General features: G+C 39.3%; 2 non-coding genes across 2 annotated transcripts; both read left to right on the forward strand.

Moving 5' to 3' along the window:
* Nucleotides 1-45,231: 45,231 nt before the first annotated feature.
* Nucleotides 45,232-45,303, forward strand: TRNAP-CGG (transfer RNA proline (anticodon CGG)). The gene has a single exon. It is a non-coding gene; the product is annotated as a tRNA-Pro (tRNA).
* Nucleotides 45,304-53,625: 8,322 nt separating this feature from the next.
* On the forward strand, nt 53,626-53,707 carry TRNAS-GCU (transfer RNA serine (anticodon GCU)). Its single transcript has one exon. It is a non-coding gene; the product is annotated as a tRNA-Ser (tRNA).
* The last annotated feature ends 16,976 nt before the right edge of the window (nt 53,708-70,683 follow it).

Here is a 70,683-nt window from a genome sequence, read left to right on the forward strand (position 1 = left end):
CACCCTTGACACAATTTCCAGTTCTATCTATCCCCTCCCCATGTAAGAAGAAATTGGCCTTTTTAAGTTCTGGAGAGCAGGAAGGGAGAGAATGGAAGCTAAGATTCCCTAGAGCACATTATGTGACCCAGAGAGGAAAATGTCCAACACAGCTGGCCTTTCTGAGCATGGACCTGGTATCATCACCCACTGTCATCTCCCTGTCTTCTATTATGGCCTTGATAGGGTTTGGATTTGTGTCCCCACCCAAATCTCATGCCAAATTGTCATCCCCAATGTCGAAGGTAGGGCCTGGTGGGAGGTGATTGGATCATGGGGGTGATTTCTCATGGTTTAACACCAGCCCCTTCGGTGCTGTCCTGGTGAGAGTGACTTATCCCAAGATCTGGTTGTTTAAAAGTGTGCAGCACCACCCCGCTCTCTTCCTCATGCTCTGGCCACATAAGAAGTGCCTGCTTCCCTTCGCCTTCCGCCAGTTTTATGTTTCCTGAGGCCTCCCCAAAAGCGGAGCCAATGCTGCCGTGATTCCTGTACAGCCTGCGAAACCGTGAGCCGATTAAACCTCATTTCTTTATAAATTACCCAGTCTCATGTATTTCTTTATAGCAGTGAGAGAACGGACTAATCCAGATGTGCAGATTTTTCCTTGGAGAATTTATCAAGTTTCTTACTTTCCTCTGTTTGATAAGCCCAGAAGCCTATGCAATGCTCTCCTCTCAACAAGACGTGTGTGGCCCCTGCTCCTTAAGCCGTCACTCGCCTAAGTGCTCTGAGGAACACTGCCACCCACCACGAGAAAGAGGGGAGATTGAGAAACGCGGGCATCGATCCTTGGCTTTGCCACACTCACGTCTACCATTTGGGTTATCCCTACCCCCACACCTGTTTTATCCGTTAGTAATTCAAAAACATGGACACCGTGCCCCACCAGCACTTAAGGGCCAAACTCCAGTCGGAGCCTCTTGCCTGATCCAGGCTCATCTCAGCCCTACCCAACCCTGTCTGCACCCTAGGGGCCTTGGAGTCTTTTTTTTTTTTTTATCTTGAGACAGTGTCTCTGTCACCCAGGCTGGAGTGTCTCAGCTCACTTATAGCCTCGACCTCCCAGTTCTGGGTTCAAGCAATCCTCCCGCTTCGGCCTCCTGAGTAGCTGGGATTGATTACAGGAGAGTGCCACTGCGCCAAGCTAATTTAAAAAAAAAATGATAGAGAAGGGGATCTCACCTAGGCTGATACGGGGCTTGGAGTCTTTATAAGGAGGACTTATCCAAGGACAAGGCAAATCCATTGCTCTGTCCATAGGAGGGTGGGGAAAAATTGAAGGTGGCCGCGAGAAAGCTCTGATTCACCAGTTTCACGTTCCTGATTGTACAGAGGAGCCTGGAGCAGATGGGTCCCAGCTGCGGAGGACGTTGCTGACGTCCTTACAGTCCCCAAACTCTCTATTTCCTTGTTATTAAAACAAATGTGGTTGTGATGTGGTTGTTACCCATGTGCCGGAGGGTGGAGGTTTCCAGTGGCTGTCATCTCAGTCCTCAAGATTCTCTGACCACTCAGTTTCCAGGTGATTCAGATGTGCTCCAAGCACTCCTGCTAGGCCCTAGCAGGCTTGGGTGAGCTGTAGAGCCCCTTTAAGACTCACACTCCCAGAACATGGCTCTTGAGACTTTTCACTTGTGTTATAAAAAAATGTGAAACATACACTCAAACCGAATAGCATAATGCCCTACTATAAGCAGGGATCTACTATTCAGTGTCAGTCATTAACATGTCAAGCCTCCTTTTCTCCCCACCACACCTTCAGTATATAATTTCATTCCACTAGTAAATACTTCAGGATATATTGCTAACAAAGATATTTTTTAAATACTAAAACATAGTAACAGCTATGCAAATATCACACCCATCAATGATACTAATTCTCTGATAACATCTAACACTGAACAATTCTTCAATAGTCCTTGTTCTAATTCCCTTGATTATCTTGACTTCTTATTATTAACTGCTTATGATTTATCTGGAATAAGTCCCCAATAAAATCCAATGCTGTATTCTTTTCAAGTATCTCTTCTTAAGTCTCTTGCTATCTATAAAATTATCACTTTCCCCCAACTTTGTTTTTAATTTTTAAATTATTTATTTATTTATTTATTTTTGAGACAGAGTTTCACTCTTGTCGTCCAGACTGAAGTGCAATGGTGTGTTCTCCACTCACCGCAACCTCCACATTTCGGGTTCAAGCGATTCTCCTGCTGGAATTACAGGCGTCTGCCACCACACCCGGCTAATTTTTTTTTTTTTTTTTTGTATTTTTAGTAGAGATGGGATTTTACCATGTTGGCCAGGCTGGTCTCGAACTCCTGACCTCAGGTGATCTGCCTGACTTGGCCTCCCAAAATGCTGGGATTGCAGGCATGAGCCACTGCGCCCAGCCATTCTCCCCTTTTTATAAAATCTCATGACATTTAATTTCTTAAGAAATCAGAATATTTGTGCAATATAATTTTTTATATCTGAATCTTTATCCATTTCCATGGTGCCATTAAACATGCTGTTTCCCCCATATATTCCATAAATTCACAACTAGATGTATAAGCTTGATTAGATTCCATATTATGTTTTGGTTTTGGCCAGATCCAAATTTTCCACTAGAGGCTCTAAAATAGGTAATCCAATTATGATTGACATGACTATGGCAATACAGGATGTTTTATGGAGAAATGAACATTCTGAAATAGATTTTAGAGCAAGATAGGATTTAGAGCAAAACCATGCACACTGCAGAAAACAATTCAGAAACAGTTCCCAGATTGTTTGTGATTCCAGCTAGATGTAAGTGGATTTTAAAGGTGTAGGATCAAGGTAAAAGGAATATAAAGTTGGATCAGGTCAGATTTATTGATATGGGAACATTAAGCAGAGATTATGAATTCAATTTAGCTTGAGGGGTTAGGAATGGCTGTAAATATTGCTACATTAGTTGATTGAAAAAGGGACCCAAATTGGCCTGCAATAAATGAAGCCGAAATGTCAAAACCTCCTTAGTATACTGTAGAGGGACTTATCTAAAGCCTATGAGTGATTGAAATGCTAAAGACAATTTATGGTATAAAATCTGCTCATCCAAACCAGGAGACTATAGCTGTGACGAATTCATGAGGATAGCCCCAGCACCCTAGTAGAGCTCTGTGGTGGATCCTCCCTCTTAGATGGAATCCCTAAACACAATGGGATGATTTGATCCTAAGGTGACAGGGGCCAAGAGGAGGCACTTAACCACCAAAGACAAGGTGAATATGGTTACTATAATGATGAGTAAGACCCAGAGAGATCTTTGGCACTCACCAGTTGATCATGGTGTCTGTAGACCTGAAGTGTATGAGAGGTCTACTGAAGTTTTGTTTGATCTGTAGAAAGAGAATATCCCTAATCTAGTAAACAGAAATCTGATTTGAAACATTAGAACAGATAATCAAACAATTCCCAGATTTATCACAATTCCTGTGATTTAAATCAATTCACAGATGTGTAACCTCTTGAATGAAGGGGAAGCCAGGTCCCCATCTCAGCTACACTGCCAAAAATGTGTACTGTTAATCTACCTTCCAGCCTTCCACAAAGGGACCTGCAGTCATTTACTAGGATACCATGTAGTAGGAAAGGAAACTCAATTGGACTTTTCAGATATTAATGGACACTGGCTCTGAACTGACATGAATTCCTGGAAACCTGAAATGTCACTGTGAACCACTAGAGTAGGGATTTAATAAGGTCAGGTAATCAGTGCAGTTTTGTCTCAGCTTCATTTCTTATGAAAAATCCAATGTGATTTGAGAACCTTTGTTTTCTTTTTTTTTTTTTTTTTTTTTGAGACGGAGTCTCGGTCTGCCGCCCAGGCTGGAGTACAGTGGCCGGATCTCAGCTCACTGCAAGCTCCGCCTCCCGGGTTCCCGCCATTCTCCTGTCTCAGCCTCCCGAGTAGCTGGGACTACAGGCGCCCGCCGCCTCGCCCGGCTAGTTTTTTGTATTTTTAGTAGAGACGGGGTTTCACCGTGTTAGCCAGGATGGTCTCGATCTCCTGACCTCGTGATCCGCCCGTCTCGGCCTCCCAAAGTGCTGGGATTACAGGCTTGAGCCACCGCGCCCGGCCTGAGAACCTTTGTTTTCTTACAGGTAATCTCTTGCTTCTCTCAGGCCACTTTCAAGGTTTTTTTCTTTGTTATATGATTCAGTTTTAATATGTCATTCTTACTATTATTTCCAGATCCTTACATTTTTTCCTTTTGAGTCAAATGCTAACACTTACTTTGTCTTATTTTCTATGCTAGATTCATTTTGAAAAACGATGTAATCATATGTTTAATAAATAAAACACTACAGAAATATACGAAATGAGATTTATGAAATTCTATGTACTATGACTCTATTTTCTTAGTTTCTGCCAACACTTACAGTCTCTTTTGCATCCTCCAGAGATTGTTCATGGATATAATAACAAATTAAATATATATTCCACATTTTTTTAATACTATTACTCTTGCATTGCTTCTCTTTTGTTAATTACATTTACAGCTTAGATATCATTCTGATACCGAAGAGGGGCAAGGAAGTATAGAATGAGACCACCACTTCCCCTGTTGTCTTTCCCGGCTTTTCCCCGTCTCCCCTTTTCCCTAGTTTATAAGACAGGAGAAGAGGGAGAAAGCAAAAAGTTGGAAAGAAACAGAAGTAAGATAAAGAGCCAGACAACCTTGGCACCACCACCCGGCCCTAGGAGTTAAACAAGGTAATAATAATAACATCAACCCCTGGCCTAAACTACTTATGTTATCTGTAAATTCCAGACACTGTATGAAAAAAAAAGCATTGTAAAACTTTTTGTTCTGTTAGCTGATGCATGTAGCCCCCAGTCACGTTTTCCACCCTTGCTTGATTTATCATGACCCTTTTACCTGGATCCCTTAAAGTTGTAAGCCTTTAAAAAGGCCACATATTTCTTCTTCAGGGAGCTGGGCTCTTAAGACGCGAGTCTGCCGACGCTCCTGGCCGAATAAAAAACCTCTTCCTTCTTTAATCCCGTGTCTGAGGAGTTTTGTCTGCGGCTCATCCTGCTACAGAAGTGCTGGGAGAAGACGGGCGGGTCCCCGACAAGGGCTCCACCCTGGGCCTGTTCTCACAGACCTAGGTGAGGACAGGCACTCCTACTTTTGCACCCAAATATTGTCTCTCCCAAGACCCTCCTGGCCCGCCACGCCCCTATCCTGGGCCTATAAAAACCCCGAGACCCTAGCAGGCAGACACACAAGCGGCTGGACATCGAGACAAACACATTGGCAGAGGAACACACAAGCACCTGGATGTGGAGAGGGTGTTGAGAGCACACTGACAGGTACTGGCAAGCCTGCAACCAGCAGAAGGACGTGGAGTTTGGTCAGGGCGGTGGGAGAAGAGCCGGGGCTGCTGAGCGGCAGGAATCCGGGGAAAATCTTCCCACTCCATCCCCCATCTGCTGAAAGCTACCTCCACTCAATAAAACCTTGCACTCATTCTCTAAGCCCAGGTGTGATCTGATTCTTCCAATACACCAAGGCAAAAACCCGGGATCCAGAAAGTCCTCTGTCCTTACGACAAAGTAGAGGGTCTAATTGAGCTGGTTAACATACGCCACTTATAGGCAGCAAAACTGAAAGAGCACAGGGCACACGCCCACTGGGGCTTCAGGAACTGTAAACTTCCACCCCTAGGCGCTGCAGTGGGGTTAGAGGCCCACAACCTGTCCGTCTGTATGCCGCCCTAGAGGTTTGAGCAGCAGGGCACTGAAGAAGCGAGCCACTCTCCCTGTTGAACGGCCTACGAAGAGAACAAGGGAACTTTTCCAGTTTCAATTCCATGTGAGTGCATTTTGAACGTACTCATTCTTTCATATATTCTATAAAATTCCTTTGTATAAATAGATACTTAATGACTATTTTTTCAAATAGCCAGAAAACTAGCTCATTTTGCTGGATATCTAATTGTGTTTATAAAATAACAAATGCTTTACTGTGTAGTAATTTTCCTGTTGTAATTCTCACAAAAGCAAGTATATCTGTAGAATCAAGGCCTAGAAGAGAAACTCTGGATCAAAAGGATAAATACATTAGTAATTTTGGTAACATTTACCAAATTGTTCTCTTTTACTCTGCCACTGGAAAAGTTGTTGTGAAAGACAAACATTAGAATTAAAGATGTTTGCAGCTGGGCGTGGTGGCTCTCACCTGTAATCCCAGCACTTTGGGAAGCCAAGGCAAGCGAATCACTTGAGGTCAGGAGTTTGAGACCATCCCAGCCAACATGGTGAAACCCTATCTCTACTAAAAACACAAAAAATTAGCCTGGGTGGTGGCGTGCGCCGGTGATCTAACCTTCTCCGGGGACAGAAACAGGATAATCGCTTGAACCCGGGAGGCGGAAGTTGCAGTGAGCCAAGATCCCACAACTTGCTCTAAACCTACATGCAGAAGAATGAAATTAGACCCTCGTCTCATACCATATACAAAAATCAACTCAAAATGGATGAAAAGACTTAAATGTAAGACCTGAAGCTATAAAACTACTAGAAGAAAATATCAGGGAAAGCTCCATAACATGGATCTGAGCAATGATTTTTTGGACATGACCTCAAAATCACAGGCAAACAAAAGCAAAAATTAAAATGTGTGATTACGTTAAACCAAAAGGCTTCTGCACAGCCAAGGGAATAATAAAGAAACAATCTATGGAACGGGAGAATATATTTGCAAACCATACATCTGATAAGGGGTTAATGTACAAAATGTGTAAGGAACTCGAACAACTCGATGTTAAGAAAACAAAGAACCCAATTAAAACATGGGCAAAGAACCTGAATAGGCATTTCTCAAAAGAAGACATACAAATGGACAACAGGTACATGAAAAAATGCTCAACATCACTAATCATGAGGGAAAGGCAAGTTAAAACCATAATGAAAAACTACCTCACACTTGTTAGAACAGCTGTTATCAAAAAGACAAAAGATAACAAGTGTTGGAGAGAATATGGAGGAAAGAGAAATCTTGTACACTCTTAGTGGAATGAAAATTAGTACAGCCATTGCAGAAAACAGTATGGAGATTACTCAAAAAATTAAAAATAGAACTATCATCTGATCTAGCAATCCCACTATTGGGTATACAGTCAAAGGAAATGAAGTCAGTATATTGAAGAGATATCTGTATTCTCATGTTTATTGCAGCATTATTCAAAACTTATGCAGGAATGTTCACAGCAGTTTTATTTGGAATAGCCAAAACTGAAAACAATCATAATGTCTCTTAATAGGTGAGTGGTTAAACATAATGTGGTAATCTGTACAATGGAATACTATTCAGCCATAAAAAATTAAACTTTGATACATTCAACAATTTAGGTAGATCTTGAGGGCATTATGCTGAGTGAAAAAAAATCTCTGAAGATCACATACTGTATGATTTTGTGTATGTGTTTATATATTTCATATACACATACAAATACATGACAACATTTGTATACATATGCAGACAAAATTGTAGTGATATAAAACAGATTAGGGATTGTCAGGGATTATAAATGATGGGGATGGGGAGGATATGAGGTTAGGAGGTGGATGTAAATATAAAGGGATATCAGAGGGAGATTTCTATGGTGATGGAATAATTCTTTATCTTGATCATAATGCAGTTTGCACAAATCTAAACGTTATTAAACAGCTTAAAACTATACACATACACACTAGTAATGGCAATTTCCTGGTTTTGTTATTGTACTTTAGCTATGTAAAATGCGGCCATGGAGGTAAACATGGGGTCTCTGTACTAACTTTGCAACTTCTTTGAATCTATAATTATATCAAAATAATAGTAAAAGAAACAAGTTTGAAATTTAGATAGTTATTGAAACATGCCTGATGTGTACTAGACAGGCATCTGACTCTTCTTTATAGCTCTGTGCGTGTATGCAGATCTCCAAGATAACAAAAGAAATAACTTTAGGGAAAAAATGTCCATTAAAAGTCATATTCTTCCTCTTCTGATCACCTAAGAGTAACTGCAAGGAATCTGGTGACAGTAGTAAAGATTCAAGTGACAAAACTAAGAGAAAGAAAAAGAAATGAAAGCCATGAGCCCAAGGAGCAAACAAGGGATGGCCCTCAAGCTCCAAAAAAAAAAAAAAACAAACAAACAAACCTGGAACTGTTTGTTTCATGGTTTTGAATAGGTATTGCACTTCTAGGGTTTAATAATTGCATATATTAAAAAATACAACAAACAATCCTGCTCCCACCTCAGTCCCAAACCACCCAGTTACCCTACCAACTATAAGCAATCACTCCTATTAGTGTCTGTGTACTCATCTGTGTACATAAATATATAAACATGAATTCTTTTTGCATCCTTTTATCTCACATGGCCAATAGTTGCATGTTCCTTCCATGGTTCTCACCATTTGGGCACCCTTACCTATTGGGAAGTAGAGTGGCTGAAACTTCTCAGCAGGTGTGCACTGTTGACTGAGAAACCTGAGGTCAAACCTGCTTCTACACTGGGAATTCCACCATGGCTGCATCTTCCATGAAGGTAAGTCTGTCTGTCATTTTGAAATGTCATGCATGAGTCTCTCAGCACAGTTGCCCAGGGGCTGAGCTGGGCCAGAGCAGCTGTGGGTAGGCAGAATTCCTGTTCCTTTCCTGGAATGGAGCCTTCACTCTTTCTAATGAGAAACACAAAGGCCCTAAGACTGGGAACTCTTATTGTCAGTGAGACCTACTTCAACTGTCTTGTAATTGAGCTACCCTACTTGCATCTTCTGTCCCTACTTACTGCTCTTTCTTTTTTTTTTTTTTTTGAGACAGAGTTTTGGTCTGTCACCCAGGCTAGAGTGCAGTGGTGCAACCTCGGCCCACTGCAACCTCCGCCTCCCGGGTTCAAGCCATTCTCCTGCCTCAGCCTCCCTTGTAGCTGGTATTACAGGTGCCTACCACCACACAGGTTAATTTTTGTATTTTTAGTAGAGACAGGGTTTCACCATGTTAGCCAGGCTGGTCTCAAACTCTTGACATCGTGATCCACCCACCTTGGCCTCCTAAAGTGCTGGGATTACAGGCTTGAGCCACTACACCCAACCACTCCTCTATTTTTTTTTTTAAAGAAAAGCTTATGAAGTTCTGACATTGCATGTTTTGTTTATTGACCTTGCTCCTTCCCCAGTATATTCATTGAGACAAGGATTATTTGGTGGGGGTAAGGAGTGTAGGAGAGCTGTTTCCATTTGATCACTGCTCTATTTCCTTGCTTCTAGAACAGTGCCTGGCACAGCTAGAAACTCAGTGTTATTTTCTTAAGCGAAAAAATTGAATTAATCTTCATCCACCCCCAAAGTGGGAGCTCCTCAAAGGATGTCCTTTACTTCCTTCCATGGATGATTCAGAAGATCAAAGACAATCTGTCAGCCTCAAGCACATTGTTCTGTAACTGGACGAATTTCTAGTCCATTCTCTACATTTCTTCTTCCCCCTAAATATTTTCAGTTTTATTAAAATCAGATAGACATTCAGACCTTTTTTTCTTTTTCCTAAATATGTCCCATTGATTACTACTAGCACAGAGTATTTCATGTTCTCTTTATGTAGCAAAGAGGACAATTGATTTGTTTTGCCTCCTGAAGACAAATTTCCTTTCTTTGGCTGAAACATGACACTTTTGCTCATGGAATGCACTAGGAGCTGACTGCAGTAAAATGTTCCTCCAGATTGTGGGGCAGAATCATGCTTAATGCTTTCTTTCCCCAAAGTGCTGCTTTTCGTATTTTCATTTGTCCTGGTACAGAAACTCTGGTTTTAGAGTCCTATCCCAATGAGTCAATGTGAGAGGGGTCTCTTTTATTTAATTTGTAAATTTAATTTTATTTTACTTTTTATAGAGAAAGGAGTCTCACTATATTGCCCAGGCTTGTCTCAAACTCATGGCCTCAAATGATCCTCCCACCTCAGCCTCCCAAAGCACTGGGATTACAGGCATGAGCCACCACACCCGGCCCCCTTTTTACCTCAGTGATCAGAAGAACACAGTGTCCAAGGGCTGTGGTGTCCATGCTATTCTCTGCTCACCCAGGGAGAAGACCTTTTGGACTTCCCAATGAAGTCATGTGACTTCCTTTCTCAGTCCCCATCCTTTGTAGGGCAGTAACCATCATATTCCATTAACACAATGCCCAGCAACCTGGCATATGAACTTTTACCAAATTGAGCTGGGTAGATTGGAAAAAGCTGGGTTATGTTGAGAATCAGAGCTTAGAGCAACTGTTTTTAAAAACAGGGGTGGAGCTAAGAAGAATGGGGGAAATACCAAAATAAGAGGCAAATCAGAACAGGGACAATTTGTTTGTTGCTGGCAATTTCTGTAAGAGGCAGTCTCCTTTACCTAGGTAATAAACAGTACCTTGAATCAAGTAGCTTTGTCTAGTTTGGACCAGTAAAGAAATGTTTCCCCCTCAAATGTCAATGTGATTACTCACTAAAAGCATACGTAATTCATGCTATTAAGTGTTTTTGAGTAGACTCGCTGTACAAGACAAGCTTTCTTGTTCAACCTATTTATATGTTAAGCCTGTTTGTCTGTTTATCTCATGAGATTTTCTTTTTCTTTTCTTTTTGCACTGTCCAGCCCTCCCTGATGCTCAGTTTATTTCCAGAACGGCTAATTCATATGCAGGTTCCACACTTGAATTACTAGCATTCAGGTAATCAATAGTGTCTACAGTGGTCTATCTTTTCTAAGATGAAAAAGACTAATGATAGGTTAGGCCAGTGGTATCAAAATGTGTTTAAGTTTCCATTAGTTGATTCACTGTAATTAAAATGTTTTTTAAATTAATAAATCTAGGGCTGGACACAGTGGCTCACGCCTGTAATCCCAGCACTTTGAGACACCAAGACAGGTGGATCACCTAAGGTCAGGAGTTCAAGACCAGCCTGGCCAACATAGTGAAACTCCTATCTCTACTAAAATTACAAAAAATTAGCCAGGTGTGGTGGTGGGCGTGTAATCCCAGCTACTCAGGAGGCTGAGGCAGGAGAATTGCTTGAACCCGGGAGGCGGAGGTTGCAGTGAGCTGAGATCGCACCACTCTACTCCAGCCTGGGCGACAGAGGGAGACTCTGTCTCAAAAATAGATAAATAAATACATAAATAAATCTAGTAAAGAAACAACATGATACTTACTTTTAAAATTTGAATAACTTGTAGATTATTAAAGCTGTAACTTTATATCATTGTACTAATTATAGCATAACATCATGAAATTAAAAAAGACTTGGTTTTGAATTATAAAATAACTTTATCGTTTTGAATTCTAAAAGAAAAAACATGTGTACATGATTTTAAAAACAGTAAATTAGAGACTATCTGAACAGTAAATTTTTATTTGCATTTATTAGTAGTATAAAGTCATGAAGTTAAAAAAGTGTGGTTTTAGTTATAAAATTTTTTTGTTTTATTTGAATTCTAAAATTACTCAAATTTGAATTCTAAAATTCTAAATTTTTATTTTTAAATGTTCATATTGTTTTATTTGAATTCCAAAATTTATTTGTTTTGATTAAAGTAGCCATGGAAAAACATTTAGAACTATATATGACATATATATGGCATGACTAGATAAAGAGATATAATGTACAGCTTGAAACAATCCCCAGATTCATATGAACAGATAGGTGAAATATATCTCCTCCAAACAATTCCATGAACATAAATCTGAATGTATCGATTGCTAAATACTAATTAAAATTACTTTTATCCATTTTATGCTTTGAGATACCTTGTAGGCATTCTTTTGAAGTAACATTTTCTAGTAAATAATGAAAATTAGGTTGTAAACAACTTCATGAGTGAGGACTGAGTGTCAGAGGTGTTGAGGAGGAAAAGGGGTTTCTGTTTGAGTCTTGTTCTTTTCAACAGCAGAGGAAGAGGAGTGACTGAAGAAGAAAGAAGATGGAGGTGGAGATGTGGAGCTCATATTGAGTCTTTGGAAAAGTGAAAATGGTTTTTAGTATCCAGTAAGAAGAGTAAATAGAAGCATTTTAGCCACAAATGGAAAAGAAAACGTCTGTTCCTCAGCCCAAAGAGACAAGCTCTTGTCAGTTCCTGTAAAATTTAATGCTGGTGGGCCTGGAAGCACATTTCTCAGACACCCTAGCAAATAGGAATGACCAAATAATATATTTTTGCCAATAAAAATATGCACAATATTTAGTGGAAATTTCTCACAAAATCTTGCTTTCCTCACATAAATGTTTCATCTTCATGCTTGTTGCTTTCTCTTTTTCCTTCCTATTCAGAAAAGAGATGGATCAATAATTGTACAAGCATGAAGACAAATGCCATATCACAGCAATGGTGAAAAGAAAGCCTGGAAGAAATTTGTCTTCCCAACTTTTTTAGAACCCTTGAATCAGGTTGACTGCCTCGAAATAGACTTCTTTTTACACACACAAAAAAGTAACCTCATTTTTAACAGCCATAAGTCTATATTTTGTGGACCACAAATATTGTAAAATTATTTGACAAGGTCTCCCAGCTGTTCTATTCCCAAATGCTTTGTTGTGTTTGTGCTGTGGCCCAGTATCCCGTGAACTGTTTTCAGCTAATAACTGAATGCTTAAGGGATACTAAGACAGACAAAATTTCTGGGAGACCGAGGACTCCTCCGACAGCTGAATTTAACACTGCAAGGTGGCCTAGGTTGCTTCTATCCAACCTTCTTCCTTCTATTCTTGCACTGTGATCTGATGATTCTCTCAGCTGACATTTTCTCTGACAGGTATTTCCCCTAATAACACTTACTTTTGTCTTGATGTTTGGTTCTGGGAGGACCCAGCCTAGCACACTATTTTTATAAGACACTGCTAATTTATGCAGGACAAACTTTTTGCTGAGCAAACAAAACAAAACAAAACAACAACAACAACAAAATCACCAAATAATATACTGTCAGGTTCACAACTATGCCAATTGTCATGTTGAGGTCTGAAGGGAGTGGGTGGACGAGCAGAAAGAACACTCGGGGAGCCACAGCCAGCTGAAATGTTTTATTCAGCAGTAGCTCTCATCAACAGCTTACTCACACTAGCTCTCGCACACTGTCTACCTTGTCTGGCTGCTGCAGTTCTGCAGCTCCTCTCAGCAGCCCCCTTCCACACAAAGCTGCATGGCCGGCTCTCCCCTGCCTTCAGGGTCATCAGCTTAACTCTTTCTCTCTCTGGGCACAAGAGAGAGTTGTGCTGTGTCCTGGCTCCCCACTGTCTATCTGCAAAGAGGGACAGCTTTGACTCTCTCTTTCTCTGGGCATGAGCGCACCTGCACAGTGTCAACAGGGCAATTATACATTTTACAGACAATAGTGGCTCAGAGCCAAGTGATGGTCTTCCCATCTTATGGCTACATAGTTGTGTTTATGGCTATATAGTTGTGTTTACATTATCCATGGAATTGTGCACCTGTGTTCCAAATTCCCTGAGTCATTCTGGCCCAGATGTCTGCCTTGGCCTATTCCTTGACCAAAGCACAGCCATGTTTCTTACATATACCTTTAGTTACTGGTGGAGTTAATGTAGAAAGTAATTTTCCCAACTTCTTAGCGAGTGTGCCAGCAGTTAACCAAATGGAATCCCTGCTGATCAGCATGAAGGGACTGGCATAGGCATTACCTAACGAAGTGTTAGAAATATTTTCATACGTAATATCATAAAATCATTTGTCAAGCTGGAACCTATGTAGAAGGAGAAAATAAAATCTGCCCAATAAAAGAAAAGGAAACAGGTCATGAGAATGAGAGTACTTTGAGTAGCTCTGATCTCTAGGCTGGAATTATCTGCAAACCTGGAGGTCTGAAGGTAGGAGACATGCTTGTGATATTTATACAGACGATAAGCCATGTACCCACTGTTCCAGCCCATGAGACTCTGAAAGATGATACCCTGAAGAGCCATGAGAGTGAGAAAAACCCACCTAACTATTTGCTTAGATGGTAGTATATAGCAATAACTAATATGTGGTCTAATTTCAGACCTGTTCATGCTATTAACTGTTCTAATGTAGTAGAGCAAGTTGGAACTTATCAGAAAATTAAAGATCCAAAAGAGGAAGAGATAAGGAAGAACTTGCCATGCAGTCCGTGGTTTGAGCTTTCTCCACAAGGTGGTCCTGGGACTGATGGTGATGGCCTGGACCATGCTGAGGAGACAGGTGGTGCAGATGTAGAGGCCCCGAGTGACCCTCCCTAAATAAATTGTAGTTTTACAACCAGCATTATCTAAGAAGTTACTGAAATGAAAAGCTGACATTACATCTGAGATTCCTCTGGCACAAAGTGTCATTGCATTAGGAAAATCCAGGTGGATGAGAAGAAGGTCTATGGGTTTTTTCTTGGAACTCATGACAAACATGTACATATGCTCCACAAACAAAAAGAAATTCCCTCCAATGCCAGATCCAGTAAAAGAAATGAAGATTATCCCCTGGATGGAGTTATTCCAGATCATTCTCTGACTTCATGGACAAAACCAAGAGGAACCTTATAAGAAAAACAAATAAAGTGAGAATAACTAGTTTGTTCTGAATTGCTATACCAGAACACCTGAGACTGGATAGTTTATCAAGAAAAGAGGTTTATTTAGCTTGTAGTTCTTCAGGCTGGGGAGTTCAAGGGCATGGGCTTGGCTTCTGGTAAAGGCTTTCATACTATTTCATAACATGGTTGGGGGAAGTAGGCACATGTGAAGAATCAAAATCCAAGGGGTATCCTGGCTTTATAACAACTCATTCTCCTGCATTATACACCATCTACCTGATTCCACCAACATCACTATTTTAGTCTATTTTCTGTTTCTTATAACAGAATACCAGAAACTGGGTAACTTATAAGAAAAGCAATTTATTTATCATAATTATGGACACTGAGAAATCCAAGGTCAAGTGGCCACATCTGATGGACACCTTTTTGCTGGTGGAAACTTTCTGCAGAGTCCTAAGGTGGTGCATGGCATTACATGACCAAGGGACTAAGCATGCTAGCTTGGGTTTCTCTTCCTCTTCTTATAAAGCCAGCAGGCCTAATCCCATGATAACACATAATCCATTCACTCATTAGTCTATGAATGGATTAATCCATTCACCAACACAGAGCTCTCATGATCCAATCGCTTCTTAAGGACCCCACCTATTAATACTTCCACATTGAAGATAACATTTTATTTTTTTAAATTTTATTTTATTTTTTTTTCAAGATGCAGTCTTGTTCTGTTACCCAGGCTGGAGTGCAGAGGCGCGATCTTGGCTAACTGCAACCCCCACCTCCCGGGTTCAAGCAATTCTCCTTCCTCAGCCTCCCGAGTAGCTGGGATTACAGACACGCACCATTCCCAGCTAATTTCTGTATTATTAGTAGATGCAAGCTTTCGTCATGTTGGTCAGGCTGGTCTTGAACTCCTGACCTCGTGATCTGTCTGCCTCGGCTTCCCAGAGTGCTGGGATTACAGGCGTGAGCCACTGCACCCAGCCAGGATAACATTTTAAAATGAGTTTTGGAAGCGACAAATATTGAAACCATAGCAATCGCCTTCTGTATATGTTCACATATATGTGGCAATATTCCTCCCCACAATCCTACTATACTTCATGTATTTCCTAAAGAATAGTAAATTCCTACTCTGTAATCCTGAATATTATCTCCCCTCGCTTCCAATATTCAACTAGCTCTATATTATCCTGAACATTGTGAATTCCCCTTCCAGATCTCCTGGATATAGCCCATGCATCCATCTCCCAATTGCTGTGAATATTGGTTGGAAACGGTTCACAGCTGGCACTTTCTCTAGAGAATTTCCCTTGACTGAAAGAGAGCAATCTCTACCAAGAGAACAAGCACTCTCTCTCTCATCACTCAGAACACCTAGGCCAATTACTGACTGACATGGAAGGTCAAGCTTCCCCACAACTTCAACCTGTGGGTCCCTCTGTTATTTTGCTCCATAATCTCATAGACTGGAGGTGGCTGACATATTTTATTAGCTGAGACTGTATTGTGGGCCTAACTTTGCTCATCTGCCCAAACTTGCTTTATCCCCCACTTCCTCTAACTCCCCCAATAAATTATGTGAACACAAATTCCATTTTCAGAATCTGTATCCAGGGAACCCTGCCAAGATCAACATCCTGTTGATTCTATCTTTTAACACTTGTCTAATTTTACCATTTTCTTAATCAGAAATGCTACCCTAATATCTCATATTTTGATTGACATAATAGTTTTCTTACTCATTACTCTTCCTCCAGGTTTTTCCATCCATTTTCTGCTGGACTGAGATTTCAAATTAGAAATCTGCCTATTTGAATTTATGTCTCATAATCCCTTGATAGCTTTATATCCATGCAAGAACATTTGTCTTCTTTTGATTTGTATAAAGCTTACACTTTTAGCCTCCTTTCTTATCAAACCCATACTGAATTTCGGAGGTACATTGAATTCCTGCAAAAAGTTTAATCTTTGTACTTATCCATAGATATATGCACAAGCTCACTATGTCAATATTTTACCTCTGCCACCACCCATTTCATAGCTACCTCCCATCCATCCATCAGAAACCAATTTACACTTGTTTTGTCTGTTAAACACTCACTGACCTCATAGTGCCAAATTGTCACTCTGTATTTCTCACTTTTCTTCTGCCACCTAACTGTGGAAAGAGACTCACTTTTCATCTAAGTCACCTGGCTATATGCCTGCAAAATAATATTCAATAAACAGTTCATAAATAAAAATCAAATAAGCATGTAGTTATGGTTGTTAAAGTGCATGTTAATCCCAGAGATGAGGTTAGGAGCCAACTGGGGAGCAGCTGTTTGAGCAGAATCTTCTCTATGAATCTAGAGACTAGATGACATGGAGAACTCAAGTCAATCCATGTCTGATGACATTCATTAGGGACTTCAGTGTCTTCCCAGATGTATATATAGGTTTAAACTTTAAGGCTGCCATTCTTGTTACCAGCTCCAGTAAGTCACATGTACCATCTTTCAAGAGCCACAATAAACTCTGACATATTTACGTTTACTCTCCCTGCATTGAAATGCTTCTGATTAATTAGTTATTTTCCAAACATACCATTCTGAGATACCCATAGCAGTTTTTGGAATGAGAATTTTGTCTTTGCTATCTAGAATAGGATGACAAATGGACTGGGCAAGTGATACTTTTATACTCGCTCTGGTCACTGGGAGTGGGTGAAAGGTCACACAAATTTCTTTTTTTTTTTTGAAACGGAGTCTCGCTCTGTTCCCTGGCCAGAGTGCAGTCATGCTATCTCAGCTCACTGCAACCTCCAACTCCTAGGTTCAAGAAATTCTCATGCCTCAGTCTCCTGAGTAGCTGGGATTACAGACACGTGCCACCACACTCAGCTAATGTTTGTATTTTTAGTAGAGATGGAGTTTCACCATGTTGGCCAGGATGGTCTCGATCTCCTGACCTCATGATCTGCCTGCTTCGGCCTCCCAAAGTGCTGGGATTACAGGCATGAACCACCGCGCCCGGCAGGTCACACATATTTCTAAGAAATCTTTTGCAAGACTTTTACAGCCAATATTTAAGGATCAATTAAAGGCAACCTGGAGAGCATAGGGTATACCTCTTGGAGTTGTTTGGCAGAGCCTTTCTACATGATAGACAGCATGACCCCAAAGTCAAGTGAGATAGCTGGCCAGGAGGGCTAGTGATGTTTAAATCTCTGCAGATATGGGCTTCATTAATAACATTGTTTTTCAAGTCTCTCTCTATATATACGTGTGTGTGTGTGTGTGTGTGTGTGTGTGGTTTTTGTTTTTGTTTTTGTTTTTGTTTTGGAGACAGAACCTCACTCTATCACCCAGGCTGGAGTGCAGAGGTGTGATCTTGGTTCACTGAAACCTCCACCTCCCAGACTCAAGTCCCAGCCTCCCGAGTAGCTGGAACTACAGCTGCACACTACTATGTCCAGCTAATTTTTGTATTTTTCGTAGAGATGGGGTCTTGCCTTGTTGCCCATGTTGGCCTCAAACTCCTGGGTTCAAGTGATCCTCCCACCTCGACCTCCCGAAATGCTGGGATTACAGGCATGAGCCACTATGCCCAGTCCAAGTCTATAATTAAGGGGTGTGGCTTCAATATTAAGAAGAATTGCTGAAAGATTTAAACACTTTATCATGATATACATTAAGCCCACCTTAACTTCTAAAGCCTTTATTTATAACCAAGTGTATGTGAATCTCTAGCAAGCACTTTTCTATCAGATTTGAGGCCTTCAAAATGGGTTAAACTCAGACACTGTTCTGAATGAAGGACTTATGAACCTGCAAGAAAAATACGATAGATTAAAGAAAACATTTATCCAACAAATGTACCTGGATATTTCACCATATAATAGGCCCTGAAAAAGATACTGGAAATTAAATAGAAAAGTACCATGTGGTTTCACCATCAAGGGCTACTTATCATAGAGAAAGATAGCATGTGGAAGAGCCAAGACAGATGTCTGCAGTGAGTGCCGTGGGAACACATGATGTCAGGAGAGTGTGGTCATTTAGAGGAGACACATGAGAAAGGGCTTTTATATAATGTGGCATTATGGTAGACCCAAAAGGAAAGGGTTTATGAATATCCACAGTTATGGGCTGTGAAAGGTAGAAATGGGTGAGCAGAAGGAACAAATGAAACTTCATAAGCAAAGGCATAGGGTTACCAAGGCGAGGTACAGGGAAGTAGGTCACTTTGGCCCCACTGGATAGTACATGAATTGTGGGTGGCAGCCCATATGTTGGGATCTCTTGAACAAATCTCTCATTTCTTGTAATTTGTTGTTCACACCACAGAACTAACATATAAACTTTAAATGATTCTAATGAATGTATTAGCACTCCATGCTCCAGACACAATGAATGGTTTATAGTTTTAAAATGCATTTTTCTTGTTCATATTCCTGTGCATGTCAATGCCTCTGCTTGGAACCCAGCTTTCATATATGTGTTATATATGTATGAATATATAAATATATTTTTTTAAAAATCAAGATAACTTAAAAAAATCATCTTTTAAATGTCATTCATGTCATCTTTCTTGTAATGCCACCCTTAACATTAGCTAGATTTATTTTTTTATCTGCTCTATTTGCTGACACTTTTGACCAGTCTCTACTTAACACTTAGTCAACCCTAGTATTGTTGGCTTAGGTATCTCAGAGCCTTATGTGATTGCTTCATGTAATGAAATCTCAAAATGGAAATAACTATGTGAGGTAATGTATATGTTAATTAGCTAGATTTAGTCATTCCACAATGCATATATTTCAAAATATCATTACATATAATTTCATCTATTTTAAAAAAGAAGAAAAGAAAAAGAAATACACATTAAAAAAAAAATCTCAAAATTGAAGTTTTGGCTGAGTCATTAGGGCACATAGGCATTTGTTAATCATCTCTGAATGCCTCTTGGGCAGATCTGGTTTTACAGTTTTTGGATCCTGGGAGCCTACAACCTAGTTGGAGGTTTTTCAGTGGGTAAGAAAGTGCAGTTTAGAGAAGATTATGGGAAGAAATCAGAAGAGAGCTATATTGTGAACCCTGTCAAGTGAGAGGAGTGAAGGGTGATGCCACATCTAGAAGAGGACCTTTCCTCAACCACTTAGGAAACATGAAGTGTCTGCCTTGTGGTCATTACACACGCGGGGTGTTGGGTGTCGGGGGACAGCTGGTGTCTGACTTGGGCTAATTAAAATAACAAAGGTCTCCCATAGCAGAGGAGAACGATGTAACTGGGATGTAAAGGTGCTAAAGGTGATGGGTGATCAATACTGCAGACCTTTCAAGAACTAGGTTTGACAGTGCAGTAGGGATATCAGCCATGAAAGTGGTCCAACGTGCTGAGTGTATGCACAGGGAACAGGCTGTGTGTATATCACAAGCAGCAGAATCACTGGGGTTTTCAGGAGTAGGTTTCCTGAAGGAGAAGCATTGCTTGCCCAGGGTGAGTTGCAGCTAGAAGTGCCCAGCAGAAATGCCTCCAAAGAATTTACAAAAGTGTCTCGGAGAGAATTGGTTTTAAGCCAGATAAATAGTCCCTTTGTTCTCCTGTGAGAACACATAAATAATAATTAAATAGACAATATGAGTCAAATAAATAGTCCCTTTGTTTTCCTATCTACTGTGAGGCAGGAGACGCAAAGAGAAAAAGCAGGCCACACCCCTAACTCAGCTTAAAGTTTCACACTCTGCTCAGAGGGAAGAAGATTGTACTCCTGATTGGAAGTGCTTTTGTGATTTAAACTGTCGTTAGGTAATTTTATTGCCTAAATCTGAAAAGAAAAATCAAGGATCTGCCTGAGTTGACATCAGGTATAAAGGACAGGAAACAAAAACAAAGTTTCCCTTATAATTACAACCATGGGATTTGCTATTTCCAATGTATCCACATTTTCAAGGCCTGTTTTCCTTTATAAGCCTGAAAACAACATGTCTTTTGGGTTGATGATAAAAGAAGCATTATGAACATGGCCATTAGACAAGCATAGGTATACATCCCTGATTTGGGAAGTTACTAGTTCCATGATTTGGGGAGCATGTGTTTTCTTCCCTGGGACTCTATTTCTTCATCTTTAAAATGGTTATAATATGATCCATATTGTGGACTATATTTATGCATTGCATTTTCCAGAACGTCTTCCTCTTACATAGTGCTTGATACACAATTTAATAATAGGTGGCTCATGCTTGTAATCTCAACACTTTGGGAGGCTGAGGCGGGCTGATCACGAGGTCAGGAGATCAAGACTAGCCTGGCCAACATGGTAAAACCCTGTCTCTACTAAAAATACAAAAATTAGCCAGGCATGGTGACAGTCACCTGTAATCCCAGCTACTAGGGAAGTTGAGGCGGGAGAATTGCTTGAACTTGGTAGGTGGAGGTTGCAGTGAGCTGAGATTGTGCCACTGCACTCCAGCCTAGGTGACAGAGCAAGACTCCATTTCAAAAATAAATAAATAAATGAATAAATAAATAAATGTAAATAAATAAATAATAATTGGCGACTCACTACAAGAACAAAAACAACACTGATTAACAAATAAAAACTCACAGAGTTGTTAAATAGTTTGGTCAAGACCTGGAATGTGTTCGTAAGGAATATTTCAATTCATTTTATTGACTTATTTTCCTTCCAAATACTTTGTTCCATCCCCTCGATCTTTTTTGTTTGTTTGTTTTGTTTGTTTTGAGACAGTGTTCTGCTCTGTTGCCCGGGCTAGAGTGCAGCCCGGTGCACTTAGACCTGCTGGGTTTAAGCAGTCCTCCCACCTCAGCCCTCAGCCACTTTCCCACCACAGCAGAGAGTACAGGCACGTGCCATCACACCCAGTTAGTTTTTACCTTTTAATTTTTTGTAGAAATGAGGTCTCTCTATGTTGTCCAGGCTGGTCTCAAACTCCTGAGCTCAAGCGATCCTCCTGCCTCAGCCTCTCAAGGTGCTAGAATTACAGACATGAGCAACCATGCTCAGCATCTTATCCCCTCAGTCTTTGTGATCATCCTCTTTGCTACTCCTCTGATCACTCCCTCCCAGGTCAACTTATCTAATTCCTGCTTCCCACCCTGACTGATATGCTCACTGTCTCTGAATCTCCTAGATGTTTATCCAGTGTCTTGGGTCTAGGAGATACAACTGCACAGATTCACAAGAATTAGTTTTGTTTTCAGTAACTCTGAAGTTCAAATCTTGGCTTTCCTAATTGGTATCTGCGTATTACTTGACCTCTGTAAGATCCATGTGTAAAATAAGGGCAGTGCTTTGTACTGTACTAGTCTCTAGTGAGGACTGAATGAGCTGATGTAGGAAGTGCTCATATATGTGCTTGGCAACTAAGTACTAAAGAATAATTTTCTATAAGGTAACTATTAGTATTATTATGATGTGTTCTTTACATCTGTCCTATTCCCCACATCTCAACAATTCTCTAAAAAAGTACACCATATTATGTTTTGGAGCTAGGGTGTTAATTTGAAGAAAAATGCAGAATAAATTTAAACATCCTCAGAATACTAAACCTTATTAAAGAAGACAAAAGTGCCACGTAAAGAAAAGGCCGAAGGGACACTAGAAATAATACGCATAGCTTAACTAAAAATTTCAACTGCTAGGAGAGAAAGTGCACAAATGCTGAGGGAAGACTGCAGAGGATAAGTGCTCCCACACATCTAGGCTGACATGTCATTGATGTCTGATGTCACCTATACCCCTCTTCCTTGTATAAGAAGGGGCAGCTCCAGGCACAGTGCATCAAACACTGCTGTACAATGGCTCTGGCTCCCTTGTGGACCAAAAAGAAGCAGATGTTTCTGGATGTAGTTGGGAAATGATCAGCCACCTTCTCCCTGTGCCCTGGCACCTTCCTCTTCCACAAATGACAGAGGACCTCAGACTCTTCTCTCTCATTGCCTACCCCTGACCAGCTCTGCCCTGGGCAGCCCCCTCGCAAAGCCAAAGGCAGCCCCAATCCACAGTTGTCAGGTACACTCACCTGGGGAGTCTGTGTAGCACGGCTCTGAGTGGCTGTTCTGACAGAGCAGCACCAGCCACGGCCTGTTTGTATTTCTCCAAGACCCAATGCTCACGGGCAACTCCCGCTGGTGTCACAATGTCAACGTCATAATTTCTGACTTTGCCAGGGGAAAAGGGGTCCTTCTGCACAGTGTCAATCCCTGGGTACAACTCTGCCCTCTCCCTGTGGCTCCATAATTTGCTGGGCCCGGAAGCATCTTGATCCTAATTATAGTAAATGTGCAGTAACAAGTAGAAGGCACTGTAATGAGGAACAGTTTACTAAGGTGTCTGGGTTTCTTCATTTTTACTGTATTCTCATCCCATCTTCTCCATTCATCACCAAAGCTCAGGAACCAATTTGGAAAAAAAAAAAAAAAAAAGACCTGAGAATCTGGAGTGGTCACTTTCCAAACATTTTACAAGTGTATTCTACGTTGATAATGAAAGATCACTGATTGCCAAAATCAGAGCCTTCTCTTGGGGTTTAGTGTCTAGAACATGGCCAAAGTGGGGCCTCTGGTTGCTGGTATTGTCTGCTTCTTGATCCAGGTGCTAGTTTTATGCATATAAATTAGTTTACACAATTCACTGAGATATTCATTAATGATTTCTGCACTTCTTTGTATGCATATTTCATTTAAAAGTTCACTGCCAAATAAAATGTACTGTCACTGGCTCTGGAAGCTCATGCCCGGGAGTCACGGTGCAGACTAGCTGAGTAGGATATGCACAGCCCGGGCTATCAGGGTCCCTAATAGCTTTTCCAGAAATAGTTCCATTAGGCAATAAAGGGATGCAAAGAGAGGAAGACAGTTGATTTTGATATCCACCATCTAGCAATACAGCTTAGCTTAAATAATCTTTCTCTGATCTTCATGCATACCCTTCCCTTTTGAGTGACCATTACAGTTCTTGAGGCGAAGGAATGCACTAAAATGAATTCCAGCTGAGACCTAAAGTTCAGGTAAATATTTTTCTAAACACAAGAGCACCTGTGCTTATGTCAGCTGAGTAAGGTAAGTGGTAGTTTAATAAAACAACAATAACAAACAAACAAACAAACAAACAAACAAACAGGGAAGAGAGGAGGACTCCTAAGGAATGGAATTGACCTAGTAGCAGAGGCTGGGGTCGGGCGGGGGACGGTTTCTTTCACAATCCTGAATCATGCAGCATGATCATTGCAGTTTCCTCTGCTATTGCAGCCTGAAGAGACACATTTCCCTCACTTAGATTTTTATTCAATTCTTACAAGCCCTCAGTGTGATATCTGAGCTCCCTCTAAACTCAAGTGTGTGTGTGTGTGTGTGTGTATCACAACCACACATTATCTGCTATTTACAGAGCTCTTGAATCAGGATATTAAAAAATCTAGGCATAAGTAATTCCATTAGATGCACAATAGATTTTCAAAATTTTCTGCTAAGCGCATGTGAGAAGATGAACACAAATATTTAATAATGTGTTATACATCTACAGGATTTCATGTAAATTATTTGAACTTCATGACAACCATGGAAATAAGATGCTGAGGCCAGGTGAGCTAAATTACTTCCTCAAGGATGCATACATAAGATGCCAACCTAGATCTCATGACTTATGCTCATGAAAGTCTTCCTGAATTAGTAAAACAACAGGCCACTAACTGACAAAATATATTTACAACAGAGTATTCTGAATTAGTATTCAGAATATATATTAAAACTGGCTTAAAATAGACCAGAAAAGGATAAAACTTAAAAAGCATTAAAAAAATGGCCATTTCGTAGAAGGATAAAGAAATGAATGGAATATAAAAAGACACGGATACACTCAATCTCAATAATTTCATGGCAATGTGAATTAAAACCAAAATAAAAATAATACTTTTAATCAAATTTAAACAGATAGAATACCAAGTGTTGGTGGGCATATAGAACAATGGGGACTTATGGCTGATAGTATTAATTGGAACATCAGGGGAAATCACTTGACTTATTATTAACTAGTATGTTTGAACAACTCATATCTTATGACTAAGCAACAAATTACTACATATATACTTTACTTTTACACTCATGTGTCACTCAATGAAGGACATATGTTCTGAGAAATGTGTCATTAGGCAATTTCACTGTTTGGTGGGAACATCACAGAGTATACTCACACAAACCTAGATAGTATAGCCTACTACATACCTAGGCTGTCTGGCATAGCCTGTTGTTCCTAGGCTACAAATATGTTAGTGCACTGAATACAGTAGGCAACTGAAACACAATGGTAAGTATTTGTGTATCTAAACGTATCTAAATATAGAAAAGATACAGTAAAAATATGATATAATTTTATGGGACCACCCTCCTGTGTACAGTCCATCATTGACCAAAATGTTGTTATATGACACATGACTATACTATATACTTTAGAATATTAGCTTTCAAAATGTGGTCTTGAGTCCGGAGTCACTAACATCACATGTTAGAAATGAAAATTCTATGGCCCACCTCAGACCTACTGAATTTCAAGACTCTTCAGGTGGCTCCTAGCAATCTGTGTTTAACAGACCCTCCAGATAATTCTGATGCACACACTAGTTGGAAATATTCCTCTTGCATATTTGTGCAGGAGACAAGGAAGTTAGTTGAATTGCTTTTAGAGCAAAAAGAACAACAAGAACAAAAAACTATAATTAACTGAAATTTAAGTTGATAAGAGAATGAATAAAGACATAGTATTTATGGCACTTAAACAATTAATTGCGTCTGCAACTACAAATGGGTGGATCAAATGGCAGAGTTATATAAGCTATGATACTACTTTAATAGGGTGTCAAGCAAAACTAAAATAAACAGTGTTTTGAAATGCATGCATATGTGATAAAATGAAAATAAAGCAGAGAAATGCTAATTTTTAAATTATTTTTATATTTATTTCTTATTTAATGGTATTTTAATGTAAAGGGTTTTGTTGTTTTTTGTTTTTGCTTTTGCTTTTGCTTTTGAGATGGAGTCTTGCTCTGTCGCCCAGGCTGAAGTGCAGTGGTGTGATCTTGGCTCACTGCAACCTCCGCCTCCTGGGTTCAAGGGATTCTCCTGTCTCAGCCTCCTGAGTAGCTGGGACTACAGGCATGCACCACTACGCCTGGCTAATTTTTGTGTTTTCTGTTGAGACAGGGTTTTGCCATGTTGGGCAGGCTTGTTTTGAACTCCTGACCTCAGGTGATCCACCTGCCTTGGCCTCCCAAAATACTGAGATTACAGGCGTGAGCCACCGCACCCAGTCCTATAATGTAGTTTTAATTATGCTTTTAAAACACATTTTGAGACTTAGTTTATGGTCTATGATGTTTTGTAAACTTTCTTAATAATGTACATGTTTTAAATTTGAGGAACATAAAATTCTATATATGTTCAATTATTAGTTATATTGTTCTAATCATCTTTATTTCTGGTATCAGAAAATGAAAAGATCAGTATCTACTATCACTAAATGAAAAGATATATTAAAATTTTGTGATGCTGGGTGTCTATATTTCCCCTTATAGTTCTATCACTTGCTTTACATATCTGAGGCTTTTCAAATGTGCATAAAATTGAGAATTGTTTTACTATACAAGTTGAAACTTTTATCATTATGTAGCATGATGGCTAATTTTAGATGTTGACTAGATTAAGTAATATCTAGAGAACTGGTAAAGCATTATTTCTGGTCTGTGAAGGTGTTTCCACAGGAGATTGGTGTGCGAGTGGATGGACCTAGTGGGGAAGTTCTGCCCTCAATGTGGATGCACACCATTGAATTGGCTATTGCTTGGATAGAACAAAAGGGCAGAGGAAAGGAAAATTGTTTTCTCTTTCTCCTGGAACTGAAACACTCTTCTTTTCCTGCCAAGACTCTCTCAGCCTAGGACTCCAGGAGTAGAGGCCCCCAGATTCTCAGGGCTTTGGTCACAGATTGAAAGTTATACCATTGGTTTTTCTGGGTTATGACACTTTCAGACATGGACTGAGCCATACTACCAGCATTCTATGGTCTCCAGCTTGCAGACAGCCTTCCATCAGACTTCTCTACCCGCATAATCATGTAAGCCAATTCCCTTATTAAATCCCCTTCTATCTACCTATCGTCTGTCTATCTATCTATCATCTATCTATCTACTTATCTATCTCTTATTTGTTCTGTCTCTCTGAAGAACCCTGGACTAATACATGTAGAAACCCTCTTTAGTCATAATAATGCTTTTTGTCTTAACAGCAATTAGTCTTTTATTAATATAGGTTCTCCAAAATACTTTTTGCTTAATATTAGCTAAGGTAACTCACTTCATAATTTTCCTTTCAAAGTGGTCATTATGTACTGGACAGGTCTCTTGAAAAGGAAAAATAGCACTAGTTAGTATCTAGTTTCATCTAATACAATATTCATAGATGACCAAGAATAACAATTTGATCTATGGCTTCTGGAGTTACTTTTCCTGAATTTGATGTCTATGCCCATCAATTGCTAGCTTTTGGAAAAGTTATTTAGTTTCTTGGTGTTTTCTCATCTGTAAATTAATAATAGTAAAATTAAATATTTAGGAAGGATTATATACATTTTTGATGTTTAAAAGAGTAAAAATCTGTCCAGGAATGAAAGAATAAAAATCAGTTCACATTGTAAAAGAAAAAAAGCAGCATTGTCATTTTTCTCACTAGGAAAACACACAGAGATTAAAGAAGGCTGAAGGTTTACAGGAAACATTGTTTTTCTACCAAGATCATGGAATAACTGTAAAACTCCCCAACAGACTCGTCTTTGAATGGTTTCTACTTTCTTTCCAAAGATGCCCCAGGCCTGCCTTGCTATATCCATTTGTTACAGGGGATACCAAACTACTAAAGCACCCCCAACTCTTTACTGCACTAAATCTTTAGTTAATCCTTCCTCTACTTTCTAGTCCTGTCCTAGAAATATCAACCAAACCAGAACCAACGTTGAAGAATACCTGCTTCTCCTTGTCTCTCTTCAGAACCTTTGAGCAGAACTCAAACCTTATAAAAAGTACTTCTCTCTTCTCTTCTGTAGAGCTACCATTTCAAGATTCCTCTCAAACATCTTCCTTCCATTACTTGACTCATTAATCTGATTTTGTCAGATTACAGGTTTGTTTCTAGTGGTTTAGTGGCTCCTGGTTAAAGCTGCTTAGGCTGCAACTTGTTATTATACCAGCACTGATATACTTGGACTTTTTTCTGATGTCTTTTGGTTTGTATTTTTCCCACATTTGAGTTTATTTCTTTTTTATTATCTTTTTTCTTTACTGTCTTTTTAATTGGATTTTTTATTTTGCTAGTTTTTCCCCTTATTGATCTACTCATGTGAAAAATTTTTTCTTCTATTAATCTGTATATTTATCTATTCTTTGTGTGCTTACTATCAAAATTTTATTAATAGTTAACTTCATAAAGTATAAAGTTAATCTACTTTATAACATATTCCAAGCATTAATATATGTTTACACACACATTTTGAGACAGGATCTTGCTCTGTCACCCAGGCTGGAGTGCAGTGGTGCCATCAGGATTCACTGCAACCTTGACCTCCTGGACTCAAATGATCCTAATTTTTTTAGGCTAATTTTGGACCACCCAGCTAATTAAAAAAAATTGGTAGAGACAAGATCTCACTGTGTTGCCCAGGCTGGTCTCAAACTCCTGGGCTTAAGCGATCCTCCTACCTCAGCCTCCCAAAGTCCTGCTATTGTAGCCATCATTCCCAGCTACAATATTTTTAAAGAGCTTAAATCTAATTACTCTCATCTGTTAAACTATTCTTATCTGTTATTTTAGTTCTGGCTTTTTTCAACCCCCAAAACTAGACATTATTATTATTATTATTATTATTATTATTGTTATTTTATAAGGCAATATTTGCTTAGGCTTATCTGTTTCCCAATTTATTTTCTTTCATTTTTTTATCACAGCTTATCCCTTCTAGGGTTATGATTTTGTTGTTCAAGTACAAACTTAAAGATTCTATAGTAAAGTTTTTTAGTGGAAATGTTGCTTTGCTTTCCCTCACCCTTAAACTGTATTTTATCCTCATTATTGAAAGACAAATTTACTACGATGGTTTGAGTGTATTCCCCAAAAGTTCACATGTTGGAATCTTAATTCCTTAAAGTGGAAGGATTGGGAGATAGGACCTGGTGGAAGGTATTTGGGTTATCTCTGCCCTCATGAAGAGATTCATGCAGTTCTGGATAACTGGGTTAGTTCTCATGACAGTGAGTTGTTATAAAACCAGTCAGCCTGCTTCTTCTTCCCTCTTTCACCCACATTCTCTTGTCTTGTTGCTTTTTCACCATGTTGTGATGCAGAACAAAAACCCTTGCCAGAAACCAGTCCCATGACCTTGGGCTTCCCAGCCTCCAGAATTGTGAGCCAAATAAACTTATTTTCTTTACAAATTACCCAATCTAAGGTATTCTGTTATAGCAACAGAAAATGAACCAAGACAATTACTTTGTATCAACTTTTGAGTTGACATGTTTCTCTCAACAGTTTGAAGATACACTTTTTCTCAGATTGGACTTTCACTTTGTGGTTTCAAAAACCTACGGCAATCTGAATGTTATTTCTTCAGCAATCTTCGTTTTTTCTTTCCCATTGCTTTAAAAGTCTTCCTTTAGTCTTTAGTATTGTTAATTAATTACAGTGTGTCTGGTGAGATCGCTTTCTATTTGATCTGCTTGGAATATGTTGTGCTTTCTGTGTATGTGAAGTCATATCTTCCCTTTGTTCGGAGAAATTATCAGCCATTATATTTGTAAACATTGCCTCTTCCTATCCTGCAAGTTCTAAGTGTTTTAAAAATGTTTTCCATTGTTTTAATATCTGTGCTACTTTCTAGATAATACCTTCTATTTTATCTCTTTTTAAAAATTTTCTGGACTACTTTTAGAGTTCTACATTTACAAAAATATCGATCAGAAAGTACAGAGAGTTCCCATATACATCCTTATAGTGTGATACATTTGCAGCAGTTGATGAGACAATATTGATGCATTTTTATTAACTAAAGTCCATAGTTATATTAGTGTTCACTTTTTGTGTTGCACATTATAAAGGTCTTGACAAATATACAATGATCATTACAGGATCATACTGAATAGTTTCATAACCCTAAAAGTCCTCTGTGTTCTACCTGTTCATCCTTCTCTTTTTCCTGCCACCCTACCTCCTGGCAACCACTGATCTTTCCACTATCTTTATAGTTTAGCATTTTCCAAAATGTCATACAGTTGGAATCATACAGTATGCAGCCTTTTCAGACTACCTTCTTTCACTTAGCAATATGCATTTAAGTTTCCCCATGTTTTCTGTGGCTTCATGCCTCATTTCCTCTTATTGATGAATAATAGTCCACTGTATGGACATACCACAGTTTGTTTATCCATTCACCTGAAATGATATTGGAAACCCATGAACAGCCAACAGCCCTTCCAAATTTCTATAGTCTACCACACCTGTTTCTTGTTTTAAAAAATTGAAATAGGCCAGGCGCAGTGGCTCATGCTTGTAATCCCAGCACTTCGGGAGGCCGAGGCTGGCGGATCACCTGAGGCCGGGAGTTTGAGACCAGCCTGACCAAGACGGAGAAACCCCGTCTCTGCTAAAAATACAAAATTAGCAGGGCATGTTGGCTCATGCCTGTAATCCCAGCTATTCGGTAGGCTGAGGCAGGAGAATCACTTGAACCTGGGAAGTGGAGGTTGCAGTGAGCCGAGATTGTGCCATTGCATTCCAGCCTGGGCAACAAGAGTGAAACTCCATCTCAAAAAAAAAAAAAAAAAAAAAATTGAAATAATTTTAAAAGGTATAGTAGTCCCTAACTCTACTATCTTTTCTTTCTCCTCAGTCATATTCACTCTCTCCCCAATTCGGTTTTCTAATTTTACTACTTTTCTCCCCAATTCAGAGTTTTCTAGTTTTACTACTTATGGAAATATTAAAAATAATGAAGAGTATTGTTTTACAGGATTTAATATATTCAATGAATGGTATCTTACTAAGTAATTCATATTTTTGGCCAAATATTTTTTCTTGAAATTATTAACATAACATTTGCTATGTTTGTTGATGTTTTAATCATAAATACCCCAGGGTTTATTTCTTAAAAGCAGAGTATTATTTTACGTGACTACAGTGCAATGATTAAAATCAGGAAATTGATATTAATACAATGGTACTATTCACTTGATAGAACATGTTTATATTCAACAATTGTCCCAATGATACAATTTAGAGTAAAAGATAATCCAAGATCACATGGTACATTAATATGTGGTTGTCATCTCTCTGTAGCTTCCTTCATCCAGTAGAAGTTCCTGAGTCTGTCTTTGTATTTTATGACATTGATGTCATAAAAGCTTGAGACATTTCTACAATGTGTTCAATTTGAATTTTTCTGATTTTTCCTTGTAATTAGATTCAGGTTGACCCCTTTGACAGGAATATGGCAGAACTGATGATGAGTTCTCAGTGTATGATGTCAAGGCTCACATGTTGTTGGTGTGTCTCATTCCAGGCAGTGTTAGCTGCCATCACTTAGTGTCTACTGGTGTCTATTTGGTGTTCTATGTAATGTTACTGTTTTACCCTTTGTCATTAGTAAATCTTTGGGGAAGACACTTTGAGGCAATGTTGATATCCTGCTCACCTAAACTTCCACCGATTAGTTTTAGCACCCATTGATGATTCCTTCCTGAAGAAATTATTATTATGATAGTCATCGAGTGGTGACATTCTAATTTCATTATTTCTTTTACATTAACTAGTTGCGTTTTCATTGAAAGTTAGGTCTTTTCCTTCTCCCTCATTTATTCATTTTAATTGTGGACTAATGGATTCTTATAGTATTCAATAAATAACAATCATTTAAAATCATTATTCAGTTTGATTCCCAAATTTTCTCAAATTTGGCTGGAGGGAGTCCCTTCAAGTTGGCTCCCTGTTTGACAGATTCTCACCATTCTTTGAGCACTTCATTACTTTTTGACACAACAAGATTCTCTAGGCTCATCTTGCATCTTGTTTTCATTGTCATTTTACATAAGAGAAGGTATAGCAATGGAGAGGCCAAGTAATTCATCAAATACTGCCCACCCAATGTAACCCAGCCAGAAATCATTAAAGTTCACGTGTAAACCCCCAAACTATTGAGACAACCGAGTAAAAAGGGCTCCCCGGAAAACCTCCGACCCACCTGCACATTCTGTGCACTGGAAAAAGGGGATGGAGCCACGAAGTTAGTGTGGTTTGCAGAGGGGAGGAGCCCAGCCTCTTCCGTTCCTGTGTGGTGGGGCAGAAGCAGGTTAACAGGCCTCCCTCTCACTCTGCTGAAAGTTTTTCTTTTGCCTTTTTCGCGCCATGAATTCCATTTTTCTCACCCTTCTATGCGTCCGCAGGCCTAATCTTTCCTGGTTATGTGACAAGAACCCGGTTTTTAGCTGAACTAAGGAGAAAGTCCTACAACACTGCCACCGTGTGGCAGTTACTCCAAATAGAAGGAGAGGCTGAAGGACACACAACCAGGGATGCAGAGAAAAAGATGGAGACAGAGGCTGTGTGAGATGGGATTCATACTGAGACTCGGGGAGCCACCTCTCCTAGACAGTGAGACAGATTGCAAGAGAGGCTGACCCAGAAAGATACATAGAAAACAATGGGAAGTAGAACAAATTACCTGAATTAGATTATCTGGGTTCAAATCCTGATTTTGCTGTTCATTATCTGTGTATCATTGGTCAATTTACTCAATCTCTCTGTGCCTGAATTTCCTCATTCAAAATCAGGGATGAAAAGAGTACTTATCTCAAAGGGCTATTTGCTCACTTATTGCGCAAGTAATTTGACATCTGATATGTGCCAGGTGCACCTCTAGATGAGGATACTGTCACATTGAATGAAGTGAAGATCAGTGACAAGAATCCTGCCTCACAACCTAGCTCAGTGAGAAAAATAATACCATTATCACCTCTAATCTCAACCCTGTGCCACCATTTATTTATAGTTCTTTGCATTAGTGTCTGGAAAAGTCATTTTTCCGGGCAGAATGAATAACCTATAGAAGGATCATTCTCGGGTATAATGAATTAAAGAAGTATTATGAAGCTTTGTAAGGCAGGATTAGCTCATAAAAAATGGAGGGTTCTTTTGCTTTTCCAGTCCTATTTGTTGTTTCACAGACAAAGAATAAAACAACCACTGATGGCAAAGACCGCAAACTGCCAATGTTCATCGGTAGAGCAAGGTGACGCTTGTCCCGTCCAGGCCTGTGGTTGAGATAAGCTCAGAAAGCAGAGTCTCCAGGGCTGGTCATCATTTATCATAACCCTGTGTATAAAGAAGGCATTGAAAAAGAAAAGAAGTGACTTATTATGTGTCTCATAAGCTGGTTCTCATTTTTATTCATAACTTTAGAACTTTAGGAAGATGAAGAGAGGGCCAGAAAAATGGGAAACCCTAGATACAGAAACTTGGCTAGTTGTTTATTTTTCACGGTACATTTCTCTATTACAATAGTTAAACCCCAATTAAGATTGAAATAACTCCTGAGGCAAACGAACATAATTGTGGAGAGAGAGGGGAAAATGTACTTCAGGGACTAGGATTCTGCAGAGGGTTTCCGTCTTCCTGACAGAACAACAATTTGAAAATTTGAGTCCTGGTAATAGTTTGTTATCCAAGAACTGTACAAATCCAGAAGGCACAAATATGGCTTGGGGAGCCTTACCTTGCCAGAAGGACTAAACCAGAGCTTTACTACACCATAGCTACCAAGGTGAGTAGACCTGACAGTTCTTTTATTTATTCACATATGCCATATAAAATTTCCCTCTGAAGTATACATCTTGCTTTGTTCTTTGACTAAGCAAGGGAGTTTATGTGAGCCTGAGGACCTTGATTCTGCATGTAATCTTTACCTGGGGTCATAAATATGAAGGGGACCAGTTCCAGGAGATGACCCTAGAAATGCTTGAGCATCTTTATCCCTGTGTTCAGGATCTTGTACCATAAGAGAGGTCTGGGGTTGGTCTTCCTATAAGGTTCCCTCTTTGGTTTCATCCAAAAATCAGAAAGATAAAAAAGCTTTTCAGGTTTCTAGGAAAAACTCTTTTTTTAAGCTTCCATTTTCACCTGCATTATAAGTCTATTAGCATTATTAGCTTTCATAAAATCTCTTCATATCACTTTTGGTGCATTTCTGTGTTTTGCAGGTGGGCCAACTTTGTCTTTACCTATTAAGTTGTTAATTCATTAAGAGAGAGATAGAGAGAGGGAGTGTGTGTGTGTGTCCGTGTGTGTGTGTATCTTGAAGGTTTTCTTTCTGCATCCATCCTTAAAGTCTCCTAATCCAATTTGTAATATTGTACCATACACGTAAGTCAACTTCATTAACCATATGCCAGTTTAATGGGAGCATCTGTTAACAACCATTATGATTAAAAATTATACTTGCTCTTCAGAAATTTTCCACTTTTATTTTTCACTAGGCTATAAGTAAGTATAACCTGAGGTAACCCTATAAATTTACCTTGGCATTATGTAGCAGGGAGCACTAATCTCATTTTTAGTTGAGAAAACTGGAGCTAAAATGGGTGCACTTCCTTACCTGCCTAAGCTATTAGGTATTAGACTTGGATGGAGCACTACACATCTATCTGAATGTGAAGCATGTTTTTTAAAAATAGTTTTCAATCATGATTCCAAAAACAATTTGGAAGACCAGTCACCCTTCCCTTCTCTGATATTTTTCTTATTATTCAGTCAAAAAAAAAAAATGGAAGTGTCTTATTAGTATCACAGAAGCTAGTCTCTAATCTGAATCAGAGCTTTGGAACCTTGGGAAGATGAGGAGAGGGCCAGAAAACTGTGAAACCTTAGAAAAAGATAAAAAGAAACAAACATAAAATATTGGATAAGGACATAATGGGTGGTGAAGTGTATGCAGGACCTTCATTTTTGACAAATTCCAGGTTTCTGGCTAAATATGTAACCTGTTCTTACTCCGAACCTATTAGTTCATACTGCTCTTCTTGTTATTAAAGCCTGTAGTTCATTTCACTATGGGCTATCCAGTTCAGATCATGTAATGCTTTGGTTAATGCCTTGGTATAGATGTTAATCTCTTCATTTGGCACTGGAGGAAACTGAGGCAGAAAGGCAATAACTAATATTCCAAAAGTTATAAAGTTTCCTGGCACAAGACCTGAGTACAAGCCTAAATTCAGGCAGTTCTCATGCTGCCAGAGACCTTTAAGACAAATTAAGATAAATCTAATGCATCTCTTAGTGATTGGTAGAAAATGAAAGGGGACAAGGCTTGTAGAAAGGCATTCCAAATATACAGATAGAGGTCAATCCTGGTTAGATCAAACATCCTGGTTTCTTTTGTTTTGGGGGATTTATTTGTAGTTTGATGTAAGTTCTAGGTAAGAAGTGAGATTGGAGAGGTTAATTGTGAAAGAGTAAAATACTGTTCAGACCTAAAACAGTAAAAATCAGCTTGGAGTGGTAAAGATCAAAGTAGCCCTCCTGTTACCAACGTTGAGTGAATAGACGCAGGTAGATCTGGTTAGAGAGTCAACTGGACACATTGGTTACACAGCAGCTATAAAATGCCATCATTGCACCTTTTGAGTAATGACTCTTTTTTTTTTTTTTTTTTTTTGAGACAGAGTCTTGCTCTGTAGCCCAGGCTGGAGGAGTACAGTGGCCAGATCTCGGCTCACTGCAAGCTCCGCCTCCCGGGTTTACGCCATTCTCCTGCCTCAGCCTCCCGAGTAGCTGGGATTACAGGCACCCGCCACCTCGCCCGGCTAGTTTTTTTTGTATTTTTTAGTAAAGATGGGGTTTCACCGTGTTAGCCAGGATGGTCTCGATCTCCTGACCTCGTGATCCACCCATCTCGGCCTCTCAAAGTGCTGGGATTACAGGCTTGAGCCACCGCGCCCGGCCAATGACTCTTTTCTTACCAATGTGGCCCCAACCTGCTTTGTATATCCAGACATCAGAGATCTCTAATTTATAAACTGTCTTCATCTCATGACAGTATGCAACACCTAATTTATCTACCTCTCCTAATCCCCCTAATCAACACATTAACAACTCTCCTTAGAGGTCCCTCAGATCCATCAGTAGGAACTCAGACCTCTCCTAAATGCCCTCGTAGAGTGACATTCCATGGTTCCTCTAGAGCACCTTCTCTGGCTACATCCAGTCCATGTATCTCATTGTTTTTCAGCCCACAGGCTTGTTTCTGAAGGTCTTTGGCTGATTAACCATTAACAGTTGAGGTCCTACAGTGAAATGCTATGCAGTTTGACTTGATGTTGAGTATTTGGAAAACCCACTGAAAACTTGTAACTACTGAAATCACAGATTCAGTTTGGGGTCTTGAAAGACAACTCTGAAATATGAAGGAATATGAATCAAAGATATGAAAATTAGAAAGAAGAGATAAACCAGAAATTGTTATACTAATCAAAATGATAGATAGGCATAATGAATAAAAGAAGTAGCACAGAAGATAAAACATTGTTAAACTTGAGAAATGTTAAAGACATTGAAGCAACAGGATTTTATGAGTGTTTGTCTGTTGAATGCGGAGGAGGTAGAGGGGTTACGGGTGAGCATCAGGTTTTTGAAATTGGCTGATAGGAATATGAAGAATTAAATAGAAAATGCAGACACTCAGGTTGGGGGAATTTTTTTAGTTCAATTCAGCATATGCTGAGATTTAAAGTATGTGAGATATATCAGAATTTGAGCAAGCAAGTTGGTCTTGCAGCTATGGAGATCAGGCAAACAAAATCTGTTTCCCAAATTTAGATTTTTGTATCCTCTTCCAAGATGACATTTAAGGTCACATGGAATGTTCATCAAAGAGTGTCACAGGGAAAAGATTACATTTCTTTGAACATAAATCTGCTCTGTTACATATATTATGACTTTCCTTTATCCACTAGAAATGTGCTATGATATGAATTTTTTTTTTTGCAGATACATATTTATCATCATAACTGGTACTTTATTCATACAGTGTTTCCTGGATCTAAACATTTTCTGCCCATGAAGTTAGAGATGGTTTTGAACATTATGAAGGGAACAATATTCCTGTTTCTAACTGAACTTGGCATTGTGGGGAATGTTTTGTTTTTGTAAACTATATGTACATTTTCTTTTGGGGCACTGAGAAGAAATCTTTACAATTTATTCATATCCATTTAGCTTTTGCAAATATCATACTTCTGTTTTCCAAAGGAATGCCCAAGACAATAGCAGCTTTTGGTCTGAGAAACTGCCTAGATGATATAGGCTGTAAAATTGTTGCTTATCTGGAGAGGGTGACTTGAGGCCTTTCCATCTGCACCAGCAGTCTCCTCACCGTGGTCCAGGTCATCACCATCAGTCCCAGAGCCTCAGTGTGGGGGAGGCTCAAGCTGAGGTCTGCATGGCATGTCCTTCCCTTGTTTCTCTTTTTCTGGACGTTCAATTTCTTGATAACCATGAACTTACTTCATTCCATCACAAATAGCAACATGAACAGATCACAAATTAGTGAAAATGATAACTACTGTTATTTTCTAGCAGGGAGATGGGTAATAAGATGGATTTTTCTCACACCGATAGTCTTGCAAGATGCTCTGTTTCAGGGTCTCACGGGCTGGGCCAGCAGCTACACGGTATTTCTTCTCCACCAGCATCACAAGCATGTTCTCCACATTTGGAACTCCAAATTTCTGTACAAAACTTCCCCTGAGATAAGAGCTGCTCAGAGTGCTCTCCTTCTGATGATCTGTTTTGTTTTCTTTTATTGGACAGATTACATTATTTCTTTATATTTAACTTTATCCTTAGAGAATAATTTCATAATATCAAATATTCAAGAATGTTTAGCCCTTGGTTATGCAACTCTCAGCCCATTTGTGCTGATTCACAGAGATAGATGTGTAGCTGAATGTTGGCATGTTCAGTAAGACTTCAGAAAATGTCTGGTTTTTTTAATCTCTTCAGTAAGCAAGGTTGAAATAAACTTGCTAGTTTTGCTATGCTGTGTATTTTTAAAAATCAAAAAGAATTGATTAAACATATAAGGATAAATTCTCATACAACAAATCTGGTGACCAGCAGCTCCGATCTAATGCAAGAGATCATAGAAATCCTAGAGAGACTCAGCTCTCTTCTTATTCTCTATCCTTCCACCCTTCAAAAAGTAACTGAAATTCTGTGTATTTATGATGGCTCTTTTACCACCAGGCTTCCAGGAGTAAAAAATAGTAGAACAATCTGGTAAAATCTATCAAAATTACTGGCGCATTCGCATTTTGACTCAGGAATTCCATGTCTGGGACCTAATCCTTCAGATACACTTGAGCATTTAAGAATTAAAGTAGGAAAAATATACATTATGATACATTATTTTTAAAATACAACAAAATATCTAGCAAAAGGAGCTATTTAAAAATATTGATACATATTCATTCATACAAAGAGATTTTATGGTACTTATGAAGAAGTGGATGAGTTCAAAATATATTGACATGGAATGATATTCAAGGGTTTTTTTTTTTTCATTTGAAACAAAAGCAATGTGAAAGCTGTAGCATTCAAAAAGCAATATAATAATATAATTAATTTGGAATTATCTACATCATAAACTTCTGCAAGAATTAAAAAAAGCTGTAAGAATTACTCCCGATTGAAGAGAAGCTAAGCAAATGGAGGCATAGTAAATCGAATTTTCTTTTATATATTCCTCTGTTTTCTGATTTGTTAAACATGTAAGAGTATCTCTCTTCAAAGTATATAAATAAATTAAGTTAGATAATGATTTATGACTTGTTTCTAGACATCATTTTTTAGTGCCCTGGCACTCCCACAATGTTATCAGTCTAGTCTCTCTATTATCAGAGTTAAAAAATAATCTCATTCTCATTAATTTAAATGAAGAACTTGGTTTCAATTTTTCTTAAACTGGAACCAAAATACATATTTGGATGGAATGTATAGTTCTGGCAGTAAGGCATCTCATCAAGCCATTTGGAAAAATACTTGATAAAATAAAAGTGAAGTGAAAACTATAGATAACAAGAGACTTAAGAGACATTTCAAAAGAACACATGTTCAGTCTTACTGAGGTCTTGCTTACTTGTTTTTATTTGGTCTTTTTTTCTTGACCAAATAAACTAAAGTAAAAGTTAACAATTTTTGAATAAATGTATAAGTAAATGAACATCTGATTACTAAACAAGCTGTAAGAAATAAGTGAGAAAAAGTGATTCCTGATTATAGTGCTCATTATATCAAGTATAAGGAAATGAAAGCAAAGGAAACCAGAAGAGAGGAAATAGTATTGGACAATAAATTGAAATAAGTGTATTGTATTGAAAGTTAATGAAAATTTTAAGCAGGAGCAACGAGCGGTTTTGGAACGATTGGCAAGAAATATTTAACTGGTCCGTGGAAGCTTCTATAATCAACATTTAATAACTGATTAAACTGATGGAACCATCATAACAAACCACCATTCATTTTCCCCCCTTTTGCTCAAAATGGATGCATAAGAAGATCATAATGCATGAAAGGTGAAATAGTGCAGAAAGCAAAAGGCATATGAAACTCTGAAAACCAGAAATTAATGTAGATAAAGAGGTTGGAACTTGTAAGTAAGGTAGAGAACACAAGTTTGTGATGTCAGGTTCATTAATGTATGACTCAATTCTTTTTTTCAAGTATTTTAAGTCCTGAAGATATCCTTAATGTGCATTTGGTAGGTGGGATTTTTCCCTTTTTACTTCTCAATTTCTATCACAGTCTTCTGGAATATATAACACAGTATATTGGAAATAAAGGAAAACTACATTTATTTCTTGAAGGATAAGCAAAATAAAAAATCAAGAAAACTCTGGGCACAGTGGCCCACGCCTGTAATCTCAGCACTTTGGGAGGCCAAGGCAGGCAGATTACGAGGTCAGGAGATCAAGACCATCTGGCCAACATGGTGAAACCCCATCTCTACCAAAAATACAAAAATTAGTCAGGTGTAGTGGCGGGTGCCTATAATGCCAGCTACTTGAGAGACTGAGGCAGGAGAATCGCTTGAACCTGGGAGGCAGAGGTTGCAGTGAGCTGAGATCACGCCACTCCACTCCAGCCTGAGTGACGGAGCGAGACTGTCTCAAAAAAAAAAAAAAAAAAAAAAAAAAAAAAAAAAATCAAGAATACAGAGTGAGAGAGAGGATGAAAGGAAACCATTGCCTTAGAGTTTTCTCCCGTTGTAGTTATTACCAGTCTCAAAGAATTCATGATTCATTCAGTGATGGAAGCATTTCAAGGTTGTAATTTGGGTGCCTGCTTTCACTAACTCAGGGACTTGAACACAAAATTCTCTGTTTAAAATGCAGATATACTCTTGACCAAGCTATGCAAACTGTAAAATATCTTTCGACTAAAAGATAAAAGGATTTTGACCTGCTACCTAAGTCCTTTTTCGTTCTTTTGAAGATGATTTTTGATATCCTCTGATCACACACAGAACATCAGCCTTTAATATACACATTACCGATTTTATACTACTAAAATATACATTCCATATTTGTTGAACAAAAGTGTTTTGGTGCATGTTGTTATCTGGATGAAATGCAAGATCTTGTTATGACCTTGTGATCCTTGAATAAGCTCAAAATTCAAAGACCTTGGTGATCCCACCACCCTGCCTGAGTCTGTCATTCCCACTTCCATACTACTGCTGAGGCAAAGCTCAGAGGAGCTCATCATGAGCAAAATAGCAGCTTTCATAAAAAGAACTTTCTTCAGCCCTATCCCAGCCACATATGGGGTGTAATAAAGTCCTGTCAATCCAGTGGCCAAAGTGTAACTTGTCATTTTTTTATATCATATTGATACATTGTGTCAAAGAGCATGAATTTCTGACCTCGATTATCATGTTTTCATGAAAATATTTCAAGACACGCACACTCACACACACCCACCCCTCAAAAATGAGAGACTTGAATTGGCAAAATATTACTGGAGGAGTCCAGAGAACTTACTTTGAAGTTGTGTCTGCCTATTAATCACACTGGTTAACTTAGATTTTAGTTTTATTTATAATGCCTCAGAAAAGCTGATGGAGATTTTGAGGAAGGGAGAGAAAGGCAAACTCCACTTGTTGTCTTCTTGGTTTTTCAATTGTAGCTCTGCCTTGGTTGGTCAGTGTGCTGTATCTGTTTGTGGTTCGGTGTCTTTATCTCTGAAATGGAATATAGAATAACAGCATTATCTGTTTTTAGGACTATTGTGAGAAGTAAAAAGGTAGGTGTCTTTAAAATAGTACATAGTAGATACTAAGTGTGAGAAAACAAAAGACTTTTGATTCTTATAATTGTGTACTCTATTAGCAAACATTTGCTATGTTGCTTGACATTTTGGATAGGCTAAACTGAAGAGAGAGTGTCCTAAAAGAATGATTTCCTTTAAAATCTGCCTCTTGTGGGCTGGGCGAGGTGGCTTACACTTGTAATCCCAGCACTTTGGGAGGCCAAGGTGGGTGGATCACCTGAGGCTGGGAGTTCAAGACCAGCCTGGTCAAACATGGTGAAACCCCGTCTCTACTATAAATACAAAAACATTAGCCAGGAGTGGTGGCGGGTGCCTGTAATCCCAGCTACTCGGGAGGCTGAGGCAGGAGAATCACTTGAACCTGGGAGGTGGAGGTTGCAGTGAGCCCAGATCATACCAGTGCACTCCAGGCTGGGCAAAAAGAGTGAGATTCTGTCTCAAAAAAAAAAAAAAAAAAAAAAAATCTGCCTCTTGTACCCTGCAATTACATATGCTTTAATTCTGTATTACCAATCACTTTGTGATTTATGTTCATAATAATTCCATTTTCTGGCACTTCATTAGTTCATGAAAACTTCATGACAAGCACACTACTGTTGGTGATTCAGCTGGAAGAATCAACACAATTGTGTGAGCCACATTCCTGCCAAGTGCGTATTTTACTTTACATTTGTCCTTCATATTGTCATCATCATCATCATCACCCCACCACCATGACCATCATCACCATCATCTCACCACAATCATCATCATGACCATCTTTATCAATATTCTCTATCGAGCAATACTGTTCAACTTCCAGCTGTCAGTCAATTGGTTGGAGGCCTGTGGCCAGACTTACAATAAAGATCCTGGATTGGCCCATTTCCTTAGTCCTCTCTCACCTGAATAAAAATTCAGGTGAATAGAAATGTCACCTGAAGAGAAACCTTATGAAAACTTCAGCAAGTAGAGATCCTCCCAAACTATAAAGATTTGGGAGGCAGTTTCCACTGCTTGACTAAAAAGGTGGGCTTCTAAGAGGAGATTTTTTAAAGTGTCATATCTTTGAGGGATTCAGTATTTGGTTTTAGTGGAATATAGAGACTTCAGAGTCATAAAACAGACACAGTAATAATGATTTGTGATTGGGATGCAACTCTGTTTCAGGAGATCTTATACTGATATAAACGTCTATTTTTAATTGAACTTTGTATTGCATCTATTTAAGATGCATAAAATAATTTTTGATATACATAGTGAAACGATTACTATAGTCAAGCAAATTAACATATTCATCATCTCACAGTTATCCTTTGTGTGTGTGTGTGTGTTAAAATTATCCAAAATCCACTCTTAGAGAATTTCCAGCATAATACAATACTATCACTATTGTCCTCATGCTGTACATTAGATCTGTATAGTTACTCATCCCAGATATCTACAGCTGTGTACCCTTTGGCCTCTATCTCTTCATTTCCTCCTCTACTCTTCCACTCCAGATAATTACCTCTGTACTCTGTTTCTGTGTATTTGAGATTTTTGTTTGTTTTTGTTTTTTAGATTGCATATATAAGTAAGATCATGTAGTATTTTGTTTTCTGTGCCTGGCTTATTTAGCTTAGCATAATGTCCTCCAGTTTCACCCATGTTGTTGCAAATGGCAGTACCTCCTTTTTTAAGGATGGATAGTATTTCGTTATATATACTCATATCACATTATACCACTATACACACACACACACACACACACACACACACACACACAGACACTATAATATATATTGTAATTTTTTAAATTTTTTTTTTGAGATGGAGTCTTACTCTGTCACCCAGGCTAGAGTGCAGTGGTGCGATCTTGGCTCACTGTGACCTCCTCCCCCAGGGTTCAAGCAATTCTCCTGCCTCGGCCTCCTGAATAGCTGGATTTACAGGCATGTGCTACCATGCCCGGCTAATTTTTGTGAGAGTCGGGGTTTTTAGTAAAGACAGGGTTTTGCCATATTGGCCAGGCTAGTCTTGAATTCCTGACCTCAAGTGATCCACCCACCTCGGCCTCCCAAAGTGCTGGGATTACAGGCGTGAGCCACTGCTCTCAGACGTATAATATATATATATATATTATATATACACATTATTATGCACACGCTTGTGCGTGCGCACACTCACACACATCCCCCACAATTTCTTTCTCCATTCATCTGTTGAGGAACATGGAAATGCAGATACCTCTACCAGGTGCTAATTTTATTTTTTGGGGGATATATATCCAACAGAGAAATTGCTGAGTAATTTGATATATGTATATATGTGTGTAGGTTTATGTGTATGTGTGTATATGTATATAGAAATTTGGTGAATGAATCTTGTCATTTGTCGGGAAATTTTATATCCATTGTTCTAAGTTGTCTTTGGTATCTGTATCTTCAAGCCACATTTTCTATTTTCCAAGAAATTTGAGTTTATGAATATAATCATATTTGCTAATGTAACTAAGCATGTTATTATGCATGATCTACATGGCCTAGAAAAGGACAGTAAACATCTCTGTAAAATGACTGGAATATAAGTCCTACGTGGGTCCCCTGATGTGTGTAATGACGCTGATGTTTAGTAATCTTTAAATAATGACCTTTCTTTGGAATCTGAGTTCCCACTGGTATAAAAGTAAATGAACTATTTATTATCCTTAAAAAAGTTGGATTTGGGAAGGGAAATGTATATTATACTATGAAACTGAAGAGAGAACGAGGGTTTGGGGTTGAGAATGTGGGTCTGTGTATAAAGTATGTGATCCCAAGACCATTGTGCTGAGTTCAGAAATTAGTAAACTAACCTATTCAGTTGACTTCAAGATGAAGAGAAGTGCTCTAAGTTGTGTGTCAAAGAACAGGTTATCTGGGAAATTGTTGGGTTCAGAATGAATTATTATTTTCCATGCTGAAATATTTAACCTTTGATTTAACATCTCAGTATAGTCCTAAGTCCCAGCTCCATCTATGCATGAACATGAGATGCTATTTCTTGAGGAGAAAAACATATTTTCATGGAAGTAGAATGTTGAGTCTGAACCATAGTCACTTCTAAGTATTAGGGCAGTTAGGAATGATTACTACTCCTATGTGTGCGTTTCAGAGGGATTAGTCAAGATTTTTTAGGCTTTCATAGTACAAAGAAAGCAGTTGGATTGCAAAAGAATCTCACTATTCTAACATTAGTAAGGTGGGCAGGAGTTAAAGGAATGCCTAGTAGTCTCATAATTATTTTGATCCACTCAGTAAATCCATGTCAAAATTCAAATTAAGTACTAGTTTAAATCTACTCTCCCTTTCAGAAAAGATTGATTTCTCTTCACACATATTCAAGATAATCCTTATTTTGATTTGTCCTTGCAAGAGAGTTTCATTTTTAGTAAATAAATAAACAGGTACTCTGTAATAATTATTGGATAATTGAAAGAATGAACTGAATGAGAACTAGCTTTTAAATTTTTGAAGGCATCAAATTCCGGACAGCAAAATGAAATTGAAAATATGCATTAATTTAAAACATAAATCTTAACATGAATATAAAATGCGACTTAGATGTATCAGCTAATGATCTGTTGTAAAAACTTTCTTTGCATTTAACCAAAAGTTTTTGTAACTTTCTTAAATTTGTATGTAGGAGGAAGTTAGTAAACTAACCAAATACATCTTGGTACCCCTGAAAAGCTGACGTTAAGAAATCTCTTATAAGTAGAATTTTGCTGAGATTAGGAATATTCTTTCTGAAAAATTTCTGGTAGCGAAAATATTCTTTGTTAGAGCAAATAATCTAGAAGTCCCTCAGTAACAGTAATATCCAACTTTCAAAAAGGGTGGAAGTGAGATAAGGAAACTTGAAAACTCAAATTTTTGTAACATATTTTAATTGAAAGCTAAAAATGGAAAAAAAATGAGTTAAATTACTTAGAGTAGTATAGCAAAGTAGAATAAAGGAGAAATGTTTCTACAGGTTACAAGTTTTAATTTGTAATTAAAGCTACCAGCCTGTACGGTAGTTTGGTACTGTAATTTAAGCTACCAGCAGACCATCCACAGAAATAGCCTTTCCAACCCTTTCATTTATGTAAATGATTGATGGAGTGATAAATATTATTTGGTAACAAATCCTTTGAAGAATAAAAATAAATAATTTGGGAATAAATCCTACAGTAAATATGGGAAAAAACCACTTCTAAGTGGCTCGTTGGTCTAGGGGTATGATTCTCGCTTCGGGTGCGAGAGGTCCCGGGTTCAAATCCCGGACGAGCCCACTTCATTTTCGCCCAATAAGCTTTAAGGATTTTTAAAGTATTTCCCCAAATATTCATACCCAAAAATATGTACTTTCACCACATGAACAGTAGAATTGTCTTCGAAGCAGGCAAGTACTGAATTCCGGACCTCCTCTAAGGGCAGACACCGGAATGTTGATGCGGCTGCAGCGGCGCTCTCCCACCTCTGTCCATCTCTTCTCAAACCCCGAAAGGCCGTGGGCAGCTCGTGCGCGCTTGCGTGTGCGTGTTTGGCCGAGTGCTGGAGGGGAAACGTGAGCTGCAGTTAACCGATTATCTTCCTCTTATAGGAAGGAGAATTTTAATTTCCACTTTTAACTCCTGCTTCGGTCATCACTCTCTGACTCCTAGTGTTTACTACTCCCGCCACACTGGAAAGTAAGTCTCCCCAAGTGCTGCTGGTGCCGCCGCTCCCACTGCAGTCGACTGTTAAGGTGTCACACTCCTGCCTCTCCTGCTTTCCCGGGTCAGAGTTCATTCCTTTATTCCTTCAACGGATGCATAGCCAATGAGCACGGCATGTCACCTTCAGTGCCGAAAGCTATGGAGGCAGTGATGGAAAAACATGGTTTCATTTCTACAGAACTTAATATTACAAGTACTTAATTATTTACCATGATGACGCGTTTTGAGAAAGTATGGAATTCCCATGGAAGTATATAGCACCAGGGCTGACTGTTGACTCTTCGGAATATTGCTAGCCCAGGTTCGTCTAACTGGAGAGAGAGACCACGAGAAGCAGTCATTAAGGCTGGAATCTCAAAGTTTTTCTCAATCCATGTTCTGGAAATTTGCGGGTACTTTGTTGAAAACGCTCAGGAGAATTGATTAACACTGGAATTCGAAAGAGGGAAAAAATGGAGAGGAAGATATCAATCCAGTTATTTTGCTCATGCTATCTAAATTAAAATGTTTCCTCAGAATAGCTGTTTTGTTTGCTTTTGTGGCCAATACTGAAAGTGAACACCACTCCCCGACCCCAGTTTCGTTCTAGCTTAATGGACCTCACGGAGACTCAACTTGTCCTGCTCATCTTGGTATTCTGAAAGTGTGGATCTTTTTACCTTTCCTTTTTCTGACCAATTTTATGGGCCATTGAGTATGAAGATGCAGATCCTTATTCATAGGTGGGGTGTAATATATTGTCTCTTTTTATAAATAAAATATAAGTGTATAATTTATTTGTAAATTAATGTGTATAATTTATTTGTAATTTAATTTTATAACTTGGAATAGTGTTACTTATTAAGTTTGAAATTCAAAAGGAACTTCCTCTGACCTCTGTTCATTAAGAATTTTCTCTGAATTCAGAAAGTCAGTTTGATGTCATCTAGGCAGAAAAGATTGCATGACCCTTCTTTACAAGGAATTTTACTATCCTAAGAGGGATAAGTTGGACATTTTGACATGTAAGAGTCTGATAGTAAATGACACAGGCAGGCCATTCTAAAATGGTTCCCAGAGTCAATAAATTGGACTAATGGTCTTAGTTTCCAGCTATTTTCAGGGCTTAATTATAATTATGGACCAGCAATCAAAGATCACTAGGCATCATTAGACACTGAAGTTAGTGTCTAATCTGAGAAACAGGGATTTTTAAAAAGCTTTTTTTAGAAAGGGAGAGAAAGAATGCTGTACAAAAGGATAACTCTAATAGAAGTCTCTTGAAATTAAAATTATGAGAGTAGAAAGAAAAAACTTGGAACAATTGATTTAAAACCTGAAGGGCATCTCCGAAATGTGGAGTAAAAATATAAAGGGAAACTCCAGCAACTGTGATCTTGATATATACTCAAATGAGTTGAAAACCCATGTCCACACAAAAACCTGCACATCAATGTTTATAGCAGTTTTATTTGGATTTGCGAAAACATAAACAACCAAGATGTACTTCTGTAGGTGAACGGATATATTTAATGCAAAGTGTGGCACAATGGATGGACTATTATTTCATGATAAAAAGAAAAGAGCAGCCCAAGTCGGGAACATGGCCGTAAGGTCGCTGTGGGCGGGCCGGCTGCGGGTGCAGCGCCTACTGGCCTCGACTGCCGCGTGGGAGAGCAAGGGATGGCCACTTCCATTCAGCACTGCCACCCAAAGAACTGCTGGTGAGGACTGCCGTTCTGAGGACCCTCCTGAGGAGCTTGGGCCCTCTCTTGCTGAACAAGCCTTAAGGGTAAAAGCTATTAAACTGGAGAAAGAAGTCTAGGATTTAACATTGAGATACCAGAGAGCTGTAGCTGATGGTGAAAACATAAGGAGGCGAACCCAGAGATGTGTGGAAGACGCCAAGATATTTGGAACTCAGAGTTTCTGTAAGGACTTGGTGGAGGTGGCTGATGGCTGACATTTTGGAGAAGACTACAGAGTGCATTTCTGAAGAATCAGAGCCTGAGAACCTTTTATATATTAATCTCCTAGAATTAATGGGCCTATGTGGTTTTTCTTCAGTCTTATAGCTGGTGTTCTGTAAAAGAGTTGTCCAATAAATGACTTAATGAATGATATATCAGTCAGATTTTAGGAAGGCAGTCAATTATGGATATTTTAATGTTGGAAGGAGTCTTAATGATCGAATCTCACCTTTCTGCTTCTGAAGTATGAAAATCTAGTCTTTTTAGGACTGGACACAAGGAAAATAATCTCTGTTGACTAAATTGCAGTGAGAATATGAATAAAGAACAACTAGATATTAATGTCAATTATTTAAGATTAATGGGCATGCAACTAAGTCTCCAGCAGACAATCAGATGTTGTTGGATGTCTAGATTATATAGGTTTAGATTGAAGTTATTACTTATAAAATAAATCTATTTTCCACTGGAACTCTATGGCATTCAGTGGAGTGGTGAAAAGTTATCCTCTTATATACATTATAGATAATTCTAAGACAGCACACAAATGTATCAGTAAAGCCATCTTCTTGTGGGCCCTACCATCTTCATCGGATTTAGACCCTTAAAAAACAAATATGCACTTTTAAAATGCAATCAAGGCCGGGCGCGGTGGCTCACGCCTGTAATCCCAGCACTTTGGGAGGCCAAGATGGGCGGATCACGAGGTCAGGAGATCGAGACCATCCTGACTAACACAGCGAAACCCCGTCTCTACTAAAAATACAAAAATTAGCCGGGCGCGGTGGCGGGCGCCTGTAGTCCCAGCCACACGGGAGGCTGAGGCAGGAGAATGGCGTGAACCCGGGAGGCGGAGCTTGCAGTGAGTGGAGATCGCGCCACTGCACTCCAGCCTGGGAGACAGAGGGAGACTCGTCTCAAAAAAAAATAATAAATAAAAAATAAAATAAAATAAAATGCAATCAAAAGACTGGTGGATAAGCTTTTAAAACCAGAACATCTTTTGGCATTCCACTAAGTGTATTTTGTAAATTTAATGAACAATCAAGATTCACAATAGGAAGTTGTCTTTTTCTACCTTCCTTTCTACGAGATTGACACATGGTGACAATAAGAAAATGAGCTGATTGTAATTACTGTGTTTTTTATTGCTAGCTATCATTACCATTAACATTAATTACAATTAACAACAATTTTAGGTATGGAATGTTATGATTACCTAAAGAGATGTCTGTACCTAAGGAGCTCAAGTGATCCTCCCACCTCAGCCTACCAGGTAGCCAGGACTACAGGCAAGTGCACCACCACGCCTGGCTAGTTTTTTTGTTTGTTTGTTTTTTTGTTTGTTTTTTACAGGTGGGATCTCACGATATTGCCCAGGCTAGAAGAATTTTCTAATACTCTAATACCTCCCATTTTGGCAAGTAAATTGAGAATAATTTTAGGTTCTTTTATTATTCAGTAGTTTTGCAGACTTAAAAGTATAAATTTAGAATTAGAAGATGAAGCTATAATAGTAAGAATCTCAAGTTGAAGGGCTTTGGGGAGCCTAAGCAGCATATTAGAGCATAGGCTTGAACTTAAATCCCAGCTCAGTCACCTGCGTGACTTTAGGCACCAGTCATTTCACCCTTCTGAGCCTGTTTCTTTATTTGTAAAATGATTATAATAATTCTTTCACAGCGTTGTGAGGATTAAGTGAAATGTGTTAAATGCCTACTACAGTAGGCTCTCGGATATTTATTTTTATTTTTTTATTATGTACATTGTTTTTCCTGCCTTTATGGCTGTCTAAACTTTAGGGAAAAGGGAAGACCAGTTAATGATGAGTAGAAAAAACGTGTAAGCTAATCATTCACTGACTTACTTTCCTTCCATTTTCTGGTTTTTTAAAAATTAGCCACACTGGCCGGGCGCGGTGGCTCACGCCTGTAATCCCAGCATTTTGGGAGGCCGAGGCGGGCAGATCACAAGGTCAGGAGATCGAGACCATGGTGAAACCCCGTTTCTACTAAAAAATAGAAAAAAATTAGCCGGGCGCAGTGGCGGGCGCCTGTAGTCCCAGCTACTCGGGAGACTGAGGCAGGAGAATGGCGTGAACCCGGGAGGCGGAGCTAGCAGTGAGCCGAGATTGCGCCACTGCACTCCAGCCTGGGCGACAGAGCGAGACTCCGTCTCAAAAAAAAAAAAAAAAAAAATTAGCCACACCACAAGAAACCCACATTTTTAGATGGAAAGAGCAAGAAAATTGTGTCAGTGCTCTTATTTTCATCTTAATGGTATAGTGAAAAGACATTGGTTTGCAGATGATGCTAAGGAAGCTTTGGCTCACTCTAACTTGAAGAGGGGATCTTGATGTTTTAGTACTTGGACTGTACAAATGTTTTACTGACTTTTCTTACTGCTATAAAGGAATCAGGCAGTTGGGTATTGATACATTATTTGGTGCTCTCATTCATGGCAAAAGATTTGATAAATAAGTTCTTAAAACACTAAAGCAAAATCAAATGAGCAAAACTAAGGATAAAATGTAATATTCATCAGAACAAGGATCACTGAAAAAAAAAATTCAGAAACAACTTTAATAAAACCTGAATTGAAATAACTGCCAAAAAAAAAAAAAAAAGAAAAGAAAAGAAAAGAGCTATCAAGACAGGAAAAGACATGGAGGAATCTTAAAAGCATATTGCTAAGTGAAAGAAGTCAATCTGAAAAGGCCACATACTGTATATATGATTCCAACTATACAACATATTGAAAAACATAAAAATACGTAAACAGCAAAAAAGAGCCATCATTGCTAGGAGGGTGAAGAGGTGAAGCACAGGGAATGTTTAGAGTGGAGATACTATTATACATGATACAGCAATGATGGACACATGTCATTATACATTTATCAAAGAGGAAAGAGTTACAACAAGGAGGAATGAACCTAAAATAAACTACAAATTTTAGTTAATATTAATGTATCAATATTGGTTCATCAGTTGTAACAAATGGACCACAATCATATAAGATTTAATAACAAGGGAAGCTATAGGAAGGAGAGGAGATATATGGGAACTGTTTGTGCTTTCTCATCAATTTTTCTGTAAATAAAAAACTGCCTAAAATGTCTATTAATTTTTTAAAAGTATAAAGAATGTAACCAGGAAAGAGCAGTAAAAACAAAACCAAAAGTAGAGGAAGCATACTGGAGATTTAAAATCCAAGTAAAGGAAGAGAAGGAAGGAAGGAAGGGAAAGGAATGAAGGAAGGAAGGAAGGAAGGAAGGAAGGAAGGAAGGAAGGAAGGAAGGAAAGAAGGAAGGGAGGGAGGAAGGGAGGGAGGAGACGGAGGGAGGGAGAGAGAGAAAGAAAAGAAAAAAGAAAGAAAGGAAAAGAAAAGAAAAGAAAAAAAATTATCTGAGTGTGGTAGCACATGCTGTAGTCCCAGCTACTTGGGAGGCTGAGGCAGAGAATCACTTGAACTGAGGAGGTGGAGACTGCAGTGAGCTGAGATTGCTCCATTCCACTCCAGCCTAGGCAACAGAGCAAGACTCTGTCTCAAAAAAAAAAAAAAAAAAAAAAAAAGGGACAGAGAACACAGAAATCAGAAAACCAGCAACAACAAAAAACAAGCTAATATCCCTAACTGACATACATGATTTAATGATGTAACAGAGTTCCCAAAACAAGGAATAGAAATGGAAACACACTAAAGCATATCTTTCAGACATTGCAGAACATTGAGGACAAGGAAATTATCCTGAAATAGATAAATAAAAGCCAACTGCAAATGTAGACTCTGTAATTAGAATGACTTTGCACTTCTCAAAATGAATACTGGAAGCTAGAAGAAAATAGAAAACTCCCTCAAAATCCTGAAACGAATTTCAAAAGCTTGAAAAATATTTCCCAGACAAACATTCAATCAAGTTGCTGGAGAAGTATTAAAAAGTCTCCACCTACAATAAACTTTTTCTCAGGAAGCTGCTTTACAATGTACTCCACCAAAATGTGAAGGTATATTAAGATAGAAAATACATGAGAAATTGGGAATACAGCACCAGTGGCAGGGAAATAAAATGTCTAGTACAATGGTGAAGGAAGACATCAGGATGAAAACCGAATATCAAGTTTAGAAATCACTCAGTTTATTGTTTTGGCAAAGCTTTTATGGTTATTTGTGATTTTTTTTCTAAAAATAATGTTCAGGAAACAAAACACGAAAGATAGGTAAATAATATTGCCAAACATAATTATATAAAGGGTGATTACTCATTCAATAAAAATTCTGATATAACTATATTTGAAGGAAAAATTGCTAAGAAGAGTGTCTGTGGAGGTGTTTACGGTGAGGAAGAGAAGTGAATCTTCTATTTTTATCATGGGAAATCAATGGAAAATACTAAGCTTAAAATTAATATGTAGCATATGTATTAGAGTACAATTTTGTCTTTGTAACAAAGACCCAAAAGAACCATAGCTTAAAAGAAGCAGACATTACTGTGACTGTCTGAGGGTGTAATCAATGCCAGAGTGATGCTTTGGCTTCATGGTTTTGGTTCCAGTCTTCTATGTCATGGCTCCCTCCTTCCTACAGTGTGCTGGGTTCAATCACTGTTTCATGAAGCCTTCATTCTCAAAAGCAGAAACATGAGGAAGAGATAAGTAGAGGTTATTTCCTTCTCTTATGGGCATAACCTGGAAGCTTTACATACATTTTCTCTCTTATGCCTTTACTTAGAAGTTGGTCACGTGATGATGCTGACTCTCAAGGGAAGTCACTGTAATCTTTTCATGGGTGGCTATGAGTTCAGCTAATTTTCCATTTATTGGAAAAAACAGAAATAATGAATGGACAACTAGCCATCTCTGCAATAGCATGATATTTGGAGATATGCAGGTAAAAACAGCAACACAAAATGCCAAATGGCTGAAAATGCCTCTACTAAGAGGAATAAGATAGGAGAGACCACTGTTTCGCGTACACATATTTTTTTGAAGTAATTGAGCTTTTAAAACATGTGTAGTTAACTTTGATTAAAAATTTTGTTAATAAAAAAAAAAAACAGCTTTAAGAACCAAAGTATGGATCAATAATTCAGCCAGGCTAAAGTGAGAAAGGGAAAGAGCATTCCATGAGGGAAAATCGCTTGTTGGAAGAGGAAAACTAGATCTGTCCTGATGCAAAAACCCAAATGGGACTGAGCATGGAAAACAAGAGGTAAGGAAGTGGGTAGAGTTGAGGTTGAAGATTTCAGGCACGTCAATGCAGCAAACACTACAATATAAGGGCTCTTCCGGGGAAAAAGAAAAGGATAATTCTTTCTGAATTCACAGAAACAAGCAAAGGTGGTCTTTACTCAAGATGTTAGTGCAATCTAACGTAAAATATCCTCACAGTGAGAGTGTGAAAATACAGCAGGGGTCCATTCCTGCAGGATTTCCCCTGTTCCCTGTTGCTCGGCCTGTGATTGATTTGCGTGGGCTTCTCTGAAGAGAAATTGACTCCGGTGTGAACGGTTTTGGGAATCTCCGTCTCCTGCTAGCTCCCAGGTGCGCTGTCCCGACGCGACGAGACGCGGTGAGCCGACAGAAGGGCTGACCGGCTCACCTGCCGCCCCAGGTCGAAGGCAAACCCGGTGCGCCCCGTCGGCCCGGTCACGCCCGCAGCCTGCTCAGGCACCTCCTGCCTCGGGACCAGGAAGCGGAAGAAAGGGAGAGACCCGCTCGGCAACTACGTTACTATCATGTCTCGAACATTTGTGTGAGTCCCATGAAAGTTAAGCCCGTTTTTCCCCCCTCGAAGCGTTTCCATTCAGTTCTTGTTCATTCATGTGAAAACGAGCCATTTCCACGTCTCCCAAACGTCTTCGAACCATGTCCTAAGTCTTCTAAGGCCGCCAGTGGGTTCCGATCACAAACTCTGAAATAAAATACTCAGGAAACGGGGGTGTATTGAGACGAGGTGGCCGAGTGGTTAAGGTGATGGACTGCTAATCCATTGTGCTCTGCACGCGTGGGTTCGAATCCCACCCTCGTCGGGTGAGGTCTTTTAATACGAGGAAACAATACCCAAGTCCAGCCAACTTTCCTTTAGACTCTCCTGGAATTCGGGACCCTGGCCTTGGAGAGGAAAAAGCAGCTGTCGTAATTCTGTACCATCAGTATTATGATGGTGTTGCAGGGTTTTCTAACTTTAATGGTTGATTGGGTATTGATTGTCAGTGTTGTTCGCGTGATCCGTTTAATGAATATTCTTCTGGTGGGCTTCCTACCTGATGACTGCAAAAACGCCTTAAAGCCTGAGAGAAAGGGGAGAGGGGAATAGAGGAAGGTGACAGTGGGGCTAGAGAGAGAGATGAAGCTGCCAAAAAGAGGGAAAAACTCGAGGTGTGGTTACCCCAACCCCTTCTTTTAGAAATCATTACTACTGTGAGTATTAAAATAAATTCATCAAAAAGATAAGCAGAAAAAAAAAAAAAAAAAAAAAAAAAAAAAAACCCAGCACGACAAATACACCAAGACAGAAATTCAATTACTAGATTCTCAAGACAAATCGAGGGACCAACATTGAAGAAACATGTAGCACTGACATGGCCACAAGATTTTTGTTTTGTTTTGTTAAAAAAGGAAGGAAGGAGGGAGGGAGGGAGGGAGGGAGGGAGGGAAGGAAGGAAGGAAGGAAGGAAGGAAGGAAGGAAGGAAGGAAGGAAGGAAGGAGAGAAGAAAGAGAAAAAGAGAAAGAAAAAAACAAGCTGGGCTCTGTAGCTCAGGCCTGTAATCCCAGAACTTTGGGAGGCCGAGGCGGCTGGATCACCTGAGGTCAGGAGTTCAAGACCAGGCTGGCCAACTTGGCAAAACCCCATCTCTACTAAAAAATACAAAACATTAGCAGGGCATGGTGGGCGCCTGTAATCCCAGCGACTCGGGAGGCTGAGGCGTGAGATCGCTTGAACCCAGGAGGCAGAGGTCGCAGTGAGCCGAGATGGCGCCACTACTCTCCAGCCTGGGCAAGAGAAAGAGACTCTGTCTCAAAAAACAAAACAAGTTATGAAATTTGAAGGTAAGTTATTTTCAAGTCTTCTTCATGATCATCTTAATAGCTGCATTATAGTCACAGGAGTTGATATACTTTAGCAATTCTTCTGTTTTCAAAATGTATTATAGGAAAATTAATGAGTCAAAGGATTGTTGCAAAAATAGGTCAAAGGCTTTGAACATCTTCTGGTTATTGCTGGTAGTTAGTGATTTCTATTTCAGTGTATGTTGTTTCTCTTTGCAATCAACAGTGCAAGAGGGACCCAGTTACCCTACTGACACTTTGACGCACGATAGGTATTCAAGGAGGTGACCATGTTCTTGGGACACAGCAACGGTGGTGACCGTACAGTCAACACAATAAGCCTCAGCATTCACACTGAAATTGAGCTCATTCAACAGCTATCAAGAGGAAATTTCCCCTAGAGACAGCATGCGCATTTTGACTTTACCTGTACTTAGACTGAGCCTTTGCTCATTACAATAGTAAAACACACCTCTGACTGGAGATTTAAGATGCCAATGAGACATCCCATGTATGAACAAGCATGTACAGCTACTGCGCATGTGCACGCAGAGGACCACCCAGAAGATGCTTACTAGTAACACTTCTTCCCACCTCCTTCTAAATAGTCATGTAAGACCCCTATAAAGGGAGCCTCCCTGGCGCCAATCTTTGCTGTCTCATCCTTAGGAACAGCCTGCCCTGGGTTCTCTCTCTCTCAAGGTGCGTTGTCTATTCTGCACCTAACTTACAAAATATTCTTTTTCCTTTGCAATAAATTAATCTACGCTGCACTTCTTTTGCTGTGTGACTCTGGTTTAAATTCTTTTAAACTAATAAGACAAGAACCGCCGGGCACGGCGGCTCACGCCTGTAATGCTAGCATTTTGGGGGGCTGAGGTGGGCTGTTCACTTCATGTCAGGAGTTCGAGACCAGCCTGGTCAACATGGTGAAACCCCATCTCTGCTACAAATACAAAAATTAGCCGGGCATGGTGGCACACGCCTGAAATCGCAGTTCTTACTCGGGTGGCTGAAGCAGGAGAATCGCTTGAACTTGGGAGGCAGAGGCTGCAATGAGCCAAGATCGTGCCACTGCACTCCAGCCTAGGCAACAGAGTGACACTTTGTTGAAACACACACACACACACACACACACACACACACGATCTGAGGTCTTACAACAGCCATCAACAACTTGACAAGCTAAATTACATTATTTATTTATTTTATTTTATTTATTATTTATTTGAGACGGAGTCTCCCTCTGTCACCTAGGCTGGAGTACAGTGGCCCAATCTCGGCTCGCTGCAACTTCTGCCTCCCAGGTTCAAGCAATTATTCTGCCTCGGTCTCCCAAGTAGCTGGGACTGTAGGTACCCAACACCACTCCCGGCTAATTTTTTTTTTGTAGAGACCGGGTTTCACAATGTTGGCCAGGCTGGTTTCGAACTCCTGACCTCTAGCAATCCACCCGTCTCAGCCTCCTGAAGTGCTGGGATTACAGGCATGAGCCACCATGCCTGGTCAGCAATTATTTATATACTTTATATAAAATCATATATGTTACATATATATTTTGGATATATCAAGTAGAATGGCAAGAATTTTTCCACATTCTGTTCTTTATGCATTTACTTGCTATAAATCTATCAGTCCTTAGAATCGTTTACCTCAAATATATTTCTTTTAACTTTTCAAATAGATTTTTAAAACAATTCATAGAAAAAATTTAAATACATTGAAATTTATATTAGTTATAAAATACCCATGTATCTATCTCAGAACTTCCATTTTATCCATTTTTGAAAATTCTTGTTCTACAAAATAGCACTTTTTTCATTTTTAAACTTTTTTTGTGAATATTATCACCCATGCAGAAAAGTACATAAAATATATATGCAAACTTTATGTACAGAAAAGTGTATAAAATATGTATGCCAACTTAAGTAATTACAAAGCAAGCACCTGCAGAATTGTGACAAAGGCCAAGCAGTAGAACATGGCAAGCATCTAATAAGGGAAACCTCCCAGTCACTGTCTCCTCTCTTCCCCAAAAATATATATCATGTATTATATATCATATGTTATATAACATGTTATGTATCATATATGTTATATATGTTATATATGTTATACATCATATGTTATATGTCATATATGTTATATATCATATATATGAAAACCAACCTGACTTTAATTATTTCCTGCATTTTTAAGAATTATTTTATCACCAATTATTTTATTCTTAAACACCATCGTTTACCTATGTCTGAACGTTATATAAATAGAATCACATCTCCAGTATATTTTCTACATTTTTCCTTAAAATAATATTCTATACATTTCATTCTTGTTGTAGTTTATCCCTGTTTTTATATAGTATGTCACAACATAAACATACTGCAACATATTTATCCTTTGTATTCATTTTCCATTGCTGTGTAAAATATTTCCCTAAAACGTTGTTGCTTAAAACATTTGTTGGCGGCTGGGTGCGGTGGCTCACGACTGTAATCCCAGCACTTTGGGAGTCCGAAGCTGGTGGATCACAAGGTTAAGGGATCGAGACCGTCCTGACCAATGTGGTAAAACCCCGTCTTTACCAAAAATACAAAAATTAGCTGGGTGTGGTGACGCGCACCTGTAGTCCCAGCTACTCAGGAGGCTAAGGCAGGAGAATCGCTTGAATCCAGGAGGCAGAGGTTGCAGTGAGCCAAGGTCGCACCACTGCACTCCAGCCTGACAACAGAGCAAGACTCTGTCTCAAAAAAAAAAAAAAAAAAAAAAAAAAAAAAAAAAAAAAAAATGGCTTCTAATTTCTGTGGGTGAGGATTCTGGGAGTGGCTTAGCTGGGTTCTCTGGCTCAGAGTCCCTCACAAAGCTACAATCAAGGTGCCAGCAGGAGCTTCAGTCGTCTCGAGGTTAGACTGGTGAAGGACTGGCTTTCATGATCACTGATATGGTTGTTAACAGCATGTTAAACTGAGGATGTAAGTACTCACCAACTATTGTCTGGAGGCCACTCTAAGTTCCTTGCCATTTGAAGTCTCCACAGGACTGCTGACAACATAGCAACTTGTTTCATCAGAACAAGCAATTCAGAAGAGCCAGAGTGAGTACAAGCAAGAGAAAAGTGAGAATCTTTTATAACCTAATTTTGGAAGTGACATCCTATCACTTTTGCTGATGCTGTTCATTGAAAATGTTTAAGTAGGCCCAGCCCACCATTCAAGGGGATGGAATTACACAAGGGCATGATTAACAGGAGCTGGGTATCGTGGGGGGCTCTCTTAAAAGCTGCCTACCACACATTTTAGGTTAATGAAAATTTGTGATTCTGTTTACTTCTAGGGCCCTTCTTGTACATTTCTTCTGATGCATATGTGCTCACATTGCTGAGTTATACATTGTGGATATGTCATGGGTCTGGCTTTGTTCAATATGATGTTGGTGAGATAGATCCATGTAGTTGTAGTTCATTTTAATTGTGCTGTACTGTTCCACGGTTTGGATACCCATAGTTTATTTATCCATCCTACTGTCAATTGACCTTTTTTTCAAGTTTTGCCTATTATAAACTACATTTTTGGAGATTTTTTTCCACATATCTCAGTGCACATTTGCACTGGATATACATACGGAAGTGTAATGTTGAGTCCTATGATATGCATAATTTATTAATTTTATTAGATACCCCCAAAATTTTCAGAGATAGTATCATGCACCTGCAGTATACATTAAATTCCTGTTGCTTCAAATTCTTTCCAAAATTTAATATGATCAGGCTTTTTAATTTCACTATTTTCCTGGATGTTAATGGGTCAAAATTGCTTATTTATTCTGTAAATAGCTGATTAGTAATGTCGTTAAGTCCTTTTTATATTATTATTACTATTCAATATTCCATTTTGTGAAATGCCTCTTCAAATCACTTGATTTTTGTTTTTCTGTTCCTTACTGATGTGTAGTAGCTCTTTCTATATTTTGACTACAAGCTCTTTGTTGATTCCATGTGTTACAAACACAATTCCCCTACACTGTAACTTGCCATTTGAACCTCTGAATCTCTTAACAACTTGAGGAACAAAAGATTTTACTTTTAATGAATCCAAATTTATTTATATGTGTGCGTATGTGTGTATTTGTCATATATTATATATGTACATATGTGTTAGTGTTTTGTGGGTTTTGTTTTACAAATCTTCTGCTCCCTAGGAGTCACAAAGATATTTCCCTTTATTAACATTTAGAGGCTATCTTGTTCTACCTTTCACATTTAGATCTAAAATGCACCTAGAACTGATATTTATGTATAGTAGGAGGGAAAATCACCTGGAATATCTATCTATCTATCTATCTATCTATCTATCTATCTATCTATCTATCTAAATTCATTTATCTAGAGATAAGTATATTCATTTTGGTATTAAAATGACCAAGCACTTGGTGGGGGGCAGTGGCTCATGCCTGTAATCCCAGCACTTTGGGAGGACAAGGCAGGTGGATCACTTGAGGTCAGGAGTTCGAGACCAGCCTGCCCAACACGGTGAAAGCACATCTCTACTAAAAATACAAAAAATTAGCTGGGCGTGGTGGCACACACCTGTAGCCCCAGCTACCCAGGAGGCTGAGGCTCGAGAACTGCTTGAACCCCAGGGGGCAGAGGTTGCAGTGAGCCGAGATTGTGCCACTCTGTTCCAGCCTGGGCGATAGAGCGAAACTCTGTCTCAAAGAAAAAGAAAAAGAAAAAGACCAATCATCATTTGTTGAAAAAAAACCACCATCTTTTCCCTCTTTATTCTGCAGACTTACTTTTTCTATATACCAGATGCCCATATGTGTGGTCCTTTTCATTTCTGACTCTCTTCCTCTTGTCTATTTGTCTAACTTTATAATCCCCCATGCTCTTATTTACTATAGCTTTATAAGTCTTGATATGTGGTAACAGAAAACTTGACCTATTCTTCTCCTTCAAGATTTGCTTGTTCTGTATTGCCTCTCTGTACTTACATGTACATTTTGGAATTATTTTGTAAATTTCTGCCAAAAAGAAAAGTAAGCTGCTGTGATTTTGGATAATATTTATTGAATCTGTAGATCAGTTTGATTATAATAGGTATCTTTAAAATTATGAGATCTGGCTGGGCATGGTGGCTCACGTCTGTAATCTCAGCACTTTGGGAGGCAGAGGTGGGCAGATCACTTGAGGCCAGGAGTTCGAGACCAGCCTGGCCAACATGGTGAAATTCCATCTCTAATAAAAATAGAAAAATCAGCTGGGCATGGTGCCACATGCCTGTAATCCCAGCTACTTGGGAGGCTGAGGCACGAGAATCGCTTGAACTTGAAAGGCAGAGGTTGCAGTGAGCTGAGACCGCACCACTGCACTCCAGCCTGGGTGACAGAGTGAGATTCTATTTCAAAAATAATAATAATAACACAATAATAAAATAAAATAAAATGATGAAATCTTACAATCTATATATTACCTTTCCATTATTTAGGTTTTCTCTAGTTTATCTCAATACCATCACACTATTTTTCTACATAGAAATATGGCCAACATTTTACTAGGTATATTTCAGATATCTTTTGGTTTTTGTGCTAATACATGTGATATTATTTTTTAATTTTCATTTTATTAATACATTACAATTTAACTCATTTTTTATATCTGTTATAGAAAGCCTGATATTGGTTCATTGTGTGGATTCTGATATAAGGAGAAGCAGGCATGCAATTTGAAACGCTGTATTAGGAAGGGTTAGCCTCACATCAGGTGATGCAGGATACACATATGTGTACAAGACAATAGACTACCTAAAAAACTCAGTCTAAGTTATGACTGAGGCTTCCCTGCTCAACCAGCATGCCTCTTTTGTGAATGAAGGATCTAAGCAGTGGTTCTCAACCCACGGTGATTTTGCCCCATTGGGAGACTTTTGACAATGCATAGAGACATTTTTTGTTGTCACAACTGGAGAGGAGATGCTACTGGCATCCAGTGGATAAAGGCCAGGGATGCTCCCAAACATCGTCCAATGCAAAGGACAGCTCTCCACGACAAATAATTTTCCAGTCCAAAATGTCAATAGCTTCAAAGTTGAGAAATCCTGATACACTATCATATATATTAATATATACACATATATAGAGAGAAAATATATCAAATGACAATTTTAGTCTCTTTTGGATCAATACCCAACTCCTTTGCTGACACTCAAGACCCTCCATGCCCTCTACTTACCTTACTGCTCCTTAGAGTGAAGTTTCAGTCTCGCTCACCCATGTCATATGAATTCCTATCTCCAGTACATGTCTTAGGATCTTTATGTAACCTACCCTGCACCTTTAGCTTTGAATAATGTATACTTCTTCAAAGACTATTTCCAGGTCTACCCTTCTACATAGACTATAGAGAAAAGTGATTATTTGCTTCTCTCAACTCTGATATGTGATGCTTCCTCATATATCCAGCTAATAGGACATTTGCCCATGTTTACCTTCTTTTGGATGACAGTTCTCGAACTACCCCACTCGCTTGGGTAGAGTTGATCTGCTTCTGTCAAATATATACAGAAATATGTAGATCTCTTTTTCTAGCACATGATATCACTGAATAATAATTTGTTCTCCATGTGGTATCTTCTGATAAAATGAGAACTCAGGAAGTTTTTCTTCAAACAGAAAATATGTTGTATGATTTGCATGTCTGTGTTGCCCCCAAATTCGCACATTGAAATCCTAACCTCCAATATCATGGTATTAGGAGGTGGGGCCTTTGGGAGGTAATTAGACCATGAGGGTGGAGTCCTCTTGAATGGGATTAGCGTCTTTGTAAAAGAGACCCCAGAAGACTCTCTTACCTTCTTTCTGCCAGGTGAGAATACAACGAGAAGTCTGCAACCTGGAAGAGGGCCCCCACCAGAACCTGACCACACTGGCACCCTGATCTCAAACTTTCAGCCTCCAGAACAGACAGAAATAAATTCCTATGGTTTATAAACCACCCAGTCTATGACTCTTTGTTATAGCAACCTACACTGACTACAACATATACCAACCAAAATCAATTGTAGGCTGGGCGTGGTGGCTCATGTCTGTAATCCCAGCACTTTGGGAGGCCAAGGTAGGCAGATCACTTGAGATCTGGAGCTGGAGTTTGAGACCAGCCTGGCCAACATGGTGAAACTCCATCTCGACTAAAAATACAAAAATTATCCAGGCATGGTAGCAGGTGCCTGTAATCCCAGCTACTCAGGAGACTGAGGCAGGAGAATCGCTTGAACCTGGGAGGTGGAGGTTGCAGTGAGCCAAGATGGCTCCACTTAATTGTATACTTATACACTGTGGTGTTCTCTTTCTCGTCTATACATTCTCCACTACACAGCTTTAATGCAACCTATCCTGGGGCCATAGGAACAAACTCCTGCTATTAGACACAACTTGAATCAAATATAATACTAACAGAATATTTAAAAACACCAACAGAGACCTAGAGTGACACAGAGACAGATTAGCACCTAGAGACACACCATGTGAGAAACAGATATGCCATGAAACAGACACAATCACACCCCCACACATTACGATAAGGCATTCAGGGCCAACATGTACCAGACACTGGGCTAAGCACTTCCTAGTCAAATTCACATGACATTGTCATAAAAAATTATGAGACAGGCACAAATAATTTCCACTTAAAAGTGTATAAATCCAAGGCACAAAAATATAATTTTCCCAAGGTCATCAAATGATAAATTGGGGTCAGGGTAGGAATTTTACCTATCTGTCTTTGACCTTAATTACTACTCTGAAGTGTCCCCTTCCCCAAGTTATAATGAGGCTGGTTTCTTCTCTTTCTTCAGATTTCAGGTCTAAGAAGCCTTTCAAGATTCCACAGTTAAAGAGCCAACATTGCCTTGCTTCATTGTCTTTTAGAACCCATGACTATTTGGAAGTATTTATTATCTTCTACTTTTGTATAGCTGCTTGCCCTTCCAAGAGTTAGGCAAGAGAGAATTCCTTCATCTAGGATTGCCAGATATAGCATATAAAAATATAAAATGCCCACTTAAATTCGAACTTCAGATTAACATATCTCATGTATTATTTGAGAGTTACTTATATTAAATACTGATATTCATTGTTTATTTGAAATTCAAATGTAACAGGACATCCTATATTTTATGTGGCAACCCTCTCCATCATAGTCAACCCATCTATGGAGTTTTTCATATAGTTGTGTTTTTTTTTTTGTTTGGTTGCTTGGGTTTTTCTTTTTCTTTTTCTTTTTTTTTTTTTCTGCGATGGAGTCTTGCCCTCTCGCCCTGGCTGGAGTGCAATGGTACAATCTCGGCTCACTGCAACCTCCGCCTCCCAGGTTCAAGCAATTCTCCTGCCTTAGCCTCCCAAGTAGCTGGGATTACAGGCGTGTGCCACCAGGCCCAGTTAAATTTTTTTTTTTTTTGTATCTTTAGTAGAGACAGGTTTCACCATGTCGGCCAGGCTGGTCTCGAACCCCTGACCTCATGATCCACCCACCTTGGCCTCCCAAAGTGCTCAGATTACAGGCATGAGCCACCGTGCCCGGCCTCATATAGTTGTTTTTAAATGTATACCTTCAATGTAGAAATACAATAAGTATTTCTATGGCTGTGGTTCAGGAAATCCATGTAACTGCTTAAATTGGGTGCAGGAACTGGCATTTTTACAGATTTGCAGGGAGAATGTTCACAGATATTTCTAGATAAGCAAATAGATCAATGCTTTTTACCTTTGCTCTCTTACCAAGTGGGCACTAGCTCCTTTTTATGTAGGATTTTTCCTTAGAACTTTCTCAGACGTGATGATTCCCTGGCTGTTCTTACATAAACCTCCTCCTTAACTCCCTTTGCTTTATAGAAAGACATAGAGAGACAAGGTGTTTGTGAAAGGAGTCTGAAGATGTGGATCCTCATGGTGGACTCATCGTCCACTGTGTCTTCTTTCTCACCATCATACCCTGCTAATTTTTATATTTTTAGTAGAGATGGGGTTTCATCATATTGACCAGGCTGGTCTCAAACTCCTGACCTCGTGATCCATCTGCCTTGTCCTCCCAAAGTGCTGGGATTACAGGTGCGAGCCACTGTGCCTGACCAGAAAACCTTGTTTTAACAGAGGGAACCATTCTTTAGAAAAACATTATAAACAGTTCCCTTTTAATTATTCCTAAGAATCATATACAAAATTCCTTTTATATATTCCCCTTCACAAACCTTGTCACAACTTACAGAGACCATCTGTGACATGCTTGGACTTTCTGACTTGTCCTATACTACCTCTTCCTTAAATACCTAGTTGTTTGACTCTAGAACAAGAGTTTATCATATAAGATTTCCTTTCCTACTGCAATAGTCCTCTCATATTGATTTTTTTAAATTGAAGATCCTTTTTCATATACAGTTATACTCTTTTCTTTATAACTTTCCTTTACACAATTATTCTTTATAACCTTCCTTACCAAAAATACATCTCCACATCCGTAACTTTCTTCACATCTCTCTCCTACTTAAAGATTCCTTATTTCATAACCTTTTCTAATCCATAATTTGAATCAACCTTTACATAGTTTCTGAATTTGACAAAATTATCTCATTAAGAACACATTTGAACTAAATATTTGTATTTAGCACTTCAAAAATTACCTAACACTCTTCCATGGAGATGGGAAGGTGTCCAGTGGGAGCTGTGGGGAATCTTGGGCCCCATCGGTCTTGTTTTCTCAGCCATTATGGGTTTGGGTAACCTAGGCTCCCTCTGAAGCTTAGAACAGTCCCTTTTTCAATGGCCCTCTTACTTACAGAAGGCACAGAGCTCAGCAAGTTTGGGACTCTCATCTGGGCATCTGAGATGCTGATCTCAAATTTCCTCAGGCTGGCTAACCCTGAGGTGGGAGAGGGTGCTTAAAGTAGTCATTAACAATTGCATTTTGGCTATTATTTCTTTTGGTTCTCTCTGCCTGTTTTGATCTGTCCCTATTGTCGTAAACTGTAAAGGCCATATTTAAAAATTGGCTTATAGGAGTTTGAGTTTCCCATTTCTGACTTTCATAGCTTCCTCCTAACATCAAGGACAGATTGAGTGATAAAAGAGTTTGCCTTCCTGGGAAGTCTATCCGGCAATATTTCCTGAGTGCCTCAACCAAATAGCCCTGACTAGAATAGGATTTTTATCCTCCCCTAGAGTTACTTCTCTAACCTTGTCATAATTAACTGGATTAAGCACACTTTCATATCTTCTATTAAACAAGTTACCTATGATTTCTACATTTGAGATCTCAGGAACCCCTCTGGTAATCCCATTGGGGGTCAAAATCTGGGAGTGCACTCCCCACATACAGTAAATGGCATGATCCTGGTTACAAGCAGCCATTCCATCAGCATATTCTCAGGCAGTATTCAAAAATCCCTTGTTTCTCCTCTACAGCACAGCAGGTGGACACTATTTGCAAGCCATGCTGAGTTACATCGAACTACAAGCTTCCCTGGATCCTCTGATACCAACCAACGTTTCCCGTGCATAAAGCTAAATTAGACATGGAAAAAGGCACAAGTACTATTCCCACCATTAGCAATGTCTCAGTCTCTCACAACACATGTAAGTTTGATTTTAAGGGCTGATAAAGGGCCTCATTCCTGGTGAGACTGGTTGGACTTATTTCCTCAGGCAGTATGGCACATAGGCTGTAGTTAGTTGGTTAAAGCAGAGGGGTACCTGATGAACTTGGGATGGAATCCTATACTGGAGAACTGGCAGGACCCCCTTCCTCCTATCAAGGCACCAAGGTGGCTCCAGGGACAGTGAACCATTTTTAGGCCAAATTTCTTGGGAAATTAATTTGTACTAAACAGTGTTAGCATAGAAGATGAGTTTTTAAGACATCAAATTTGAATTTTCTTTAATCGCCTAAAAGGCATCCTAAAAAAGTGTTTCAGGATGCTCACTGTTGTTATGTCTATCAGAGATACTACTAAACCCAGAAATCTTCTAAGTCCAGAGAGTCCAGTTACTTTCCTTTTCAAATTTCCACCTCCCTTTGCTTCAAGAGCAGTAGGGCAATTACCACTGACTCCTGCCAAAAGAACATGGGTATCAAGAATTAGGTGCCACAAAAGTAAAAGATGAGTGGGCAGTGGGCTGGCAACTACCATCACTAGCCAATGGAATGTTACAAAGAAGACACTTTAAGTATGGAAGTAAAAACATGCTGACCAAATTAAGAACCCTTAGTGGAAATTTAAACCACGATCTTAGAAAGGTGACCAAAAAACAAAGCCCCTAGGGCGGGACTCTCAATTCTAATGCCATGTAGAGTGGGACTAACAATAACCCAATAAATTCCCCCTAGAGTGGGACTCTAACCAGTCCTAGAAGGAACATGGCTCTGGCATACAACCATGCATTTAGGAACTGAATGGTAATATCAAGTAGCCAGTCATTATAGATTTAATAGACGATGGTCAAAGAGGGGGCAATGGGTACGTAATCTGAATATGGGACTAGCTGGAGGCCCCATTTTCATTTCCTGGTTTACCCAGAAAGGTCAGTATGGCAAGGAAATCACAGAAACCACATGGTGCCAATTGGCCATTAATTTGGGTCCAGGCAAAGGTTTCCAAAGCTTTGGTGTACAACCAGTCAGTCACCAAGAAAACATGGTTCTGAAAAGAGCCTTTGGCTAGTATACAGCATTACAGCATCACAACTCCAAACTTTATCTTGATGGTCAACCCCCTCATCTTGATGCTCCCTTTGTGGTCTCTTCATTTTGATGGTTCCTTCCTTCATGGTCACCAGGCTGACACAGGTGAGCCCCAAAATGGGGACTTACCCAATTTTGGAGGGTTTGTGGCTTCAGAGTTAACTTAAAAACACTTTCTAGACCAATAGGAAGCAGCAAACTGCTCCATAAACAAAGGGCAACCTGTGTGCTAACCCACAGGCAGCACAGCCTGGAGTAGCAGTATACAGAAAAGCGAGTGCTCCACAGAGCACAAGCTAACCCACAGGCAGAGCAGCCAAGTAGCATCATGCAGCAAAGTGGGCGCTCTACACAGCACAAGCTAACCCACAGGCAGAACAGCCCGGAGTAGTAGTGTACAGCAAAGTGGGTGCTCCACAGAGCACAGCTCACCCACAGGCAGAGCAGCCCAGAGTAGCAGCATGCAGCATAATAGGTGCTCCACAGAGCAAGGCTCGCCCATAGACAGAGCATCCCAGAGTAGCAGCATAGTACAGCAACGTGGGTGCTCCACAAAGCAAGGCTAACCCACAGGCAGAGAAGCCTACAGCAACCGTGTACAGCAAGGTGGATGCTGCAGAAAGCACAACTAACTCACAGGCAGAACAGCCCAGAATAGCAGTGTACAGCAAAGTGGATGCTCCACCAGAACAGACAGGAAGGGGAAGAGCAGTGTTTAGCAACAGGAGCAGTCCAGAGCAGGAGTCAGAGCAGGAGCCAGAACTGAAGAAAGAGCCACAGTGAGGCACACAGGCTAGCTATATTTATACCCACTATTAATTATATGCTAATTAAGTGGCGTGTTATTCAGAATTTTCTAGAAAAGGGGCAGTGGGGAGCTCCCAGAACCCTATAAGGTAACTTCTGAGTCATGTCCATGGCATTTGTAAACTGTCATGGCGCTGGTGGGAGTGTCATCGTTCTAATGAGCCACGCGGGCAACTAGAGGTTGCTTTGTCACCATCTGCTGGTTTCAGCCAGTTTTTTTGTTTTGTTTTGTTTTGTTTGAGACTGAGTCTGGCTCTACCGCCCAGGCTGGAGTGCAGTGGCTCACTGCAACCTCCACCTCCCGGGTTCAATCAATTCTTGCGCCTCAGCCTCCCGAGTAGCTGGTATTACAGGTGTGTGCCACCACACCCAGCTAATTTCTGTATTTTTAGTAGAGATGGGGTTTCACCATATTGGCCAGGCTGGTCTAGAACTCCTGACCTTAGGTGATCTGCCCACATCAGCCTCCTGAAGTGTTGCGATTACAGGTGTGAGCCACTGCGCCCAGCCCAGGTTTTTTGTTTTTGAGACAGGGTCTTGCTCTGTCACCCCAGTGGAGTACAGTGCCACAATCATAACTCACTGCTGCCTTGATCTCCCAGGCTCAAGCAATCCTCCCACCTCAGCCTCCCAAGCAGCTGAGACTACAAGTGTGGGTCACCACCCCTCGCTAATTTTTTTTAACTTACATTTTTAGGGATGGAGTTCTCACTATGTTGCCCAGCTGATATCGAATTCCTAGGCTCAAGGGATCCTCCCATCTCAGCCTCCCAAAGCGCTGGGATTATAGGTGTGAGCTACCACTCCGCGGAGGTTTTGGTTTTTTTTTTTTTTTAACTGCATCCTGGTTTTAATCAGCATGGTCATTACTGGTGCTTGGAAAAGCTGATCTCCTACCTCACTTTGGAAAACTCTTTTAGAGATTAAGTACATGACTATTTATAAAGAGCTTAGTACAGTGACTGAAACCAATGATCAATTATTTAAAGTTGCTTTACTCTTATTAGTGTTATTATTAAATTTTTTTATTCTTTTCATTATTCTGTATCCCATGTTGTTATATTTTCACAGTGACTATGAGTCTGCATCCAGTTATGGCCAATGACTTCATATTCTTTTGTGATCTATGGAGTGTCAGATGTGAGTCCATTCAGACAAGACCAGACCACCATAAACCACTAAGATATATTCATCTCTGCTGCTTGTGACCTGGGGTCCTCTTGCTTCCCCTCTGCTGCTACTATTCTAACAGAGTAGAAGGAACAACAGAATGGGCAGTCGGTATAATTTTGTTTTATCTTTTTTTTTTAGAATTACTACTTTTTTTTACATTTTTGCTTTTAAAACTAGTTTTGCTAAAGTATAATTGGCATATGATAAACTGCACATAAAGTATACATGTTAATGAGTGTGACATAAGTATTCATATGAACCCATTACCCCAATCAAGACACTGAACTTGCTGGACGCGGTGGCTCACGCCTGTAATCCCAGCACTTTAGGAGGCCAAGGTGGGCGAATCAACTGACGTCAGGAGTTCGAGACCAGCCTGACTAACATGGTGAAACCCTGTCTCTACTAAAAATACAAAAATTAGCCAGGCATGGTGGCACATGCCTGTAATTCCAACAACTCGGGAGGCTGAAGCAGGAGAACCACTTGAACCTGGGAGGCAGAGATTGCAGGGAGCCGAGATCACGCCATTGCACTCTAGCCTGGACAACAGAGCAACACTCCATCTCAAAAAAAAAACAAAAAACAAAAAAAAAAGACAGTGAACTTATCCATCACCTCTAAAATGGACTTGTGCCCCTTTGTAATACCTTTCTCCTGTCTCACTTTATCCCCCATCTCAAAGGAATCACTGATCTAACCTTTGTCACTGTAGATTAGTTTATACTTTCTACAGTTTTGTAAAAATAGAATCCAGTATGTACTCTATTTTGATCAGTTTCTTTTATTCAGCAAAATTATTTACTCAGCAATCCTTGTTGGTTTCATGACTTAAGTGGTCGTGTGGGGAAAGTCCACATGGCCAGGAGCTTCAAGGTTCTCTAGGAAGTACGGGCAGCCTCTCAGAATTAAAGGCATCTTCCAGTCAGCAACCAGCAAGAAGCTGGTATCCTCATACCTAAACCTGCGAGGAAATGAATTCTTCCAACAACCTGAGTGAGCTTGGACGTGGATTCTTCCCCAGTCAAGTGTCTAGATGAGAATGCATCCTGGTGGGACACTTTGATTAGTTTTGTGAGACCCTAAGCAAAGGACCTAGCTAAGTCATGCCCAGACTCCTGATCATTTATTATCCTGAGATAATAAATGTGTGTTATTTTGAGACCCTGAAGTTTGTGCTAATGTATTTTGCAGCAATAAAAAACTAGCATATTTTAGGCTGGGCACAGTGGCTAACACTGTAATCCCAGTGCTTTGGGAGTCCTAGGTAGGAGGATCACTTGATGCCAGGAGTTCAAGACCAGCCTGGGCAATACAGTGAGAAACTGCACCCACCCCCCCAACCCTTTGTCTCCACAAAAAAAAATTTAAAAATTAGCTAGGTTTGGTGGCACACACTTATAGTCCCAGCTACTCAGGAGGCTGAGGTAGGAGGATGGTTTGAACCCAGGAGTTCGAGGCTACAGTGAACTATGATTGCACCACTGTGCCCTAGCCTGGGTGACAAAGTGAGACTCCATCTCAAACAAAAAGAAAAAGAAAGAGTGACATTTTGAATCAACAGTTTGTTTCCTTTGTTGCTTAGTAGTATTTCTTTGCAGGGATATACCACAATATTTTAGCCATTCATCTATTGATAAACATTTGGATTATTTCCAGATTTAACTAATACAAATAAAGCTACTATGAGTATTTTTGTACAAATCTTTATATGGACATATATTTCCTTCTCTTGAGTAGATACCTAGAAGTGCCATGGCTGAATCGTATGGTAGTTAGTTATATGATTAACTTTTTAAGAACCTATCAAAATGTTTTCCATAATAGTTTTTACATGCATAGGATAAATTTATGAGAGTTCCAGTTCCTCTATGTCCTTTCCAATACTTCACCCTCAGTCTTTTAAATTTTAGGCATTCTAATAGGTGTGTAGTGGTATTTGATTGTGATTTTAGTTTACATTTCCCAAAGGACTAATGATATTTAAAGTATTTTCCTGTGCTTATTTGCTAACAATACAGTTTCTTTGAAGTGTCTGTTCATATCTGTTGCCCACTTATTTAATTGGGTTGTTTATCCTCTTAGTGTTGAGAGTACTATATTAAGTATTGTTCATTCTGGATATTAGTCCTTTATCAGGTAAGTGCATTTACAAGTATTTCTCCGAGTTTGTGGCCTGATTTTTCATTTTCTTAACACTGACTTTCAAAGAGCTATTTTTAATTTGAAGAAATCCAATGCATCAG

This window comes from Chlorocebus sabaeus, chromosome 17 (assembly GCF_047675955.1).
Source record: "Chlorocebus sabaeus isolate Y175 chromosome 17, mChlSab1.0.hap1, whole genome shotgun sequence".
Classification (NCBI taxonomy): Eukaryota; Metazoa; Chordata; class Mammalia; order Primates; family Cercopithecidae; genus Chlorocebus; species Chlorocebus sabaeus.